The sequence below is a fragment of the Apteryx mantelli genome, chromosome 2, assembly GCF_036417845.1.
Source record: "Apteryx mantelli isolate bAptMan1 chromosome 2, bAptMan1.hap1, whole genome shotgun sequence".
Lineage (NCBI taxonomy): Eukaryota > Metazoa > Chordata > Aves > Apterygiformes > Apterygidae > Apteryx > Apteryx mantelli.
The window spans coordinates 43591208-43663296 of record NC_089979.1 but is presented as its reverse complement, the minus strand read 5'-3'; the positions used below and the strand labels follow the sequence as shown (position 1 = coordinate 43663296).

The 72089-nt window shown below is 36.7% G+C and overlaps 1 protein-coding gene across 1 annotated transcript; it reads right to left on the bottom strand.

Moving 5' to 3' along the window:
* Window positions 1-25945: 25945 nt before the first annotated feature.
* CRISPLD1 (cysteine rich secretory protein LCCL domain containing 1) lies at window positions 25946-67897 on the bottom strand. The gene is given in 16 exon segments (XM_067290566.1): window positions 25946-27498; window positions 27501-27517; window positions 29469-29599; window positions 35128-35203; window positions 37381-37453; window positions 37536-37579; window positions 41134-41264; window positions 41912-41978; window positions 42112-42172; window positions 42265-42444; window positions 43594-43694; window positions 44268-44383; window positions 45946-46078; window positions 46209-46327; window positions 66574-66896; window positions 67830-67897. Coding segments are annotated over 15 exon segments (1617 nt in total). The 5' UTR covers window positions 66832-66896; window positions 67830-67897; the 3' UTR covers window positions 25946-27388.
* Window positions 67898-72089: the final 4192 nt, after the last annotated feature.

Sequence of the window (72089 nt, the reverse complement as noted above, 5' to 3'; positions counted from 1 at the left end):
GTGTACAGTTGGCAGCACACAATAAGATTATTATTCATAATAGAACCTGAATAATTATTAAATTGTGTTATAAATTAGAGGAGATCCTGAATGGAAAAACACAGACAATGGGAGAGACCGAAGCCACCATATCAGCTCAGTTTAGAAGGGGATTTGCCAGACGACTGCAAAAGACAAACAGCAGCTTGAAATGGCACAACAGTTTCTTCTCCCTGCACTCATGGAAGTGAAAAGCAGAGGCGGTTTGCAGTTGTTTTAAGTTGGCTAATCTCTTGATCAGCTGAGAGTAAAGACCTTCTGAAAATAGTAAAAGTTCTATTTTTTTAAAATATAACTAGTGTAGCCCAGACCAATTTTCCTTCTATCAGTGAAGAGTTTATTGAATAGATAGGTCAAAGGACAGTTTTTAAATGCTCCATTGTATGAGAATGTTGCTTGATTCACTTCCTTTTCCATTTTACTGGCTTTTGTTTCTGCTGTTGTTTATGAAAAGGCTTGCGTTATGCTGTGAAAAATGAACAGGAAAGAACTAACAAAGTCTTATTTTGTTTCTCAGACTCAGGAAATAGTTCTGTATGTTCTAATCTTGAAATGTAGTCAATTCCCATACAGGATGCTTCTTAGGATGTAGCCTAGTAATTAACAGGACCTCCATTAGTAGGAGAATGAATGCATAAGGTCGAGATGCTCATGCCTTAGCATTCTTGAGCAGTTCCAGGTATAAATACAAGTTTTTGACAGTGTCATGCCAGCTTTGGGAAGTTTCTGTCCCTGTCCTGTCTTCCTCTCAAGTCTGGGCCCTGTTCTTTCCACTAGAATGAAATAAGACTCTTCTTTATGCCAGAAAAGACTATTTGCGGGACTGTGGTGTAAACAGAAACTCTGTCATGAGCTAGATTTTTAAAAGACAGTATTCTGGGGAAATGGAGCTGGATGGAAGACTAAAGAAAACATAACATGTAAGTAGTCTCTGAAGTATAGTGGAGAATAAACTGTAAATACCATAATCAAGATAGCATGATTTTTGCAATGCCTTTATGCTTAAAACACAGCAAGAAGCCTTATCAGTCACATACTGAGTAGAATGCAGAGAATTCTAAGCACTTTTTCATGAAAAACAGAAGATATTTCCATGAGGTAAAACCAGCAGGAACATACTTGTGTAGAATAAACTGAAAATTGCTAACGCATTCTTCTGAAGAGGGGAAAAATTTGGCAGATAGCCCATCCAGGGAAATTTCTGCCTGAACTCTTCTGTAGGATCAAGTAAGGAACTGAGTGGAATTTGTGTCTCTCTCAGTCATGTACCTTTGCCACTCCTTACATAGGAGATTAAATAAGCAAAAATGTATGAAAGCAATCAGCTACATTGTTTTAACATTATGCCAGCGACAACTTCTAAGTCATTAACAAAGTGAAAGAATGCAATTTATGCTTGAAAATATAAACAACTTTTAAAAGAATAAATTAAAACTTTTCCTAAAAAGAAAATGTTAACAAAATATTCCAACATTATTGGCTATAAAATGAAGAATTAAGCAACAATAATTTCTTATTATACATCTTCACAGAGATTAAATATGGAAAAAAGATGGGTTGGGAGGAAACATTTCACTATCCTGCCACTTTTCTGGTCCTTGAAACTGCTAGTTGGGCAATACAGCACTCAGTCAAGTGTGAGTAACACGAGGGATCAAGAGTCATAACAGCAAGTAAAACCAGTCAAGCCTTCTCAAATAGGTAATAGACTTGGTGGTTCTCACTCAAGAAGGGTGGTTCTAGTTCTAACTGCACTACTTGTCTTCTGTGTCATATTTTAATAGGGACATACTGGTAATAATATTTTCATAGAATATGTTGAGATCTCCTGAGCTCAAAGTAGTGACATAAAAAGATAAGTAGTATTATTGATATTCTCAGTATTATTGATATTATTGATATATATTGATAACATTTTCAACAGGTTTGAAATTACACATAAAGTAATATGTGAATTACATATGAAGTAATATGTCCTTTCAAATAACAATGTTAATCAAGATGCACACAGAATTTCATCTGTAATTAATATCAGAATTTGTAAAACTGTAGGTTATGGTAACCTTTTCTGCAAGGTTACTCTTAATCCAGGGTCCTCTTTCCTCTTCTTTACTGTATTTTTGCACCCCAAACATAAACATACAACTGAATCAACTCCTAAAGCTAAGTCACATTTAATTTTACAAGATAGTTTTGTAGGTTTTGAAGTTATTGATTCTGTGTGGTATGTTTCATATACATGTATAGTATGAACTGCACATGGGCATTGTGTTCTGGTAACTTAGAAGGAGAGGAAAGGAAAGAATAAGGGGGGGGGGGAAAGAAAATCATTATTTAACAGGAAACTGTTAAAATTATGGGTTGGGTATACCAGGACACATGTAAAAGTGTCTGAGATTGATCTCTGGTATGGTTTCAGATGCATATCCAAATTTCATTGTGTCTTAAGCCAATCCGAATAGGAAATTATGTTCTTTAACAATCACTTTCTGCTCTCTCTCTCCCTCTCCTTTAATTTGATCTTTTAAATAATAAAGAAATTAAGTGTACTTTAATTTGTACAAGGCATTTCAAAATAACCAGTGTTAGGCTCATCTCCACACACACAAAGGAGCCCAGAGGCACAACAGCAGACAAGGGAGCCCCAATAGCCTGGTCAGTGAGATGCAGCCCCTGCCCAACTCCTCGCAGGGCCGTCCCAGGAGGGCCTCAGCCCCGTGGCCAGGGTGGCACCCGCCCAAGCAGGCAATGGAGAGACTCCCCAGAGCACTGAATGCACTGGCCAAGGGGACTGCTGCCAGGGCTAGGGGACTTTTCCGGGGATGCCGGGAAGAGCATTTGGGGACTGCAAAAGCTTCCTTATGGGATGTTTAGGGGAGGCAGGAAAAGGGAGGGATCAAGGTGGTTTGGGGAGAAATAACCAGAAAATAGAGGGAGAAGGGGATAAAAGGGCCAGTTGCGCATAAACAAGTGGCTGGTCAGTGTGCTTGTCTGGCCATGCCCTGCCATGGCGGTCTGTCCTGTCCTCTCATTAAACTCCATTTCTAACTGTTCTCCTGGGTGAGGGACTCTCCACTCTGTGTGCACGTGTGCATATGGAGGTCTCAGCACCAGCAACTAGAGTTGGACCAGGGGTCATAGCAGACTGTGTGTCTGCACTGCCAGCAACTGGAGAGACCACAGCATGTGCATACGGTGTGGGTATGTGTGTTGGTGTGTAATCAGTAGCAAATATCAAGCTTGATTAGCCCGCAAGAAGGATAAGAGGCTTGGAAGCCAGGTATCAAAGAGGCCATGTCTGGGTCAGGTACTGGAGAAACCACAGGGTCTGCCAGTTGGCTACTAGAGGGATCAGGAGGTCCAAGCCAGATAACTGGAGAGACTGTGAGGTCTGGGGATCAACTAAGAGACCCTTTTGTATGTGTATCTGTGCATGCAGCAGCTGGAGACTAGAGGATCTGAGGCTGGCTGCTGGGTAGACTATCTGATGCCAGTTATGGGAGGGATCCACAGGATGCATGTGTGTACGTGTGTGTGCACATGCGTGTGTGAAGGAGTCTGAGTACCAGCAACTGGTGCGGGCTGCAGGTCTTAGGGATTTGAATGCCCTGGTGTCAGCAACTAGGGAGACCTGGGATCTAGGGACAAGCTACTAGGTTTCTAGGTTTCTTCTCCAAAATTAAGTTAATAACAGATACATCATGAACAACAAATGAACCTACTACTTGAACATCAAAGCCAGGAAGGCCAGCCAGCAGATTTAGCCACTCAGTCTATGAAGTCTGTAGATTGTCATTCTGCAGTTCTCTCTTGAGGAGTTTTTCTCCTGAACTTGCCAATAGCAGTCAGGGTCACCAGAAATAACTATCTTCTCATTCTAAAGGAGGCATTAATTTGGATAACCTTCTGAGGGTGCAAAATCTGTGCCTGTTTTCCAAGACTTTTCTTCTTTGGAAGTCATCTGTTTTATTATCAGTTATATTATATTAAACTTACTTCAACATGTTAAAAAATAACTGCTTAGCAAGATAAAATCCCGGTCTCTCATAGCTGCTAGAACAGGTAAATCTTTTGGGCCTACTTGAATATTTCTCCACCATTTTACTGCTCTGGCTGGTTTAATATAGATGTCCTGAGCATTGGTCTGTCACAGATTTGCTCAGTGCACGAGGAAAGAGAGGATTTGCTTGGCATAGTGATTGCCTTTTCCTGGCAGACAAGGTTTGAGTTTGGAAACAAACACATGGGAAAAGGTACAGGGGAAAATGTCTGTATTCTGTCAGAGGCGTACTGATAATTTTAGAGGAGGAGACTTCAAACAGTAGATAAACATGTTAAGACTTTTTTGCTTATATTTGCAGTTCAGATATACTATTGCAACTCATCTGTATATATCTGAGTTAGCTTCACCTTCCTTGTTGAGATACTGAGAGAAAAGAAGCCTCAGACCCTGGGTATTTTGACTGTAACACCCTTCCAGTAAAGGCACAAATTATATGCAGTGTATATGCACACAAACCAGACTTTCAAAGGGAACATCTCATATTGTACTTGCAAAATTTCATATTGATTTGCCTGTGCAACTGGTTACATGGATGTAAAGCATTCTTCAAAGCATCATGATTGTCTCTAAATTTTTTACAAACACACTGATGTTCAGAGAAACTAGAGAGATAAAATGGCATGGCCCAGTGTACCATCCTTTTTGGACAATGGAAATTGCATACTGTAGGAATGATAATGCTGAATCCAATGAACACCAATCTCAAGCCAGCTGAATATTGATGCATAACTTGCCATGTGTCTAACTGATTGCAAAAGTCCAACAGATATGAGAAGCATTTCTATTATTGGCATTATCTGAGCATGTTTCCAAACACAATATGAAATGTACAGCTTGATATAAGGTGGCTTTTTTTTTCATTTTATGGCCAAGAAAATCAAGAACTATTTTCTATAAAGAACTATCAAGAAATACTTTCTTAGAGAATACAAAAAGAAAACAACGACTTTGTTTTAAGAAGTGAACTTATCAGTCTTTACTAGTAAAACAAAATAAGATGTAAAGGCATTCTCCCCAGGAACATGCATTATAAAAATGTCAGAAACAAGCAGATGAAACAATGGCAGAAGCTGAAGGATTCCTTCCTCTATCTCCCATCCACAAATAAGAGAAAATGTTTTGATATAAAAACTGTTTTTTAGCTTTTTTATATTTATATAATACCATAGAAACAGGTGTGGAAGAAAAAAGCTAGGAAAAAAGTAAGGTTTTATGCTGAGACATAGGCAGAGTAATATAAGAAAGACACTCAGGTGGCACTTAAATAAATAGGTTTTAAAAAATATATTTCTTATTACTTCCCTTTGCTATCCTAGAATCTGTTCACTCACAGTCAAATAAATACATAAAACAGTGTGGAATATTGCCTTTGTAAAATTGTCAGTGCTGGATATGGAATCATAATATTTAGTATATCTTTTAACCTTAGCCAGAGCATGTGAAGGGACAAAGTAGCTTCATAAGACTGTTCTGTATAAGAGTTCATTTATTTCTCTTATGGAATGAACAGATGTCTTAGAACATATTTCATGATTATAAAAGAAGACAAGAGGCAAAGGCAAAGTTTCATGGTTTGATTATCCTCTTCAATCTATAATGTTCTTTAACTGCAAGGGGGTGAATTCTGCTAATGCTGCTCACCTTTGTTCAAATGACAGTAAAAAGACTGTAGATCATTGTATTGCTTTTTAAGTCCAGCATTGCAAGCAATAAAGTCCTTTGCTGGGTGTCCAAACAAGGGTGAATTTCACCTGGAGGCACCTTTACCTGCCTCAGAATCTGGCCTTTTGCATTAGCTTAAAATATTAAGTTTCACAGAAGAACTAAATCCCATCTAGAGTCTTCACCCAGCAAAATCACACCAGCACTGCTGTACCTTGTTCAGACTTTTTTTATTCCAGACCTGACATCCAAGTGCATATTTGAAAAACATCTTTGAGTTTACATCTACACAATTTAAAATCATAGATGCCACAGAGCTTAATTTAGAAACTGTTTCTTTTATTAAATTTAGTTACTTTTCCCCTGCAGCTTTACATCAATATTGACTTCAAAGTGCTAGTAGCTTTCATTAAATTGAATTACTTTCTCCTGTAATTGGAAAAGTAATGAGGCATCTACTAAATGAAGCTGTTGACAAAACAAGAGCAGAAACTATTAAAATTACATGGCAAAGTGTAAGTCATAAACGACAGCGTTCAGTGTTTGAGGGTGGTTTCTGAACAAAACTACACAAAAAAACACAAAAAAAATCAATTCGCCTCTGTCATCTTGAGTGTGCATCTAGGAAATGTGAATTCTAGCTGTTTAATTCTTTTATTTTTGTTCTGTTTCAAACAGGATCTAAAGAGATGTCACCCACACTGTATCTGAGCATCTTCCAGTTGTGCCTTAAATGATACAATTAACATCTGCTACAATTAACATCTGTTTTGTGTCATCTGTTCTCTCACATTCTCCCCAAAGAGAGGAAAGGGGGAGAGGGGGTTCAGTAGCTTTTTTTAATGTGCTTTGGGAGTACATTTACAGAGGGTTTTTGTCTTGGGTTCATAAGTAAGCATATGCATATAAGGTTCTATAAACCTGTTTCAAAATTCTGCAACCAATACAGAAAGCAGAGGATAAGTATGATGTACCTTCTGTATTCTTCATTGCTGTGGTGATACACAGCAGTATTCACAATTAGCTGGAGTTTTCCAAATGCCAAAGGCTTTATACTTGAAGCTGATTTTGCTGAATTTCTGTAATCCTTTGCAGAGATGTAGGAATATATTAACTGCAGCCTGGTCCTTTTTTGTCACGTTACTAAAAGAACAGCCCACTCAAATGAAAATGATACGGATATTCGTTCCTTTGATCATCACCTTCTCTTCTGTCTAATCCTTGCAAGTGGTCATTTGATGGTAGTATAGCAAGGCAATATGGTGGTGAATGAATACAACTGTGTGTTGCATGTCAGCAGCACATGATCCATTAATCTATTGGCCTGAATTTACTGAAAATTCTTCAAAGGAGAAAACAGATGCACATATAAGGTGATGAATGATAGAAGAGAGATTTCCCATTGGCACTCTTTAGTATGTCTATTCTTCCAAATGGTGCAGGACAAACAGCAGGTTTGATTTACTGTGATCTGATGCAGGACCACATGTGTATGCCACATTTGTACCAACAACGGATTTCCTGTCATTGACCAGTTCTAGATTCACACCGTGCGGTAAGGAAACTGCTGAAAGACTTCAGCAAAACCTTTCAAGCAGGGCATTTTTGAGAGCACATAGGTGCATGGTTTCAACTGTGGTTCCATCAGAAGAGGCATTTTAACAGCACTAGTAGGGCACTTGAGTCACTACAGAGAGACTCCAAGTACAAGCATAAGGCAATTCACACCAAAAATACCCCCTTCTGTGTGCTCTATCACTAAGGTAGAGGTACTCCTTGTGCACATTCCTTTTATAAAAACTCAAACTATTATAGCACATTGTCTGAATACTTCTTTCTGGAGATCAAGCATTTTTTTATAACCAACTGTATAATTAAGTGCAACAAAGAGGTCTGGAAGAATAAGAATAAATATTTGTCCTCTGCCCATGGACAGAAGATATCTATTGTTGCGCTCAAGTTCTAATGTCTTTTGGGGAGTAATTTTGTTTTTGTGAAATTTTAATATAATGCCTACTAGTTGGGTGGCCAGAAGCTGGTAGGCACTTTTTCAATACAAAATAATAATAAGTTACAAAAATCACAGAAAAATAAATATTTAGTTAGATTTCATTTAGTCTTTATTCATGTTCTCATTAAAATTAAAATTCACGAAGAACCTCCAGTGTGCTATACCTGTGAATGCTAATTTAGCCATTCAGTTGCCTAAGTATGGATTCAAATTCCTCATTTTGGACATTCCCTTTACAAATGTAAGATTCTGCATCTGTCCTTAAGAGTTTTAAATTGGTGTCTAAAAGTTTTTATCAAAAGCAGAGATCAGCTTCGCAGCTGGTGTATTTCCACTGACTAACACTAACTCACCATTAAAATCTCTCAGGGCAATCAACCCCACTCACACCCCACCCAACCCCAAGTATTCACATCAGTGTTTAAAGGACCAATTTAGTAATGTGATTACCAGCCTAAACCTTTAAAAAATATTTGAACTGAATGCAGTAACTGTTGCGCTATTAATTAAATCCCAAAGATCTTGCCCGTTAAAGGAGATGCCTGTTCATGACTTCTAAATAAACTTGTATCACAAATAGATCCCATTAACAGATACTGTATGCTCAGCATTTCCCTCTAAAAGTTCTCTGAAATAGGCACTAAACAGAATAATCAGTAAGAATACCTCTTATCTGCTAGACTTCAAGGAGATTTACTCATGAAAAATGGTTCTTAATTATGTATTTCATGGGTGATAGCCTATCCTACTATAACAAAATGAATGTATGTGACAATATTATTGACGTTTCTTTCAAGAAAATCGTGTTAAATGCTTACTGTACAGCCCCACATCTTTAGATGTCTATGGATTTGACAGGAATTTCAATGATTTTTCAGTAGCTGGCTTGTTAGGAAGTACAGAGCAATATAGATGAACACAACTGTATGTCTGCTTAATAGACATTTTCCAACCTCAGATCTATATAGGTACATTATAGATAAAGTACCAAAGAGGGGAAAAGAACAACTATTAGTTTAGTGTCTAATTTGTCTCCTGTTTACATCAGTAGCATTGGAAAGCTCCTTTTATGGAAGTTGTATTAGGATTAGAGGGGTTTGTTTTGTTTTGTTTTAAAGGCCAGAACATAAAGGATAAAATCATTTCTGGAGTAACTTTCCTAAGCACCCTGAGGGAGGAATCAATGAGCATTTAAAAAAAAAAAAAGCTTCTCCTAGCTGAACATGACAATGACAGTAATTTGCTCTGCTGAAGAGCAACATTATGTAATACTTAACATATTTTAACATACAAATAAATAATTGTATCTTTCATGGCATAATACATTCTGCAAAACATGACTACAGAATTTTTATCATGATATGCATCCTACTTATTTTTATTGTACTAAGTTATATGACTCTGGGGTGAAGACAGTTCTAGATTTCTAGATAGAATGAAGAAAAGACATAGGGAGGGGAGAATGAGGAAGGAAAGAAGTGGAGTTTTATATGTAGAATAATTTTCTTAATTTTACATAAAGTATATTTATATTTTAATAGTATATTCAGTTCAGTTTCCGAACAAAAAAGACACCTTAAGTGACTTCATCATTGTAAAATAATGTTCTGCAGAAGTTATAGCAGACACTGTCCCTCTAATTAAGTTACAGGTAATTTTGATGAAAAGCATATTTCACTGAAATTTCTCATTTTTATTGAGTATCCTTTATTAAAAACTATTTTGTAGTGGAAAAAGTTCATTGAACTTTAAACTAATGAATTTTGAAACTGCTGCAGGTACCCATCAGCCTGCTGGCCTTTTCTTGGTTCCCTGTCAGATCATAGCCTTCAGTGCATCACGCAAGGCTATGATGTGATCTTTTTACACATAGGCTTGAGACCATTGCACCTGTGCGCTGATCTGACTGGATGAAGACTCTCTGTAACCACATTGCCACCATCTCCAACCTCATAAGGTCTGACAAGCAGTCAGGCACGTTAGCTCGTGCTCATCCTGTTCCCGTGGCGGTGCCCAACACCTGGGGCTGGGGCTGCCCCAGCTCCCCTGGGGTGCTGCTCCCTCGGGGCAGGGGGTCGGGTCCTGGCAGCCAGGCCAGGCCCTGCCCCACCTGCAGCCCCCCGGCACTGGCACCAGGAGCCTCCGACCGCGTGGCACCTGGCGGTCTAAAAGACCATGCAGATAAACTCCAGCTGGTTTGATGAAATGGACTGGTAAATACCCGTGACAACCTTTTTATCCACTACCAGTTTAGGATGCATTTTCTAACTAACCTGGGGAGTTATAATAACACAAGAGAAACTATGCCTTTAAATGATATTGGCTTTAATTCCTGATGGGCGCACTTAGTCCTTCCAAACATTTTTTCCAGTGTTGCTTTTAAAGTTTTTTGGAAGTGATTTGAGGATGGGAGATACTGAGATATTTGTAGTTTAAATGCATCAATTTAAACCTACTGTTATAACTGGTAAAGCTTTGCTTACACAACACCTAAGTGGACGTACATGTTGTATTTAGAGTAGAATGGATGAAAAATGACAAAGACTTCTGAAGAGAAGGGGATGTGGATAGATATAAGAATGTAAGGAGATTGATAATAAGCAACAGATCAAAGTATGTACACTTTGAATTCATATTTAATATTCCACCTATAGTTTGGTCCCTAATATTCTTCTACTTCTCATGCTTTTACTAATTAATTAGTAACTGCAACCTATTTTTAAAACATAAAATCTCTCATAAGTTGTAAGAGTCATCATAATTACAACAAACTATAACTCTATTTTTAACTTCTGTTTATTAAGTTATTTTCTTCAAACAACTTTTCAATTTCAATAACATTTTTTTCATTAGCAACCAGCAGTTTATTCTACAACTTCAATTTCTTTTTGCTCCGTATAAAATTTAAGTTTCTATAGTGTTTATTATAAATGTAACCATATCTTTTGTTTCCCTAAACCTTTTCAGAGATTTATTTTGCTGTATTGCCAGATTATTTTTCTACATTGGAATATACTTATTTGCTTTTATCACTCACATTAATTATGCTATTTTTACTGTGTGTACAAACTTGCTAGATTTGATTCTATTTTCACTCAGCCTGCCAACAACAAAATCAAAATTAAATTGGTTTGCTTATATGTCTAAATAAAAAGGAAGCACTGCCTATGGGGATAGAAATAGTTGTGTTCAAACTATCCCTTCAGGAGCCTCCAAATATTGAGGGTGTTAAAGGATAAGATGTGGACAAAAGGCTCTGTGGGTGATGATTTTTTAGAAAAAGCAAATGTGTTGGAATAGGAATATCATCAGTAGTAGAAAGGAAGTAAATTCTTATTAAAAATTGATCATAAATTCTTATTTCTTTTATGAGAGAAGAAAAAGTTTTGTCTTTAAGAGACGAACAATCATTTAAGTATATACTTGTATGCAAATCTTGCAAATGTCCATCTACTTCTCTATTAAACACAAATTGGTCTGCATCTTGAAAGGTATCATAAGAGCTATGAAAAAGCTACATACCTGTTTGTCCCTTTATATGCCTGCTTCATTTTAAATCCTGTATTGTGAGCTTTCTGTGGGTTGTCTTTTTGCTCAAAATGTGCAGAGTACAATATGGCCCTGCTCCCTCTAGGGTTCCATAATGGTTCTCTCTTGAATGTGAGATCAAGCATTTTTCCCTATATTTATTTTTATCTCCAATATGAAAAAGACAAGGCAACCCAATAAATGATAACAGGCATACATGGATTAATGAATACTATTCTATAAGCATTTGTTACAAAGGATGAACCTGCAAGAGAATTTTTAGGACCTAATTTATCCTGTTCACTCTGGTAAGAATCAATACTCCCTGGAAAAACATCAGTGTAAAAAAAGCAAAATTAGGCACTCAGTGGGCAGACTGATCTCTGATGTTTGCTGGATATTTATTTTTTCTGCATGTCCAAAAGGACAGATCCTTTTTGCAGTTCCTTCCTGTTATAGCTTTTTTTTCTTGAATGAACTCTGAATTTTTCAAATTCACACAGCTCCAGGAAACAAAATCTTAAGGAAAATTCCAGATACAAAGCATGAAATTTGTAAGAGCTGACAAGATGGAAACTAACAATTTCCAGTATTGTTTGTAAGAATAGGTTCAACATCATGAGCCAAACTAAACTTCCAATTTAAAATAGTATTACAACTATGTAAGTTATTATGATTCACCAAACCTCTGAACTGTCTCAGCCTCCCCCAAAATGAAATGAGGCCCGACGCCACTCTGTATTCACTAACTGATATATATCAGTAGGATACATCTGCACTGTACCCAGCAGCCTGCTTGTCTGCAACCATATTGTCTTTTTTGACAGTCTAAACTCAGTCTAAGCCCAGGCGCTCTATAAATCCTATCCATCTTCCAGGGCATGCTGTGGAAGTCAGCAATGTCACAGAAGGCAGAAATACAATAACTCCCTTCCTTTTCTCAGACTATTTTGTCTGGTTGATATCAGTCCTATGATAACAGCACAAAAATAGGTGGAATGCATGGGGGAGGACAGCCAGCCAGAGCATGCAGAGGTCCCCCGGAGCAAATTCCACCCTACAGATTCCAGAGGAGTTCTTCCCCAGGAAATACTAGCCGGAGGTGTTATAAAAGGCTTTTTCTGAAGCTAAACAGTATGGAGAACTGGCAGATTTGATCACAAGCCTTCTCTGGTCCAGCCATATGAGATACAGTAGAAGTGTAGCATCATATTTTCTGCCTTAAGTTGCTAGCGTGTTGGAGGAGATTTCAAATTCACCAAGTCTACCATCTGGCTCAAAATACTGCCACTCCTTGAAGAAAACTACTATAATTCATTCCTCTACTGCTTAAAAAAAAAAAAAAAAAAAAAAAAGAGGAAAGAAAGTCAGTAGAAAGAGAGAGAGATTTTTGTAGTGTCTCTACTGACTTCTATTTTTCTCTTCAGGAATCAGTAAAAAGCTACCTATTAAACCATTTCTCAAATCTAATAAGAAAAAAGTCAGTCATAAGAAGAAAACATGATATCCTGTTTTATATGTCCACTGAGAGACTTCAGCAGTAGGAAGTCAAGTCACAGGAATTTGTAACTATATAGTTTACTAAATTTTGGAAGAAAGAATCCTGGGAGTCATTCAAAAATATGTGCTGGAAAGCATCTAAGCAAAAACAAAACAAAAAAACAAGCAAACAAAAAAACAAAACAAAGAAGCACAACAAAGGAAACAAACAAACAAGAAAAGCAGTTTAATTAAAAGTCAGTTAAGGCAGTGGATGAATATGACATAATTTCCTGAAGAGGTCACTACCTCTTCAGCCAGGAAAGTTCAGTGGGTTAATGTTTATGTATATTTTACGCATTAAAGAAGATCCTACATCTCATTATGGCAGCATCAATAAAGTAAGAACAATAAATTAAACGAAATAAAATATTAAGCAATGGTGGGAAAAGATTTTAATAGAAATGGACAATCTGTAAACATACAGGATTATTTTTCAAGTTACAAATGTATGAGCCAAATTTTTGGCCATACCCCGAATATAGAGAAAGTGAGTTATAAATTGGGCATAAGTATCATAAATCTTATTTTGACTTTGTCTTCATCTTTGAGAGTCTTGTCTTTAGTTTGGCTTATCTCAGTTGAATGGCAACCTTGTACAAAGTAGCTACAAGATACTTAATACAGTTAGGGAAAAAGTAATATCTTGTAATTTCTTTTTTAATGTTTGGAAGATATAAAAATTCATAGGTGAATTAGACAAGACCAGATTTTAAAATATTATTCAAACCTTAAAATATGTAGCAATTTTATTATTTAAAATATTTTTGGCATTGTATTCAATCTATTCCTACGTTTATAAAAGTGTCACAGTATTGTTCAGACTAGATTTGGGGGTCGTTCATCAAAACCCAAGCAGCCCCTCAGAGTCTTTCGGTAACTGTAATGTCTTTCTCTCTTGACAATATTGTCCTGCAGACACCATTTTCCACTGTACGTTTGCATTAAACATGATTGTCAATAGTGCTTATATGATTTATAGTATTCAGTATACAAAGTTATGTACTGAGATTTGAAAACGACCTCACCAGGTGATAGAGTATTTTTTTCACAGTGAGCAATTTTTTTACTTTCAATGACGTTAATGCCAGGCTAATTGTTAGCATATTTATTTACTGTCTGAATAGAAAACGGTTCTGTCTATCCATTCTCAAGGAACAATAGTATTTCTGAAAGTCAGGTGAGGCAAGTCAGTAATCCTTCAGTGAAGTGTTAAAGTACCTCAAGTATTAGGTTGCAGGAATTACAGGAAATCTCTGGGACAGAAGGGAAGGGAAGGCATAGGAAAAAAAAAAATCCCAGCTTAAGGCTGCACTCAGGAAATGCAATGCCCAGAGGTAAAGTTTTGCATAAAACCAAAACCCACCTGTGAGAGCCACACAAATTGGCTGACAGCCTTTCAGCTTCTTGAAATTCATCGACAGGCTATTGAATATACCAAAAGTACAGGGAGCTATAAATTCTTCTTTTTTTTTTTTTTTTTAATTTCTGCATATCTGTCCCTAAACCTGTCAACTACTTTGTTCATCTTTGGATTGCAGCATGCATATTTCCTTTGACCTTCGCTTGTGCCTGGTGCTAAGAGCAATTCAGGGTGATTGGCATAACCATAAACATGCTGTTCCTAGTGGAGAAGGGTCCTACAAAACAAGCCTATCGTCTGTTTTGCAGTGCTACCCTTGCACTGTTCCTCATGAAGCTGAGGAACTCCCTTCTTCTAAGTCACGCAAGCCAGCTTAGGTGTTAGTAATGCAGTATGAGATAACTCCTTATGACAAATGCTAGCCTGAGTTTCACTTGCACCCTGCTTTTTTCTGTCTGCCCCAGGTTTGTAACTTAAACAAAAACAAAGGTTCACCTCTGAGGATCAGGAGCAACCTCCTGTGAAGGGTATTCACATATATACAAGGGTATTCAGTACTATTTGCTATTCCCCTTTTCTGTTATCTCAGTTGCAGAATAAAAGTACAGTGACTGGTTTGTAATTACCAGAAAGACTGAAATTTGTTCCTAAAGTATGTGATGAATTCTTGAGAGTAACAACCACAGTTATATAAAATCATGATCAGTTTATGGTCAGTTCACAGAAATAGGAAATGGTACACACGGCACACAGTTCTAATATAGAAATAATGGTACAAGTATATAAAGGATTTTCTTTTTTGTTCTCTTTTTCTCTTCTCCTCCATCTTTGCCCACCCCCAAATGTTTCCTGCCTATTTATGTACTGGCTTGCTATAACTTGCTATAACCAATACGACTTGTATAATCAGGAAAAGCTTCTGGAAGGGAACACAAAAAAATACAACTATCACATTGTTAGTTTAATTACTGCAGAATAAATATGTTCATGATTTGGTGCAGCTACTTTTTCCCAGAAGGCTGTAGTATATTCACTGGGTTTCCAGAAGACCTCTGATCTCATCTAATGCATGAACAAGGGACAGATTTTCCACAGGACTAGGAGTATTAGGTGTTGTTCTATTTTGATATTATGTCCTTATCTGTAGTTTATGTAGTCTGTATTCTATGAATCTATAGTCTAGAAATTAGATTTTCAGAAAATCTGTCCTTAAATGTACAGGTAGAGATATATCAACAACCACATATGAGGACCTATTAAATAGAAAGCATTATTTTTGTTTGGTTAAGGATCCCTTTGGCTCCTTTGTATCTTTGGACTTGTGTCCTGATTAACAGGAAACAAAAAGTATATATATTTTGCCCTCTGAATGTTTCTGAAGCACTGCTATAGATGAGGGGTTTAGATTTTAAAGTTTCATGCATAATCATAGAATGTAATCTATATTCCACCTAATAATAGCAGAGAGTAAATCCACACAACTAATTTAAAGAAGTCCTTGTTCAGTCCCCATAAATATTCAGAGGAAAGCAGAGGAAAAATCAGAGCACTCCCATGGGATCTGGGATGCTTTTGCGGCCAGGCAAAATATTGTCCACAACTGACTCAACATCATTCCCTTATGTCTATAAAAACAAATACCCATTAGTTTGTGTGAGACTGCTTTAAACAGCTGGCCTTTTACATTATCCATTATTTTTACTGTGCTTAGGTTAAACTCTGGCTCTGTGCGCAGCCCACATAAGCAGGCTGTGTGCTGGGGGCTCTGCAGAGGTTGCTGAAAGAGCTTCTCTCTCACAGGCAAAGAAAATTAATGATAGTAAAATTGCTTCATAGTGTATCCTACAGTTTTTGTTCCCTACATGCAGCAAATCCAGTTCCCTCCTGCTTTCTCTCCTGAAATCCTTGACAAGATAGGCACCATGGTATAACCATATATTTACAAAACAATTGTTTCATTAGTAGTGAATTTTAAAAAATACTTATACCATCAATTTAAAGAGGATCCTCTTTGCTTCCTGTGTTACCATTTTGTGTTGTTGACCAGGAAACGAGCCTGGGAACAGGAAGTCATGCAAGCTCTGTTTTATATGTTTATGGAGGTGAGAGCCTATCAGTCCTATTTAGAGGTCCTTTTAAGAGGTTTTGCCAATATTTATTTTCTGTTTGCTTTTGAAGAATATAGACTATACTATCAGCTTGTGTAAAGTAGCAAATTTCCCTTGAAGTCAAGAGAGCTGATCTGATTGACACCAGCTGAAAATCTGGCTTGAGCTTTTAAAAAATCACTATGATTAAATGTTGATATCATTTTTCTTGATTAGTATGCTGGACAAAGTGGAAAATGATACAAAACCTTGAGGGATGGAACAGTTTCACATATTGGCTGGGACAATGAGCCATTGCAGGGAGAAGCTTCTTCCAGATGGTGGTAAATTTAGCAGTTTTTTTTTTTTTTTTTTTTTTTTTTTTTTTTTTTTTGCCAAAGCCATGGCCCTTAAAACAGACAATCAAGAAACCCTGATCATTATGTGGCCCTGGCAAAAAGAAATCAAGGGAGCATCTGCAAGCAGCTGCATGAAGCACAGAGATTGACCGAAAGTCAAGGAGACTAAATCCATCTCCAACGGATTCAGGAGGGCGAAGATTAAGACCAGCTTACATAAGGGAAGGAAGAAAATGCCAGGCTCAGGTAAAATCTTGGGCAGGGAGGTCTCTTGCAGTAAATCCATTCTGTCTGCACTGCTTCTTTTGGTGAAATAAATTCTATCTTGTTTGAAAGAAGATGTTCCTGTGTCATGGTGTACTAACCCTGTTCACAGAAGTAGGAGGTGCCAACTGGCTTGCCAAGTAAAACAGCCGATAACCAGGGGAATATACCCTACTGCATCACAGCATAATGCCCAAAGAGATGTGGAGGGAGAGAACAGCTGTGTAGGGGAGGGAATGGAGGAAGATCTGAGAAGACTAAGCCTGCTCGCAGGACTATAAACAGTCCTATTCAGGCTGTTCAAAGTGAAATGAGAGACGGTCTTTCTTTATACGATAGGGAAGCAAATGGTCTGCCTCCAAGAGAGGTATTTTGAATAATCTGTATGCCTCTTTGTTAGTCTTTTTTTTCTCTCTGAAATAATCTCCCATTGTTTTGAATGTTCTATAATTCATGCCACTTCCTCAAACATTTCTAACCATGAATGCCTTGCTTCCTTTGTTCCACACAGAGCTGTTCCAGGCAAATCAGACAAAGAACGTTTTCTTACATCAGTTCATTCATCATATTCAGATCTCTCTGTTTTGTTGAGAAAGCTAATGTAGAAAAGATTTGCTTTTCTCAGAGTATTATCTCATCTCGTGGTATTCCAGAGTTTCCCTCTTTAACATTGAATCTTGTGTGTCAGGCCTTTAGCTGATGTAAATTGGCATGAATATATTGACAGAATAATTTAGATCTGAAGAGGGCTGTCAGTAATTACTGAATTACACCCATCTGAAGTAGCAAAACTAGTCATCACTTTCAGCAGACTGTCCCATATTGGAAAGGACATGTCCTCAGGTAGGTTTCGGGGGCTTCTGGCAGTGAAATTGGGGACAACCCTGTTTAGAGCTAGATAAAAGGTCAAAGCCTTCTAGAGTCATATGATGAAACTGAAATCATTTTTTTTCTTTATGGAAAATAATATGAAAATATGACTGTAGCATAACATCAAGAATGGTTTTTGTCAGTATCCATAGACTGCCTCCACCTAAGGAACGAGAAACAGCAACTAATCCCAGCATGATATTCCTGGGCCTGCAGCTGCTGTTTGAGCAGACTACTTGCAGACTAGTAGGAGACACTAGAAGCCAAGCATAAGTAAGACACTTTCTGTCTATACACCATCCTAAACTTGAATGTCCCAGTGAAATGGATTAGCTACCTTTTTACAAAAGTCTCTCCTTGTTAATGCACTTAGCACCAAGATAGGACATTATTTTGAATATGCAGTGATGATTGTTCTCCCCTCACTAGACACCTTCATATCACTGACATAGCTAAAATATTAGGATGATGTAATACTTAATTTGGTGAATAACTGGTTTCTTTCAAAAGTATTATTATAAGTAGAAAAAGCAGAGCTATTCTTGCCCCAGTTATTTTGAGGAATATCACAGATAGGGGACTTTTCTGGTGATTTACACCAGATTAATTGAAAGGATAACCTGGCCTTTTGTTTATCAAATTTTCAGTATTTTATATAACAATGAACATTGTGGCTACTGCATAATATGGATTGTTAAATTGCATAAGGCACAGAGAACGTCAGTTGTCAGTATTGTTACTGTGCTGAAGACGCCTTTGTTATCACACTTTTTCACACCTGCTTAAGGTACGGCAAGACTCTCTCCCTCCCTCTCCTCTCTGTGATTTCACATGAACGTTTCCAGTGACAGAGCCCGGCAAGGAGTCTGCCATCCTTCTAGCCCTGCTGTGCAGTGCAGTATCACCACAGACATCCTCTCAAGATTTTTTTCTTTCTTTGTAACTCCCACCTTTGACTAGGAGGGAAAAGAGGCAGTTATGCTCTTGCTGAGACTCAAAGCAGCTGGGTTAGGCGGGAGGAGAGACACCTCCTCTGTTTCACAGTCACATCTGTCACTAGACATGAGTTATGAGAGTGAAAGTTGGGTAGCAGCTTCAACTGTGCAGATAGTTTCAGCAACTCCAGGGTCAAATCCGAAAGTTGTACTGCAACACAAGTTCTTCAGCTAACATACTATCTAGCCAGTAGGTTGAAAGAAATTGTTTCCTTTACATTGGCTTTCTGGGGACACAAACTGGATTTCTCATTAGCAGACTTCTTTGCTCGGAAAGGCCAACCCACATTTTATAACATCTTTTGTAACTCTTGTTGCCAATGCAAAATCTCTGGATTTTCACTCCTAACACATTGGTGTCTGGGAATCTGTATGTCTGGAGAATATAATGGAATTTTACTGATCAATGAACTGGTAGAAATACATAGCAAACTACAGACTAGAGGGAACAGGCAAAGAGAAGAGTGTTTTGAGTTGAGCAGACTACAGAAATTTAAATGCTTTTTTAATAATGATAATTCATTCAAAATAAAGTGATAAGTAGGCACCTTTATATCTTCAAACTTAAATAATGAATTATCTAGTTCTAGAAGTTAAGAGAAACCTGATGGTTGTTCAGCTTAGAAGACCTCATAAGACATACTTGTTTACTAATCTAAGCAATTTTGGAAGCCTTCTGTGACAAAATTACAAAACAACTCACCCTTCATTCTGTCTTCTGCTTATTGGACACTTTGTCCTGTGTGCTGAAGAATTTGGACATTTGATCCATCACCTCCAGACTTAGCTACACTTCAGAAACTCTCAATCCCTAGGGCTCAAACCAGCTCTAAAAGGTGTCAGTTCCACAGCAGCTTTGATTTCTTTAGAGGGTGCTAAGAGGTGCAGCTCTGTATTACGGGTAGATCCAAGGCATAATGATATATTTCTGAAATACAACGGGGCATGAGTGTCCTGAATCATCAAATAATATGTGTTATTTCACCCTACGGTGGTCACTAATAAACCTTAGTGCTATATTTGCAAAAAGTAATCGCAATCCAACTTCCTGTGCCAGTCTACAAAAGGGGTAATTGTAAGTCAGATAGATACTCATTTAAGTGACTTGCTTGCACAGAGAATAAATCTTACTGGAAAACTGTTTATAGGGAGTTTGGGTGCCTGTGAATGAACTTTATAATTTTCATAAGATTAACATTTGTGCAACGGTATACCTCAGTGAACTTTTACCCACCTTCTAGGCAAACTATAGACAAATTCTTCTCTAAGCCCCATTGTCCTTAGTATTTCCCTAATTTGCAATTGCTAAGGTAAAAAAGGAGCTTTCAAGTGTTATTTGAAGGTTATCAGATTTGGGAGAGTAACCAGCCAGTTTTAAATTACCACGATCAATCTTCATTAAGATTTATTCTTTGTAGTGTAGCAGCACTACCAGTTCTAGCCATGGATCATGTATTAGATATAAACACATAAGTTTGTTTGTCTTCTAATACATCACAGTGCCCTGCTTTTCAGTAGGTAAGAGGCATTTCTCATATTCTCGGGGACCTCAGGTATTCCAGCCTTTAGTTGCACACTAGTTGCACCTTTCTTGTTAAAGGCCAAATTCTGTGACAGACTATGGACATTAAGTCATTCAGTATATTACTAGAGATGTTAAGTATTTTGTCTATCCTTTTGGCTAGTGGTAAATGGGAAGGTGGGTTGAAAACAGCTTTCTTGGGAGTCACAGGTGGCATTTGGATGGACTGGTTCTGAGTTGTTGTTTCTGTGCTGTACTGATATAAGATAAATAACAGCTGAATTTCTGAGAGACTATGGTGGAGATGGTGGTTTTCCTTCCTTGATAATGATAGTATATTTTAGCTGTTTTGACTGGACTTTACTTCTCTAGGTATCATAGCACAAAACAAATTGAATTGAAGCATTGGCAGAAGAGAAGTCCTAAATCAAAGAGAAATATTTTTTATTCTGTATTAGAAGGCAACAGCACATCTCATTCTAGGTGCAAGTTTGTCATTCCTAGCACAAATCTTTACATATTCTTTGTAAATAATTGCCATGTAACTTATGGAAAACTGTCTTAAAATGATGTGACCTTTGAAGTTGCTGGAGGAGAAGCTTCAAAATATAAATTGACTTAACATTAGCATCAAGCAAAAAATAACTGAATGACAATCAGGAAATCACTGAATATGTTTGATATAACATGCCTAAGCCCTGACCTAGTGGCAAAAGGGCAAGTTTTTATCAGTAAGCCACCAAACCCTTCTATTTAGTGATTTCTTTATTTAAAAAATGCAAACTGATCTAATTTACCTCACAATTTTTACTAGGGAAGTGAGAAGGTATCAGAGCATTTCACAAACCCATTCGTTGGATCAGTTATAGCTGTGCCAGAGTAGGACTATCACCTCTACTGCAGCAAGCACTAAATCAGCTCATACAATGTAGTTCTTTGTGTGCAGAACTGGGCTAAATCCAAAATCTGAGACTAAGTCCTTTTGCATAAAGCAATTGCTCTGTTTCTGTGCCTAGCATAGCCTGCAGCCCAAAAAGTCTTGGAGTCGTTCTGACACAATAAAAGAAATGCTTATTCAGAAGACACGATCTTTCACTAGAAAAAAACCAACCAACAACAACAAGAAACAGATGGATTTTAACAGATACATAAGGAATGAAGATTGAACTGACTACAGGGAGATTTATTTGGTAAATGTTTCCAATTTATCTTTGGGATGTACAGTAGCAGCAATTCATGACAGGTCAGAGCCAACTTGCTATTTACATTGGGTATAAACAAGCCTAAGTGAATAATTAAGTAACTGAAGTACTTGTTTTTCAAACTGTAGGTTAAGTTTGGAAGGCTTAGTACCTCATAGCACTTTTTGTTTCTTGAGAATGTTTGCAAATTACTGTACCAAAAATAATTAATATTACTATAAATTCTGAAGAGTCTCTCAATCTTTGGAAGTAATTCTGAAAAGATACATGAGCAGATCTAACGCAACTTGGGTATTTTTAAAATTTTTCTTGCATTTATTCTCAGATGATGTTCCTAATATGGATGCTTTTTTCATAAACAACATTCATTCAAAGATAACTGAAACTCACCAAATAGTCTGCTAAATGCTATCTAAAAGCCAATCCAGAAGTAATGATCGGCTTTGGCAGCCACTGTAAATAAAGATTTCAAAGGAGATCCATGCTGGTATTGCTAGTATTAATTATAGCAATTTCTGTTCAGCTGAAATAAATGGGAATTTTTTAAACAACTGAATTTATTACTAAACAGTCAGCCTGTGCTGATATTTTTATTTAATTTTAATGCTTATCCTTATTCCTGTTGTTTGGCCAGTGTACCACAGTTCTTAATCAACAACTTCACTGTTAGCCTTCAGACATTCGCCCCATTGTTAGTAAAGACAAAAACAATATTGGATGCAGCACTGGGGCAGATACTGAATTGAATAGCTAGGGTAGCTATTGTAGGAATCAACATGAATAGGAAGACATGGGAGTACATGACTGAACATTTTGTTTGCATGTTCTTTACTTTCTTCTCTTGGTCTCTCCTATTTTTGTGTGCCTTATGATATTGGGTTGGTCTGACTGGGGCCTTTTGGGTACTGCTAGAAAAAGTACTTTGCAAAGTGCTTTGATGGGTTTGGTGGTGTAGACATCTGTCTCCTAGCAACCAGACTAAGATGAACAAGACATTTAATACAGATCATTGAACAGCTGATGGCAAATTTCAGGTGTCACATTATCATCTTGTGTTAATTTAGAGCAGGAATCACATTTTAGTGTTTTTGTACAGCCCCCAGTACATGACAAGGGCTTCCCATATAATAATAATCAACAATCAACAATAATGACCATATTTAAAATACTATTTTAATAATTTATTCCTGGCAGCAAAGTCAGGCTAAAGCTAAGGCTGACAGCATGACTTCTTTTCTCGTACGCACAATGTATGTCTTTACATAACCATATGCAATTTTCTGAATAATAAAGTATGCTATCATCTGTATTTCTAAAGCCCTTTAAGATGCATGTTGCGCACTAAATGAAACAAAACTCTTCAGGCTTTTCATTCCCTGTACAGTTCCCTAGAGTTCCACAGATGCTATAAAAAGCCTTAAGACATAAAATACAGGTGTATGACAGTACAGTATTTCATACAGTACTTATATAAATTTCCAAATAGAATATTCCACTACACAAATAATCTTCATAACTTCCAAATATTTACATTTCTAAATCTGACCCTTTGTATGACTACAGAAATTGCAGGAAGTAAACCTTCCCTTGTGTATTTGCAGGAAGCTGGGTTATCTGAGTCTTAAACCAAATTTAAAATATACTTCAAAAGCAATTGTCACACTGAAGATACTGTTTATGTAACTTGGTTACATCTCTGCCATATGAAGTAAAGTGTCATATATTTTTATGTGCAGATGTATCAATACAGGCAAAAAACCCTGTTTTTCATGCTTTTAAATCATCTGATATTCCATACACAGCTAAAGTCTGACATTTACATAAAACTTGAAACTGAGCATATCTTACAGACTTACTTACACAAACTTACACACAAATTATCCTAACCTGTGTTTTGGGTTTATTCTGAAAAATACTTTATGTGTAATTTCTAGATCAGACTGTCCCCTATCAGACACAGGGAAGTCTGTAAATGTTCTAAAATTCCCCATGATCCATAAAGTTTAGGAAATTTTTCTTACTTTCCTTAATTTATGTCCAGCTAGTACTATGAGCTGTCTGCTAGCATGAGTATGGGTCCCAAGTTCATTAAAGGTAAAGAATCTTCATGTAGATATCAAAATAGGGAAAGAGGACTGTTTAAGATTTATCTGACTGCCTTGTTTTCATGCTATCTCATTTAGTTACAAAACTAGCTCCTCCAGAAGGGAGTGATGCAGATGATAGCAGAGAAATGCCTCAATTAATGCTTACAGAGAAGTTCATTAGGGGAGCAAACTATACTTGACAAATACTTGACCCCTTTCTAAATGTTTCCTATGCCCTCCTTTTGAAAAGATTCCTCATGGAGCACATGTAATGGGGAAATACCGCAGGGTTTTCATGGGAAAAGCTTCAGATGTATTCTTCCCTGCTTCACACATGCTTTAAGGGCCCACTGCATCTAATGGGTTTACATTCCTTGATATTTTGGCTATTTTTAAAGTATAACTGGCAGGTATCAAAGTACTAAAGCAGTCTGGTTTTTTTGGATGGTGGAGGGGAGGCAGAGGATTGCTATTGATAAGTTGTGATATTTCTTGCTGGCCATTTACAGGTCCTTCCTGGAAGGCAAACCAAATATTATGAATAGTATGAAGATTTATGTTCTTATTGATTACCCATTGCTTTTTTAATTCCAAGCTGAGGCCATGATTTTGTAACTGTTTGGTTAACCAAACAATTTTTCAGCATTTAAAAGCTGACCTTCTTCTATATGTTTCCATTATGCTATAGCATGTGCTCTAATACTGTGAATTACCACCCAGTATATAGTTGCTTCTGATGCATAAAAAAAAAAAATGTGTAGCTCTCACTCTATAAGTGCTTAGAAGTGTCTACTGATTAACTCTTATTACACACAGTTCACATAGAAGAGAATTTCTCAATAAGCAGAAGTTAGCTGAAGTATTCAGGTTATAAAAGGGTAGAATCATTGCATGTGGAAAAGCAGTAGGACTCCAAACTTTTGCAGCAGCAGATGTGAGGAAAGAGTTACTCACTTCCCTTTTTTATTGCTTTTATACTGATTAATATAGCTGCTCAAAGCAACTATTTACATGTGCAGGACGTAAGTCCCACCTCTGTTCCCACCAAGCATTAACTACGATGGCATGGCACCACTGAACTGCCCTTGCCCTCTCGCACAGAAACTCCTAGCAAATGGGGTGGATTTCACAGCTGAGAGAGAGTACAGAAAGAAAAAACATGCAGAAGAATAAAAAAGACACCAAGAACAAAAGAGACAGAAAAACAATGAAGGAAATAGGCCGAAATTTGGTGTGGGAGTCACGTTTCCACGTGTGATGTTTTGGTTGTGACTGCAGGTGCAACTGTGTCGTTCTCTCAGAGCTCACCCTAGCCCATCCCCAACGCGGCTTTGTCACAAGAAAGGCAGATGTCCTCTTTGCCCTGTCGGAAGAGCAGGGAGCTGCCTCGCAGCCGAGGCTCTGGAGCACCTGGCAGGCTTCCCAAGGGCTCCCGCGGCTGCGGAGGAGAGCGCGGGAGCTGCTCAGCTGCCACGCCAGGCTGCACGAAAGCAGCCAGCTTGCCAAGAGAAGGGCGCTGCATCTGTTTCATATTGTTTTGTTTTGAATGCCTCCCTCAATGGTCCTGTGTCTCCTTAACTTCAGAAGTGGCCTTATTCCATTTTATGTTCTGATAACCCCATCTACAGACACTGAAAGCCCTTTTAGAGTTTTTCTTTTGTTACCTTTATGGAATGATGGTGCAAGTCCATCCCAAACCTTCGAGTGACTCGGGGGCCAGCCACAGTCAAAATCTACTGACACTAATGATGTAAATTCTGAGAAATGGTTAACGACAGTATTGCAGAATCTATATAAACCTTCTTTCAATGGCTCCCTCCCCACTCCTGCAAAAAGAGTTACCCATCAAATACGTCTTATCTCCCTCATCAATTACATAGATTCCACAACTGGAACTTAAAAGTTTACCCATAGTTTTACGAGGCTAGAAAGAATCAGTAATATAAAAAAAAATAATACCTGCCTGTCCCCAACAAATGTAACTAGGAATATTTCTCACTAGAAACATTTACCAACACCCCCAACGAGCTGGACTGAATAAAATGGTGGCTTTTTTACAGTCGCTTTCTGACACAGAGTTCTGGATTAAAATGAGAAAACAATCAGTTTCCAAATATCCTGGTCAAAACTTGAAAAACCAGCTAAAAGATTTATTCATAAAACTCCCAATGTAATTAATGGAAGCTGTGTGCCTAAATTGCCTTTTCAGCTTTTAAAATCTCAGCCTAGCCTACTGCTAGGTCCTACAAGACATTTGTAACGTTTAGGTCAGCAAAAACAGCAAACATTGTGTGGCTGCTCTTTTAGTTCTTGAGGTAAGACATACAATCCAAAAATAACAGCTGTCAAATATGCTCTATGTAAATTAATTTTATTCAAAAGAGATTAAAAAAACTAACAAAGCTTGCCTAACTACATGAGGTAGTACATGTAGCAAAACAGAAGGCAGGATATAGTACTCTGAAATATGAAGAATATCAATAAGTTTACATGTTGGAAAGATATAAATTCAACAACAGAAACAAAAATACCAAAAAAAAAAGTTTAACAGCTTTTCAGTCTTAAAGCACAATACACTTTTCATAGAAAGAAACATCGTATCATCATTACATGTTCTTCATATACCATAATATGGTAAAATTAACGCACAAGGCTGTTCACCATAAATGAATTTAAAAAAATGGTGAAGCAACAAATGACTTAATCATCACTGGGCTCCGTACCATTATACTTCCCGGCCTGCAGGAGTATTTGCCAGGTTATGAGGAGCAAGGTTAGCCTTTGTTACCATTTTCTTTAAGGTTTTCTTTAACATTTACCCTCATATCTATGTATAGCATACAGACACCTTGTACAGTTCAAGGCCTCCAACTTGCAAACTTTTATGTATGTGTACAATTCTATGCTTTTGCTGAAGCCCATTTAAGTAAATAGAGTGAGTCACATGGTAAAAGTAAAGCAGAGATTGCAGAGCTGATGGTTTATTCCTTAATTTCAGTTTGCTCCACTTCTCAATATGAAAGAATTACCTTTTAGGCTCAGATTTTCAAAGACTGTGTAAATTTCTCTCTCTCTCCCAGGTACGTGAATATGTGAAGATCTGGGCCTTAATGTATTGGTTTTTTGAACTAAAAAGCTTAGCAGCATCCAATAAAAATTTTATTTATTAATATATTTAAGAAATAAAAAAAGAATGGCCATTCTCTCAGAAATATTTCTATAAAGAACACATGCTAATATGACCCAGGACTTCTCTATATTTTCCAGTTTATTCAAAAATAGGTATTTGTACTTGTTATGATTAGTATGAAATTGAAAACGGTCTAACTCTTCATTTATGTTTGCATGGCTAATGCTACCGTAAATCATCAAAAAGCATATATATATATATTTTTTTTTTTACTTTAAGGCATGATTTATTATATTGAATTATTGGGATGGCTTCTTTTATGTACATTGGAAATAAAAACTCAGGCCTCCCCATGGTATAGTTTTAAGATTATTGTTAGTGGCATATATAAAGCACCATACAATAATATGTTCAGATGAAGAAAATAAAGAACATTTACGAGCTTTGAATTAATCATACAGGAGTAACTGCTAAAAAAATATAGCAATATTTAACACAGGATTCAAAATACTGTTATATATCATTATAGATTTTCAAATTATTTTTTCTCCCATGTTTACTTTTACAGATTTTTTCATTAAGATATATATGTAATTTAAACTTTTTGGTGGAAAGCAGTATGCATCTTCTGTACAATAATGTTACACTTTTATACAAATTTTAGGAATTATAAGAAATGACCTTTATTATTCTCTTCTATGCGCTCTGGTTTTGCTTGCCTGTTAAACATTTTACTCACTAGACTCAAACAACAGCAAATACTCTGAATGCCTTGCTTCCTGGAGGATTCTGTAAACTGAAACACAAAAACATTCCTGGTGTTATTTTTAAGACTGCAACACTGCAGTGACAACTTTTCTGAATTGTTCAATACAATTCTAGACTCTTGTGACTCTTCCCGTGAGACTACTCATAACTTTACCTAAGAAACTTTAAAAAGCTGTAACAAACAAAAGCTACCAAAAATAAAAATTAACTTTTCTTCCAAGCAGCTTATCAGGAAAATAATCATAACATATAAAATTTCAAGTAACTCTACATTTTTGTCTGTGATGAGGGATTCTAGTTTAAACAATAAAGCTCTATTGGAGCAAAAAGTACTAAAAAAAGGTTTTAGGAAAAAAGGAAAACAAAAAACATACAATACATATGTCTTACGTTCACCATTTTAATAACTATATCCAAATCTAACCTGCAGACCTAACAGATTGCTTGTGCATAGTTGTCTATATGCTGAAGGGCAGACTTCTAAAAGAGAAACAATATTTTACAAAAACAAAGGGAATGCATTTAAAATACTGATAACTTTCTAAACTGATAAATATCTAACTTCAAAACAAAGCAAAAAGGAAAAGCATCTGCAATGAAGCATCATGAGAAGAATGTTGTCATGTCTTATAAGCTGACCTAGCATGTCACATTTAATGGTCTCATGGTTTTCCCCTTTTCCCCTTCAGAAATCCTAGATGACGCATATCTGAGAAGGAAAGGGAAATGCAGGTGAGAGTAAGAAAGGATGCAATGAAATAGAGTAAGTCTGCAACTGTACTACAATCCATCGCTTTCAGCTTCACAGAACACTTGCATGGGACTGCTCTCCAAACCACTGATCTTCTAAACCTCACCAAGACTGTAAAGTGCAAATACTGATTCAATCTGCAACGCTTTTTCTGGCTACTTCTCTGCTCAGTGAGGAGATTTAGATGGAGAACAAAAGTAGCAGTAAGGAAGAATTCTTTCTGAGGGAACTGGATGGTCATGTGGAAAAGGTCAAAAATATGTAAATGAAGTAATGTCAAGCAAATAAGATCTGTATTTAACAAGTTTCCAGATTTTTTTCTAAGCTTTGTGAGGAAAAGGGGGAAGACCCCCACACACTTTTATTAAAAATATGAAAAAAACTCTATCCTTTCCGACTAACAAGTTCTCTAAAGAAACTTCTGGAGCTTTTGTCCCCACACAAATTTTTTGGAAAGCCTACAACTTAAGAGGTTGCAATTATTATTAGCTTTAGTCACACATGAGTTTTTTCAAGGTCATTTCTCTTTCTTCCAGTAGAAGCTCGAGCACTCATTCAGGTCTTAATTTAATCTGCAACATGCAGCCATGTGTTATCATCATAGTACGTACTAATAAACTGAGTATAATTTCAATGAACTTCCACAGCACCTCCATGTGTTTCAGAAAAAAAAACAGTGCTAAAATCAAACTACTGAAAAAAACAACAGAAGTGAAAAAATGTGCTTAAATGTTTTGCGAACATCATGTATGAACCAGGCTCACAGGTTCAATACTATGTAAATTGGTAATGAACATTTCATCACAAACTGATGTACTGGAGCCAGCTACAAGTACCTGTCTATTGTGGATCCTCCAACTCATGCAAAATAAATCACTAATGCTAGTTTAAAAAAAAAAAACAAAGAAAGCAAGCAAAGGCAATTTTCTTATCAAATATTTTGTTAGTTGCAACAGAATCAGCAAAATAAACATAGGGCTTATTTTATTTCATAAGCAGCTTTTTAGAGTAATGATTTATGAGCTTAGAGGAGGCAGGCTGCTCTGGTACCACCCTTCTCTCAAGTCACTGCAGCTGTTACACAAGCTCTGTAAATCACCCATGCTGGCCTATTTGTTTGGTTTCTAGCACTGCTCAGGTACAAACAGACATCATGCAAGACCTTGTAAAGATGGCAATCTTACTGACATGAAGGGTAAACAGTAATCTTTTAAAATGGGCTCTGTACCTTTCTGAAAATATCCCATTTTGAAAGGAAGCAATGTACACCTTTCGTTTGTCTACTGGCATAACGTCAACATAACCACCTTGGTTGCGGACCACACCAGCATGTACTGCTGCCCGGCAGATACTGGACATCTAAGAAAGAATGAGGAGAGATTTAGTTTATATTCATCCTTTTTTTCAAAACTGGCTAGAAGAAAACCAACAGAGAGGTTTAACCCAGATTCTAGAAACTTTACAAAATTAATCATACAATAAATATATTATTTTTTGCAGTATTTAAATCAATTCCATAGGAATTAGGCCAGTGTATACAAAATTCAGCCACTGCCTCTTCAAAGATATTTTGCAGCATGGACCAAAAGTCATTTATTTCAGGCTATTTTAGTTTAAGTATCAAGAGAAAGTTCAAATTTTTGAGTCTTTCAAAACAAAAGATTCTATCAGCATTAACTTCTTCAATGGCAGAGAGGCAGTGAAAGCCAAACCTGAGTCCCATGAACCATAGTCCCATAGATCAGGAAATATAGTTTATCCTACACCCAGAGTCAAACAGTAGAGCAGCAAAGGCACACTGCAATCATGCTTTTCTAGTAAGATGTCCTGCCCCGAAGTGAGCTGTCTCACCCTACAGGGATACTTTCTTGCAGAACAGACTGCAATAATTCCATCTCCATGAAAAAAAAACCTCAAACAGCAGTGAAATGATCCATATTTGAAGTGAACATCACAATTTCCTAGGTAGGCACAGACAAATATTAAAAGGTAACTAGATTAAAGGTATAAATGTGAGCATCAAACAGAAGATGGGGGTCTAAAATCATTCCTTAGCTGTGACAGTTGTTTAATGGCAGACTAATAGCTTTAGCTCCTTAACTCATAGTGAGGAAATAGAGTCAGAGGATGTGAAGATTCCCCAACTCCTTCAAAAGAAGAACTTTTAGAATATCAGGGCTAATTCCATAAACTTTACATAGGCCAAATTCTCTGTGGGGTTAACAGGAGCTTCCTCTGAATGAAACCTACATTCTCCAGCCATTCATTTCTCATGAAACTATGTAGCATAAATAATATGAATAGAAGAATAGCTCAGTGACGATCTCAGTAATGTTGATTTAAATAGCTGATTTAAACTTGTGACTCTCTACCGCTCTTTTAGCATGCTAAAACTTGCCAGAAGAATGAAACTTCTTAGATACCGCAGAATGTAGGTCCCAGTCTGTTTCAGTACACAGCCCTGCAAATTGTAGCTCTAGATACAGTGAATCTCCACTTATAACCAAGTTGTTTTGTGGAAAAAAGAAAAAAAAAAGTCCTCACTGCAATAGGTCTCTCCTCAACCAACCTTAAAAGTTCGCCAGTACAAATATCAATAGCTGGTCACACAGACTGCTATTTAAACAGGAGCTGCATTTCTTCCAGTTATAATTGGAATAATTTATATCTGTGACTGTAGCTATTTTGTAATCTCAATGCTATATAAAATCAGGAATTTAAAATAGCAATTATTTTCCTACTCTTATTGCAACCACAGAAGTTGTCAGTTTCACTGTTACTGTTAAACATAGTCTGTATTTTAATATTACAGTATTTCTAAGAGTAAAGATTTGAAAATGTTTATGCAAAGACTCTTTAGCAAAGGCCCTTTTGAGTTTTTCCCTTCACACTGCTGGCTGCAGTTTTTGAACATGCCAGAAGGGATGCAGTTTATCCTCCTCAGTACTTTTCTTCTCCTCCTCCCAAGGCTGCAAGACTTTTGCTATATTCTTAACACCTGTAGCCTCCTTATTTTTAGGATTATAGTTACTTTTAGGTATTCATATAATGGGAGTACCTAAAGACCAGACTGTGTGCAATTTTAAATATACAAGGAAAAAAGACGGCCTCTGTAACACATGATGTACAGCCTAAAGAAACAAAAGATAAGATGTGTAGATTAATATATTTACAAGCAATTAACTACGGTGAAGAATCAGAAGACCACTATTAATTACTATTATTATAATATAGTAGCAACTCAGTTTACCACTGACATTGGAGATAAGAAAAAAAAAGATAGAGTCACAATTCAGGAGAAGGATCATAGTTTGTCACCTCTGAAATTGTAACCCATAGGCTACATTTTCTACACATCATTATATAGGTAGATACCTTCATAACTACAACTGAGGGTAGCTAAGATACTGGTTGTTCCAATGTTATTAGGAAGTTTTTGGTCAAGTAAAAAAGAAAGCAGAAGGCTGGAGGTTTTGACAGAAGAGGCTGACTACTTGTTAGAAACTACTTCCAATAAAAGACAGAATATTTGGTAGGGTTGGTACCACAGTCAGCCATTAGACCTCAAAAGTTTGGTGGTGAAGCTATTGTGCAACATCTTAAAGCTAAATGCAAGAGGCTTATATGGAATGAAACGGTAGAAGTCACAGAGGAATGGGGCTGATAAGGTCAACTCAGAGACTGTTTTCAGATGAAAAATTAACTGGTATTCTGATGCTGCTCTGTGGATAAGCATGGAGTACAAACATGCATACTTTATGAATATGTGAACCATTAAATATGAGTATAAAATAGTAAATATTAATTAACTTACATGCATACAGATGAATAAATGTATGTAGTTTTACTGATATGAACAGGTATATGAATATAATTTTCTGGAGAAAGTATTAGCTCTTCTGAGTTTTCATAAACTTCTCTTAGCTTGGAGTTCTTTGTCTAAATGGAACCAGAATACAATAACATTTCCTATTCTTAAGGATCTTAAAGCAGCCTGGGCACACTTCCTTGAATTAAAGTGTTAAGGTGAAACTGCCATTAATTTAGGCAGAACTAGAATTTCATACCTATGTCTATCTTAAATTTCAGTATGGTATTGGTAAGTTAATTTTACATTAATAGTCTTATAATAGTGTCTGGAAGTCTTTGTCAGAGATTTGTGTTTGTTTCTTTAATTTTCATGAACCCACTCTGAAGGATATATAAAGCTTTATTTTTTAAGTTAACATAAACATTTCATACAGCATTATATGACCCTGCTTTATTGCTGTGCTGTGAACCCTCTGAAATTTGTTAGCATTTAACAGGTAATAGCATCTGAATACGAAGCTGCTTAATTATTTTCCTTCTTCAGCTACTCAGCAAAATACCAAATATTTACTGCAGCATAGCATTATCTACAAAGGCATTTTAACCACAAGCCTCTCTCCCCCAACATGACTGGACTATAGAACTACTTAATAGTTTTGTTTCTATCGTAATGTTTATATTTTACTACAGCAGAGAATTATGAATTAGGGAAATGCTTCCACATATGGTTATTAAAACAAAAATTAGTATGGCCAAAATCCTCAGATAGTACGAACTCCATCAACTTCTATAGACAGAAGACGTAAGCTGACCTGTACTAGCCAAAAGGAAAGGTTTGATTTTTTACAGAATTGCTCAATCAGTCCCTATAACTTAGATTCACTATTAATAAGAGATTGTCTTTGGTAAAATGCCGCCTACTGTGAAAACAACAGGATAAATATAAAACTTAAACTCTCTACAAATTCTTATAAGATAACCGGAATGTGATTACGAAGTTGTACCATATGCACATCTAAGGTGTGCCCATTAAAATAAACCTTTTTTTTACCAAACAACTCTACACGTGAAAAAATTTTTAACTTATTAACTTAGTTATTCAAAAATGCTCCTTTTGTTATGTAAATACATTTATTTTGGTACCTCAACAATCCAGGGACTAACAGCAACAACAAAGGACAACCTCCATATAGGCAGGTGCTGCAAGATCATCTCCAAGAGAGTTCTGACAATCACATCAAATCTGATTCAACTCAGTTCTTGACACTTTTTTTTACTTTATTTCAATAATGAGGTGACGTTGAAGCGTGTTAAAAATACAGATATTATTAAAATACTCATTGGTATGACACAATACTGAATTTCCAGAAATAAGACTCAAAAAGTTTTAGACAAATTGGATTAACCAAAGTTGAAAAGTGGTGCCAAGTCCCCAGCACAGGAAAGCAGGAAATCTTTTTTTTTCCTGGTCTCCCAACAGGACAAAGCATTGCCATGTGGAAACTATTAGCAACTGGGCCAGTAGGGACACAAAGCACAGAGATGGCAATGTCTTTGGACCATAAGAAGAATGAGTAATTTGTACTTCTGTCTTCTGAGAGGGACAGTTACTACAGTTCTTATTTATATCATAATAACATTACTGAGGAAAGGACCTCCTTGTACTATACACACAGAACAGAGCTATAATTTTGTTTTAAAGAACTTACAATCTACCTCAAGACAAGAGAAACAAAAGGGGCTCAACAAAAAAGAGATTCTATAGAGGGAGGGAGGATGGGTGTTACATTAAAACTCCGCACACACATACGTTTATAGACGCTGGCTATATGAACTACAGCTCTGATTTTTCTGCCTCAGACAAAGAGACAATAGCTAACAGACTGCAAGAATGGAGGATCAGATAATGGGGTTTTTGATTCAATTGAGTTAGGGATACTTGTGGCAAAGTCAAAGGAAAAAAAAAGGAACGGGATAAAAAAATAAAAATTCTGTGACGAACCAAAGGACATTATTTTTCAGTAACACAGAGAAGACAAGTAGCAGTAAAATATTAAATGACTTTAAGAATAAATGACTGATCAGGCAAACAGCTAGGAAAGGAAATGTTTAACTAAATCTCATGAATACTGCAAAAATGGTTTGGCTAACATATCTTTTTGCATCAGTTTTTAAAAATATGTTAATTTTTATTTATGAATATTTGTGCAAGCAAATTCTTGTTCATAAGAACATGAATGAATGTGGCCTAAACTCTGTGGAAGTAGTCATATGCATATACATATATACATCTACATACAAATATATGAATATTTAGCCAAAAGAATTTGCATGAACATCACAAAAAACCCTATCATCTGCTTCATGGAATCATCTAATCAGGACATCAAAAGAAGAGTGTCATCTCCATAGAGAGATGACAAAAGAGAGGCATAAACAAAGATCATTTAGCTCTTTCTGCCCACTTCAGAACTAAACATGATGCAGAAAAGACAGTATTGCAGAAAAAAAAGTTGACTAAACAACAGAATGACATAAAAAAGTTGTATCAATTTGTTAAAATAATAAGACAATGTCAGATAATTTAAACAAATATATCAAAATTCTTCTACAAATATATAACTATCTACATAGATAAGAAATATACATAATAAGACTATGGATATTTATCTTCAGAATAATTTTTTGGTTAGTTTAATCCTGAAATAAGTTATGGTTGCAACAGGGGAAGGAAAAGCAAGGGTTTAAATTAGTATACATTGCCAATACTGAACAACTCAATGGGAATTTTAATCAAAAATTGAAAATATGGGTCCAGAGACTACTGAAGTCTACCCTGAGTTTCCAAATAAGTTTCCATATCTTCAGCAGCTGAGTATTACTAACTTAAATGGGAGCCTCTGAAAATGAAGAATTTCTAAAAAGACTGTTAGTACATCTCTGTTGATTTTTGGTTTAAAAAATTAGCATATGGAGGAAGACTAGAGATTTATGTTACATCTTCTTATCTTTATTTTATGGCTTTTCATAGGATTTTATATTTCATTATATGATGTAATGTAAATCACAATACTTACATCAGAGTAAATTCGTGTTCCAATTACACGAGCATAGTGTGGATTTGCCTGCATACAGTTGCGAGGACAATAAACCCTGAAATATTGAAAATAAAGCACACATAGTTATGAAAAATGATATTATAGTATTACTATATCATATTCAACACCAGCATTACTGAGTATAAATCAAATTGATGATGCATACAGATGGTCCATACTGATCAGCTTTTGAGTCTTTGATACCATGGGCCAAAAAACATTGCTGATATAACTTGAGGTTCATAAAAAAAGTGCATGAGAACACGTTTCAGTGGGTCTGGTTGTCTTTTTTCCTTGGAATACCAGGTTGTCGCCTTGTTCTATGTATATGAGGGCCAGTTGAAAAGTCAGTGGGAAGAGAAACTGGTCACACTGTTGTATTATTAGCTGTTTCTACCACATCCTATCCAACCTGTACAGATGAATACCTTCCTTAGGAAAGAACATATCTGGTTGAGGCCTAATCCTATTATGATGCTGATGACCAAGCCAATGCTGATGCAAGATGCTGATGCAAGCCAATTTAGTAATAACGAGGGTGAGTAGTTGATATTTGTGGCTAAAATGAAAACTTCAGGAATGAGATTCCTAGATGATTCTAGCAGATCAAAGAGCTACTGAGAGAAAGACCATCTTTATTCAGGTCCTTTTTGTTAATCATCTTTGAGAAAAACTCTCTCTGTGATTCATGCCTGCCTCAGGTCAAAATGCACCAGAACACCATCTGAGAACTAACACTAGTATAGGTGGCAAGCACCTTGTTTGGTAATTAGGGTATGCTACAACAAGGAAATGCCACTAAAGTGCCAAATCTACTCTGAGAGTGTGTTGTTTCATTTAAAAAATGGTCATGTCTTAATGGCTTTGGAACAATCCTACATGGACTGCCCTGGGCAAGCATTCTTCCCTAGGACACTATCCACTTTCTGATTTCTGGTTTGATATTTGGCACATCATAGCCCTCAGGCATGCTATGGCATTATCAGATGGAGCAATCGAAACAGGCTGATGCAGCTGAGGGAAATTTTCGTCCAAAGGAAGTATGATGTCAGACAGGCTTTTGAAGAGCTGCTGATTTATGATTAGGATGTGAGAGGGAAAAATGAGGTTGTACAATCAATGCCGTGGCTGATTACTGCTCATAACACCTGAGACTACTCTTTCAGAATTATGTTAAGATCATGCACAGAGTCTTGAATGGGTCACTGCTGCTGTTTTGAAGTTCTTTAAACTGATGCATCAGAATTAATCAGTCTTTTTTAATGTTTTTTTAAAATTTTCTTAAAAACAGACCCTATTTTTCTCTTAATGAAGCTAGTTTTAGTTTTTAATAATGAAAGAGAAAATTCAAGAAAGCAGAAGCATGGGATTTCATCCACCCATTCCTGCATTCCACTCCTCGGCTTATTTCTACACATCTTCCATCCAGAAAACCAGGAGTCATAGCCAAACACCAAACAAGTCCATGGACCCAAGTGCTACATGAAGGGATGTTTTACTAGCAGTTCTGGCTTTGTGCTTGCTTCCTGTATTGGCTGTAGGATTGCTATGAAAGTACTCCTGTGGATATCTCCAGCTTAGCTTGCGGTAAATCATGCTACAGTGTATTTACCTTTGACTCATCTATGGCTTTAAGAACTGTTACTAATTTCCTTCCTCAAAATATTGAGGCACAGGCTTCTTTCGATGAGTGAAAATGTAGGCTTCAAAGAAATGGCACACACATTTAACTGAAAGCTATTAACTGACCTGTAGACCATACCCTACTTTAACAATCTACTTCTTTTTTTTTTCTTTTTTTTTTTCTTTTTTTAACAAAACCAAAACACCCAAACAATCTGGTAACTTCTATGACAAATATCTGTATCAATTCTTTTTATTACATCTGTTTTACAGATAGATAAACTGAAGTCAAGGGTATTGTGCCCAAGGTACACAGGTTTAGTAGTCCACAGTGAAACAGAAAAAACGCATCTTCCTTTGCAGTCTTTAGTCTAACCAATGACTATTTCACTATGATATGCCAAAGATCTTTTTAGGCAGATCATCTTTACCTACCTGGACTTCTGCTTAGACCAAAGGCTTAAATATCAGTAAAACATTTCTGGCCTCATTTTCAAAGATCTGCACAGCTACTGCTGTCATCTTTGTAAATGACAGCTATAGTTAATTAATAACTCTGAAGAAAATACGGCAGCACTTCAAATTAATATAATATTTAAAGAATTTTACCTTGGACAGTGTGAGGCTGGTTTTTGAAATGGGCACAATTGTTCCACTGTTGTTTCACAGGTGACAGCTTGAACTGAAGAAAGTAAAACAGAAACCAATAAATGCGTGCTATTGGGGAAAAAAAATCAAAGTAATACTAAGAAATAAATGCTAACCTGTTACTTTAGAGACTGTGAAGGAATTAGCAGACTGGTATTTTCTGAGAAGAAATAACAGAAACAGTCAGTAAGTAACACCTCTCATGGATTTCCTTTTAGCTAGGAGAATTTTTATTATTGAATCTAGAAATAAATTCAAGACATTACCCCCAAACAATGTTTACTCACTGCAAAACTCCCCTGTTTGTGAATCTATTGCAAGTGATACATTTACTTTATATTCCCATTGAATCTGTGTTTGAAAATGAGGAATGCATGTTGAGCTCTTTGAGTAATTTAGTTTGCTAAGAGAATAAATCTCCTAGCAACAAATTATGCATCAATTTGTCTCTCAAACTGTAGCAACCAAAACCTGTGATTGAGAACTGACTGAAAATATCCATCTACGAGAAAAGAGACCACTCACTTCCTCCCTAAGGGTTCATCCCTTCAGACAGCTTCATGCATAAAAAAATTTCTCCTAACAAACTTTTTTGGAAAACTTTGATTCAATTTTACTTTTGGATCCTGTTCTATCTTAAATTACCACCTTTAAATAACATTTAAAATATTTATATTATAAATGATATAAATGATAATTCATTATAAACCCAGTACAACACATGACAGTCTGGTTCTTTAGTAGTTATATGATACCCAGATGTATCAGTTCCTTGTTGTTATGTAAGGTCAGCTATACATGTTCAGTTATTCTATAACAATTGATGAACACTTCCATTTTATTTCTTCTTTTATCTCAGCGGATACACCCATAATTCTAATATTTTCATCTGTGTTAAAAAAGAAGGCGATGATGTTTTTTGATGTCCATAAAGATATTTATTAAATAAGCCTAAAGGAAATGATTCCCTATTCACCTTTCAAGCAAATTACTCCTGTGTACTCCATAGCACTGCAACCTGTATTTGGAAACTGTTTGCATTGATTTATTTAGTTGTATGGCCCATCAATTTCACATTTGCTTGTTATTATATTCCAATTTGTTCTCACTAGCTTAGCTCATACCTATGTTGCCCTAAGTCCATACCATGAAAAAACTGTACTGTTAATATTTTAAAACAGTAATGTGAGAATAGTTCACCTATTCTAAAGTTGATTAGCTGGTTGAGAAAATGTTAAGAGGAATGACAAAACATAGTATTCTAACTCATATGCTGACATCATCTCAAGCACTTAATGTGTTTAAAATGGTATCTTTCACTACGATAATGGAACATTTGAAAAATAACTGTATTAGCAATCCTGCATATAAGTCTGAAGATTAGGAAATTTGCCATGTCTTGCACTGAAATTCACCCTTCTGTCTTTCTACTTACTCATTACTTTCCTCTACCCTAGAAAATCTAGAAGAACAAATAAGATTTGCAATATAAACTAGAGGCGAGATTCACTTCACCTAGCCATTAAATAGCCATCTTGTTTATGTTAGGAATTTCGGCTCCCTCTAGAGACACTGGTGAGAGCCAGTACCTTCAGGGTACCACCTACCTTATGAGGGGCCTTTTCAAGGTCTCTTCTGTTGACTACAGAGCGCCTTGTAAATTAGCACCTGCATTCTGTAGTAAACAGGTACTTTAAATAAGTCTGAATAATGAAGTAATACAGAATTCACAGTACAGCCTTGTAGGACAGACAGTTATTAGAGCTATGAAATTTCTGGGGATCATCTTTGTTTACCATAAAGACTACAATTTATACACTTACAAAAGTGATGCCTGATCACAATTTTTAAGGTTACTATAAAGGGTGGAATCACAAATACTGTAGAAAATTAATGAAGAATTGTGCCATGTGTGCACACACATAGAAGCAGCAATTTGCTGAAATATACTCCTAGATAGGAAGGTACAGACTTGGTCCTTCAACAGTCCATCTAAAACATTATTTTGCAACATCTGAATACCAAAACCAAAAATAAAACGGCCACAGCAGTTCAGCAATGATATAACAGGACTCTTATTCATGTGCCTAACAGACAAAACTGAGTGTAAGTCACACTGAGTTCTGATTCTCAGAGAATAGGTGCTAAACATGCGCTCTAGACTCAACAGTCTTACAGTTTTGTCACAACGCACCAAAAGATGAGATTTCAAGTGATGGGAAATTAATTCATTCCACCTGGAATATTTTCTAAAGTTTAATTACCACTACATTTGTAAGGAAGTTGGCTGATAGTACCTCAGTATCTATACAGTCAAGATGCATTTCTTAGTCAATGCCAGCAGTGCTATTCAGGTAGCCCAAATTCTAAGTCACCAAACTTTGGCCAGCCTATCTCTTTACCTTGGATTAGGTAAACCCATTGAAAAGGGAAACTAGATAGATGCCATAGCATTGTTATAAGATGAACAGCAAGCTACCTGTGAATGCAGGATTGGCTTCAGATTTCCAAGAGTTTTGCCTTTTTTCAGGCTCACAGGCATGGAAACTGTACTTCCAGTGCACAAAGGTACTTTCTTAAAACAGGAAGACCTTTAAAGTACATGCCTGCACTTCCTCAACAGTCTGGCTTTGGTTTGTGTAGTGCAGAATGAGAGCTCTAACAATTACCCATCTCTGTCTGTACACTTGGGTTCTCACCTCAACCAAATACATTGCTCAGGAAAACTATGTTTTCTTTCAGTTTGATATTAAACATATACTAACTACACAAGACAGACAGAAATAAGTACAGCAGTGGACAATTCTCCAGTATACATTAGTATATAGTGAAGTGTAGTATGCAGATAATAATAATATATTAGATTTGTGCACACTAATACTGATGTTGTCCTATCAATGGATAATTATGAATGGCAATAGCGGAACAGATATTCTCCACTTTTATTCAATGCTTTTCTTGTTTTTCTTTTAGCCTGTCAACAAGTATTTGCATCTGTTTTCACATGCAATAGTTATGACCAGACTTCGGGCAAGCACCTGAACACTGTGATACACCTCCAAATGAAGCTTCCAGAGTCTTTGATATTATTCCATCACTGGCAAATGCAGAATTGTGCAAAATACTTGAGCAAGATATCATATGCAAATTGTGTCTTCTAAGGAAATTATCAAACACTTATATGAAGAGATGTATTTTATGCTTCGTTCACATTGCTTGTATGGACAATATGTGAGCACTTCTAAAAACAAATTTGTAAGATTATTGCCTTGTCATTTTATTGTCATGTGTTACTGTGTACATGGGCCAACCCTGAAAATATTACCAGTCCAAAATAATTAAAACAATCTGATTTACTGTCAGTATGTACTATTTTTTATACATCTATGTATTTATATTTAATTGAATTAACCAAATACTCCAGATATTGAGATTATTTAACTACAAATACTAATTTACTGCCCAAGGGACTTAGTGAATTATCACCTCCTTTTGCTTGATTATTGTGTCACTTTTCTGTATGCCATTAAACAGTGGCTAAACCTTCAAGATGGATACAATACCTGTATTTCAACATGCCTTTTCATAGTATTTTCATATTCTTTGTGATAAAAGAAGTAAGGGCAAAGCATTATTATTGCAATATATTTTTTGAGAAATAAAAAAGAAATAGGTGTAAAATTTTTCATACATTGAAATTTTATGGAAACTTACCCAATTGACTGAATGCCATTTCTATAAGATTTGATAAAGTAATTTTTCCTTCCTTGCCTAGTGACATCAACCCAACCACCTTCATTGTCTAGGATGCCATAATGGATGGCAGCTTTACAAATACTGGATTGCTGAAAAACAGAGTGGAAAAAACAATTCCATAGCAGACAAAATACTATTTTCCATTGTAATTTAACATGAAAATTCATTTTTTTATTACAGTCAAAAGCTTCTGTCATTAAACCTAGTAGATAGCCCCTTAAGTTTGATGTGGTCAGGATAGGTACTATCTCAAATGAAGAAAACATCATTTTGCCTTATTCAGAGACAAAACAGACTCATTCACTGTAACTGTTATTTCCTATACTTTCTTTCAGTTCTACATAGTGATACAACATAATATAGGTATAGAACCGTACATTTTCAGCTAGGCATTAAGTTCATACAGGTAGAGCTGTCTTATTAAAGGAGTTTATAGGATTATACCCACAGATTGCTGTATTTTTCCTTAAGTTTAAACTCTGTACATCTGGACACACAAATTCTATTTCTGTGCAACTATTAGAGGTATGAAGTACATCCAGACAGTATACGCAGAACAAGAGAGGCAAACTTAGATAGTGTGATGCAACCGTAAACATTTGGTGTAGGATTTTATTTTTGGTGAACGCTGGTTTCTTCAAAATTCATTGTTAATACTATTTTAGCTAGTATTCCAATGAAAAAGACATCTCATTAAACATTCTATTGGTAAAAAAATCCAGTTAAAAATGCTTACCATTTCATAATGTACACTTCCAACAACTTTGGCTTTGCTATCCAAACAGCCAGCAGGACATTCATACCTGGAAAAATAAAATACAACCTGGTCTTACAAAAATACAGCTCTGGATTACAAAAATGGAAAATATTTCAGCTCACATACAAATATAGCCTTTTAAAATAATCTCAAGATGACAAGTGTAAAATTTACCATACCTATTGCAAGTCGTTCCTTTGCACTGATCTCTTAGCCTTACTTCACATGAAACAATTTGAGCTAAAATAAACAAAAAGCATTTTCACTGTAATGAATTTGATACTACATAATTCAAATTTGTTGACTACTTGCAAATCAGGTAAATTCCTTACACATTTGCTGTGTGCTTATTACTTCATTTTTCTCACTGTCATCATTGCCTGTGGAGCCTGAAGGTGAATGAGTCCTCGGTCGGCTTTGTGCTGTTGCATCCTGGGCTTTGGATCGCTGCCGTTCAATCTCATTGGTTTCCTCTTCTGGTTCATGGGGAGAATAAAGCCTTTCTGAACCCTCTGTTTCAGAAAATGGGCAAAAGAATAATTTCTCAGGCAAAAAACCCTAGTTTTTGTGGAATGTAAATCCCTTGCCATTTTTTGGTATCACGGCTTTGTTCTCATAAAATGGTCATTGAATATGCGTAAGAAAGCAAGGAACTGCTTCATGAGAAGAAGCACTCAAGCTTCATAACACCTCTCATGTATCTTTCTAATGCTGACCAAAGGTAGAATTTTTCTAGCGCAGACAGCACCACCAAGGTATGAAAATGCTCTAAACACTCCTGTTGTAGCATCTTCTTTATGCCATCAGAAAAATCCATAGATCAAAGGCGATATTTCTATTAGTAGTAGAAAGAGCTTTATCAAGTTCCTAGTTAACTTGTAATTAAAGGAGCCAGTTTCCTAAAAATGTACATCTGAAAAAGAGACCCTTTAATTCATACATAATGTAACTGATTTGGAAATATTCATCATTAAATCTACAGTTCTCTGAGAACCTTAACGAAGCTACAAGGGCACAGAGGTGGGGCTATTATGGTCCGTAGGAATAGATGAAGAAATATTAAAATAATAATCCTGTTTTTCAAAAATATTAACAGAAATGGATAAGGTACTTGTGTGAAAAATTAAACAATAAGAAATAGCAGCTTCATAATATGGTACATTTCAATGCTATGAAGTAAGAAAGAATAAAACCATGAAAATTTTAGGGAATTAGTAATTATCCTAGTTGATATTTTGTTTAATTAATAATGTCTTCTTGTCTTGTTCTTGACTTTTGATTATAGTAATGCATGTGGCTATGTCACTGAGCTAGCATGTTTCCCTATAAACAAATCACTGCATAGACTTCAACTATAATTTACAGAAAGATAATATAAGGATATAAATAGCATACTGCCAAAGTCTATGTCTTTGTGTACTAAAAGCTCTCAATTACCACTGAAGTCAGTAGGAGTTCAGTTCACTCCACTCCTTTTGGGGAGGCTCAGCCTCACATATGATAGTACATAAATTCATGCCATAGTAAAGCAGGCCCCTACCAGTTCTTTGGGCACATAGATAATACATTCTATTCCACTATCTTCAAGCATAATGAAGGAAGAATGCAAAAGGTTACATTTCTCTGACCACCTATAGCTGTACTGTTGAAATAGTACATACCCCTGTAACAAAGGTTTTCTCTGCAACCTCCTCCAAAACTAGGGGGACACGCAGAACAGGGGCGACCAGGTTTATAAGGAGCATGACCCCACCAGTTACCCCTAAAAAAAAAAATTAATTAGCAAACAATGAATCATGAATATTAAACAGTATTTAATATGTGAAAAATATGAATATGTGAACACTTAGGCCATGATGTTGTTTTGATAGACCAAATGCACAACCTTGTTGAAAAGTCCTTGAAGAAGAAATTGAAGTACTGCTGCTGTGAGATCTTTTTAGATCAGTATTACACCATAAGACTAAATTCCTCAACTACATGACAACAGGGCTTCACTCTCCTAAATGGAATATCCTATAGAATTTGATCTTTAACTATAGGCTTCAAGTTACACATTCCTTAAAGTTACAATGGGGAGGTTCATTTATTATCCAGACAAACATCACACTACAATGAAGATCGCTGATGTTGAATGCTAATACACAGTCAGGCCAGAAAAATGAAGCTCTAGAAAATCACAAGAGTATTTGTGCAGCCAAAGCTGCCTTGAACAATACTTTACTTTGTAACAGAACAAAAAATAGAAAACTCAGACTGATTTCCTTTTGGATTATTTCCTGGATTATAAAGTACTTTGCCCCCTCAAGATATTTTTGTGTGTCAGCCTACTTACTTAGGAGAATAATTGCATACAAGATAGACTGCTTTTGGCCAAATCTGTCCCCAGATGTTCATGTTATGACACAAATTAATTGCACAACCTATTCTGCTACTTGTAGCCCAAACAACCTATGGAAAAGGAAAGAGAAAGACATGTGAAAACCAACGCTGATTAATACAAAACCAAAACTGTCTAAAAACTTCAATTTATAAAACTCAAATCGCAAAAGAGATGCTATATTCCCCTCTGTTATAAACATAACTGGGGTAGAAGTAACATTATTACAACTGACAATAGGCCATTAAGTTACATCCTTATTAGAAAGAACAACTTTATGTTGATACAAAAGATATGACTCTCATTTATCATAACTGATCTAAGTATGTATTTGAACATGCAGCAAACAGCAAATATTTACAAAATATCAGCTGAAGAGCAAATTTTTGGAATTAAAATGGATGCAAAATCTTGATTTACAAGAAGTTAGGTTCCTCTGTCCTGGAGTTCTCAGTGCAGTCTAAGAACCCAGAGAGTTTTAGGTTGGTTAGACTGACAGAATACATAGGTGTTAGCAGTGAAAGAAAGCAACATAAACATTCACAAGGAAACTTCATACACCAAGAAGAATCCAGTCTATGACAGGTAACAGGGTTTTAAATTAATATGCTTTCATATCATTGCAGTCTAAGATGGCTGTGTTCCTTTGGTCATCTGTTGAAATAATTCTCATTGCAAAAATCTCAAAATAATCTGAAAGACAAAGGCTGGGATGTTCAAAGTAAACAAATTTGACAGATGCTAAATCTACATTAATTCAAGAGAAGTGAACTGCTTAGTTCATTCAGGACTTTAAAGAGATAGGTACTATGAAGTATCACTAACACAAAGTAGTATACATACTGCATGTGAATACATATATATTGCATATGGTGAAAAGGTGCAATTATATAGGTATTTTTACCAAAATGGTAAATAAGAACATGGAGTTAACTGTGTCTTAAAATTAGGTACAATGGTAAATATACTAGTAAACAAAAACAGAAAATAAAAAAGTAATAATTTTGAAGTTTTCAGTAACATACAAAAAATGCATGGATTTTAGTATAATCTGAGAATTATGTGCTTCCCAGTCACTGAAAACATGATTGGTTCTCCTCTGAAAAAATCTGGACTACAAACATTAGAGTTCAGGAGTATCAAATAAAGATGTTCCTACACAATTTCAAAATCTTCCTGAAGTTAAAGTAATATGTTATAACTGTTGTTTGTTCTCATGAATTCACCTAAGAAAACTTTGTTTTTATGCACTGCAATTTCTTCAGCATACTCCAAAATGGAAGGCCACCAGCTTGCCAGCCAGCACTGAGAGCAGATTGCGCAAAGGGCACGGAGCAATATCATTTAGTACTGGGTTTTGTGGGCTTTTTCCTTAAACCCTGTTAAGGAAGTGATATTTATGAGGAAGAAATCTAAAGATTTCTATGACAACCCTACTCATCGTCACCCATGTCCAATGCTTGTAATTATGAATTGTAATAAACCACAAGTCTCTTTTATGTTTTTGCACTAAGGAACATACTGTAAGATTAATGCTGTGATATTAATAAGTTCTATGTGTCATTCAGTGACCTAACTGGAGATCTTGACTACTCTTTTCCATAGCTGAGAAAAACCAAACCCACCTACATACCTGTGTGTAATGTGTACAAACAGGACCAGAACATTTGTAAGGACAATATGGGTTGCATTCATGAGGATGTGGATAGGTGAAATCTCTCACTTCATCATACCATGCTTGGACATGAAACGTTGGAGGCCTATACCTAGGAAAAGCAGTAACAGTCTGTTAGATCACTAAAAAGCTATACCTTCTTTCATTTTTCCTTTAAGTAACAAGCAAATTTTGTGAAATTTCAAAAAGCATATATATTATAAAACAGTATCTTAAGCTACCTTCCCCAGTGCGCCCCCAAATTTTGTCCAATTGATGGAAGGAGGCTTGCAGGCCCATGCTCCCACAGACAGGTTTCAGCCCAGGATTCTGCAGATCTCTCCAGCTCTGTATCCCATGTCTGAAGTTTAAAAGAAAAGAAAGAGCACATCTTCTTAGAAATATTTGACGGGTATTTCATGTATTAAAAAAAAAACAAAAAACCCCACCAACAACACATAAGACTGTCCATTTTTTAAGTTTCTGTAACTGGGGAAGAAGACAAAAGAAAAAAAAAGGACTTTACAATGGTATGCCCCATTTGTTTTACATAAGAAATAGAAATGTTTTCCCCAAGAAAGAAAGTTTTAATCCCCTCACAGTATTCCCCCTGGAAAACACATGCAGACATGCTGAAGTGAATAAAAGACAAATCTGAAACTGAAAGGCTTAGTTCAACTTTCCAAGCTAAATCAAGAGCATTTTCCGTCTTGTGAGATTTCTTTTTAGTAACAGGACCTTTTCTTAGCCAAAAGGGTATTATCCAACACACTTTCAATATAAGGCTTTATTTCCTCTACACCAATAGTTTATTTGAAATGAAAGTGGTTTTCTCCCTCTTTTCTATAATCAGCTTTTGTTGAAATAACATACAGTGCAAACAAAACACGAGAGGACTACAGTAAGGTTGTCTGTCATTGGTTTTATGGCTATGATGGTAAAAAGGGAGGCATTGACCACATCAGTAAGAGCAAGAGATTTCCGTCTATAAAGGCACACTTAGAACAAGCTGAATACACAAACTATGAATTATTATTTATTGCAATATCCCTTAAGGGATATGGAAGAATAGGCAGGACAAAGGCAAATGCAGGTTTCTCTCATCTTTCAAAAGCATACTTTTGCAGCACTCCTCCTGTAAAATTATTATATGATGTTGTATAAGCATTTTTTTTATTATTTTAAGCTAGGGTTTATTCAAAGTGGTCCTTTCTTAGGCCAAGCATCCATGCTGCTGATTGACTTTTTAAATCTCCTAACTGATAGTTACAGAAATATTTTCCAGATATATGACTGGCTAATACCAATACTCCGGTTAGGAAACTGAAATATTTCCAGGAGATAAACCCATTTCTTGATAGAAGCACAATTATTTCATCATATGTTCAGACTAAAAGCTTCTTAGAGTGAGACTGTGTTATCTAAATAAATCAGTATTTCCAAACCCAAATTCCCATGCAGACACTGGAGATTATGTCTACAAATTTCTGACACAGACTGAATGAAAAAATCACTAGTACAACCAAAGAATATAGAAGTATACCAAAAATTTTTCATGTGCTATAATTTATTTTCTTCTAAGCTTTTGACATGCCATTTTCACCTTTTTAATCAGATTACTCATTAACAGCCCCATATGCCCTTGGTTATGCAAAATCATGATCATATAAAGACTTCAGTATCACTCAGTTTAATTCTAGAATATCTATTTCCAGTTTTGCTCTTCCATTTTGTCCATTATTATCAGTATTATCAGGTAGTAAGATATTTAAAGTGTAAATTTTGACTTCAAAACTGCAATGTTTATTATGACAATTATTCTAACAATATAATAATGACAAAATAAAACTTTTAATCAACCTACGTATGGATCCAAAACCCATTGACGTTAGGAAACAGTAGGAATTTTCTTTTCACCCTACTGGGCCAATAATTCAATGTCATAAGCAAGAGGATTCCTTAATTTCCATAAGACAATATTCTAATCTTAAATCAGGAAGTTTTATATGGCACTTTTTGCCTCCTCCACAGTCATTCCTGACAACAGACCCAGAAATAGGATGTTACATAAGCCATGGTGGCAACTCTGCTCTCCCTGAGAATATGCATATGTGCATGAGATTGTCTCAGACAGGAAACATGCAGAATTAATTAAGGATAAGATGTCATAGCTTAAAACTCATTATGAGGTAATAACCCTATTTTTTACTATGTTATAGAGATTAAATATGTCCCATTGGTGGAATTAATCCCTAGAGCCTATTTTTATATGAATTCCTGGTGCCTCTAATCAAAAACATCCTAGGAAAATGAACATATTGCTTAATATGGAAATAACTGTAGAACTAAGAAAACTCTGGAATCAGATTGAAATTTTGAAGTTGTCAAATAATATTTTTCAAGTTAGAATATTTATTAGTGAAGGACAAAGAGAATAAGAAACCTAAACTTGAAGCCAAAAATAAGTCTCCATGAACAGAAGTTTTACAATAACACCAGTGACCTCTAATTCATTTTAAAAATGGGCAACTTCTCAGAGTCATTTCACTTTGATGCTCAGTTTTTCTTTCTCTCAAGGTTTTCATTTACTATTGCTTACAGAGAAGTAAGCCTCATCATAATGCACTTTCCTTGGAGCAATTTCATTTATGATTCTGCTCTGGAGTCATCTAAGAGAGTGATATCATCAGCTTTCCTTCATCACTGCCCTTCCATGTCAGTCATAATGACAAGTCTAATGTCAGAAACTCCAGAGTCTTTGGTTCAGGTCAAATATCAAAGAGGGAAAGGTGGAAATGAAGTAATGGGAAAGTCAGAACTGAGCTCATCACAATTTAGGGCAGGTAGGAGAGACTCAGGAAAATAAGATCCTTCCTATACAAAGAATTTTATGTTAATAGTACCTCCTTTCCTTAAACAGCCTGAACTTTGTATCATAAAGTCAATAATTAGAGGATTAAAGACAAGTTTTGTTTCAACTGAAAGGTTTCATATTTCATATATATAATGAAAAATTTAAATTAAAAAAGATATTCTAACTAGCCCTAACTACAGGCTAGGCAATTTTCATTTATTACTATATCAAAGAAATTTTTCAAAAGAACAAATCTTTTAACTGTACTACTAAGAAACTCATTATTTAGCCTAATGAGATGCACTGCTTTAATTAGCATGGTAAATTTTTACATATAAATATTGAGTTTTTCATTATTTATTCAGTTATAAACAGTTTTTTTCTAAACAGTTCTGACAATTTTATAACACTGCAGAAAGAACATGATCCTTAAAACTTCATAATTCATATTTTAATGCCTTTATAAAATGTCTGAGATACTATTTCATGGGAACTGTCTCAGAAATCAAAAATTAATTACAAATATAAATATGTATATATTTTATCAAAAATATGCTATGAAATTTCATAGCACAAATTTCATACACTCAATTTTTATTTAGGTTGAATCACTAAAATTTTGATGAAAAGCAATTAATAAAACATTTTATGAAAAAAAATTCATCAGAAATCCAACAGTAAAGATTTGCTGCTGCATAAGGATTGAATTCAGCAGAAAATGATGCTACATCTTGTTTTTCTCTCCTATACATGTACCACTCAAAAAAGGTACTTCAGAACAGTCAGCTGTTCAGGAAATTCTGTGTGTGCCATAGAAGAAAGGGCTCATTCATTTGTTTCTCAAACCTTTAACATCCAAATCCCTTATTTCTAAAGCCAGATATAAAAACTACCAGTCATGGATATATTGCATATATAGCTAGCAGAGTTTATAGTCAGAAAAGGCTGCCTATTATCCCACCAGCCAATATTTGGTTAGACTCATTGTTTCTTTAGATAAGAAGGAGGTCATGAAGAAATATCCACCTACAACAGTATGACAAAACAGTGGTTCTTCTTCATCCAGACTATGTTTGAGTTTAAACATGCTCAAATATGCAATAATGACTGCTGTTGTTACTGGATCCAGTAAAAGCCATTTCAAGTATCTTAGTGTCAAACCACAGTACACAGTATGTAGGTACACCAAGAAGATTAACAGGATATATTTTAATTTCTTCTTCATTTTAATTATTTAAGTATTCAGCTTTGGGTGGTATGGAATAAGCCTCAAAACTATTACACATTCAGATGTAAAAAAAATTTGCCAGTGTAAGTTCCATACTGGACACAAACTCTTAAATTGCAGTATTCATTGTTCAACTTTCTCATCTTCTCATCAAAGCTACAGCTTCCTGAAGTGTCTATAACAGAAGCTAGAAGAGAAATAAAACCTCTTTTAAGTTACATCAGAATATAGGAAGTATTCTGGAAGAAAAGAAAAAAGGTCCCAGTTTCAAAGAACTTCCTAGAGATCCAAGTTACTTCCTTGATTGCTAAAGACTTTCCAAAAAAAAGTGTGTGTGTGTGTGGGGGGGGGGGGGGATAAAATGCCAATAACCTTCTACAGACAGTAAAAAAAAGGTAGAAGGAATTAGAAGCCACAGTCTCCAGCTCAGGTCTCCAACTTCTATCAAGAGAGAAGCAATCCAACACAAGCCTAAATCACACTGTAGACAAGCAAATATTTTTCTGAATCTCCAGGATCATTCTCACATTTTTTTTAATAAAAAAGAAGAAATTGAGGTCCTGACTTCTGATGCAGTTCTCAGGAAAGCTTTATCTTAAATTTATATCTGACTACTCCAGTGACACAAAAATTTTACACAAGTTTTAATGACATTATGCATAGGTACTGTATTTCTCAAAACAAATGAAAAACTTATAAAACAAATCTGACAGACTGCAACCCCCTCTCACTACTATCATAGAAGAAATTAGCTTAAAGACATTTTTTAAAAGGCCACTTCTGTAGCCACATGTATTTGAAACTTAAACAGTTCAAAAGGCTTTCCACTATTTTGCCAATGCACCTAATCATTCCTTTAGAGACTAGATCAAAAACAGGAATGAGCTGCTTTGAGTGATTCTATCTTGAGTTTTGTCCTTTTTTTCCAGCCTTTAAAACAGGATATCCAAATTTCCTTCCCCAGTTAATTACTATGATTAAAGTCATATGAAGAGAAACTGAGAATGTTAATTCTAAGAAATTAAAACACCAATAGTTTTAAAGTGTTTGTATTCCAATCTAGCTAGATTAGCTTTAAATGGAATGCATTTTGTAATATTTCTTCTGTGCTAGCACACATACTGGGCTGAAACAAACACAAACAAACTATATCAATATAGAAAACCTACCTCCTCACTGCAATAGCAATTCTTGTGTTCTTAATAGCATTTCCATGTTTTATTTACATGATGTCAAGCTTTTAGCTTCAAACAATGAAAGCATCTCCTTATGCAAAGAAAGATATACACATATGTTTTCATGTTTCATTTCATTAAATTTAAAAGGCTTTTGTTCTCCCAGTGCTTCCTTCATCCTTAAAGCATGGTGAAGAAAAAAAGGTAAAGGAGGGAAAGCAAATATATATGGAAAGGTTTCCAAAAACACAAAAGAAGTCTATTCAGAGCAAGTTACACAATGAAAAACTTCAAACAAACAGTATATACCTAATAAGCGTATCTTTTCATAACAAGAAGCTTGGCATTTAAAAAAATGCCGGAAGAAGAATGGAGGAATACAAAGAGTCATAGCAACATAGGTATTTCCATCCTACTAGAAGTGGGCATTTCTCATGTTTCAACCATAATATCATTAGTAATATTAAATCTGACACTGAAATATATAATGCACCAACATAGTTCTGATGTTTTAAAGTTCATTCAAAAAATTCTTCCATAACATTCTTCATTATCAGCTGGTATTTTACAGATTTATACTAAGGCCTCTTCTAAAACAACTTAATGCTTTGAAATAATTGGTACAGAAAAAGATTAAAAGAAACCTCCACATAGCTATAGACAGGGATTCTTATACTTGAAGAGGGGCGAATAAGACTTTCAAACACAATTATATTAAAAAAAACAGAAAATTGGGGGATTTTTCCCCCCCAAAAGATGACTGTGGTCTGTTTGAATATATGTGTACACTGTACCTGATTTCTCAACCACTAGCTCCCTCACTCATGCCCTAACCTAATGAGTTTTTAATGAATTTGGACTATAAAATTTCTTTGGTAAAGACGATATACTGATGGGAGCACAAGAAGATGGAAGTGCAACTAGGCAGCTGATTCGCAGGTCTGACAAGCATATTGACAGCAAAATTCTTTGATGCTACATGCAAGGTAATTCAACCTGTTGTATCATGAAAAAATATTTCTCACATTGTGGGAAATCTATATGAGGTCTATCTTTTGGACAACAGATCATCACCAGGGTTGGCTTTCTATATTGAGATAGACAGACAAACAGATAGATACTGCACATATCAGCTGCTCAGCAACACAAACCTACTTGAAGCTATTCCTTTCATTTCACAGAACTCTGTTATGGTAGCAACAAATACAGAGTTGCTAACATGTCTTAAATTGAAAAATGTCCTTCTACTTACTAAATGCTTTTTGCATTTTTTACTTTCATGAGAAGCTGATTTAGTAATGCTAGTTAAGAGACCAAAGAGATGCTACGTAGCAATGGGAAGATATAACAGAGATGGGGAGAAACTAAACAGTTTTTACCCCTCTCGTGCATCAGTACTCATGATGTCGTACAGTGTGGTTGTAGCTACCAAACTTTGTATCTCTCTCTACCTCCTTCCCATGCAGATCATGCATTTGCACCCAACCTGAGATATGCATGTTTTACTCATCTGTTTCAGACACAAGAAAAAAAGACAGTTGCACCTCAACATATATTCAAGTCTAAGACAATGGTTTATACTGTATCATTTCATGCTCCACAATCTCTTCAATGCCATAGTTCCTGCCACAATACAGCTATCTAGGTCATAATGCCCATCTGGGTCACATTTTCCCAGGCCTACACAGAGGAAAATTTTCAAGATGGCCTTTGTGTTTTATTATTATTATTATTCTTTCTAACCTTCTGCATAAACAAATAATTGTGCACCGAAACTCCAGGAAACAATGAGTTTCAGTTTTCACACATAACTACTTGTATCTAACAACAAATTAACTTCTTTAAAACTGCAGTCCTGCAGACTGTGATTTTATCAGCTCTTATAAGTCATGTACAGGTTTTACAAGTTCATGGACCTGGCCTCAAATGGAATACATTTCCTTTAACAAAAGACATAGAATATCTAGGATATTAATCTTCTGCATCCCAGGCTGTATGTGATATTTTGTCTCTCTGAAAATTTTCTTCCATTTGAGGATGGAATATATCATTAACGAAATGCTATTCTAGTTCAGTTATATTCAGATATAATGATATCACCACAATGTTACATATACTCTGTGAGCATATAGGGATTAGACATTCCTCCCGATTCACAGAGCTAATTTAGACATCTGATACCTTAGATGGTGCTAGCAGCCAAAGGGCTTTGGGTACTGCTACTCTGACAGCTGGAGCACAGCGTGTTCCTGCGCTCAGCACACACATTCCTGAATACTGCAGGTGCATGTAACATAGGACATCTAGCTTCTCATGAAGGCAAAGGAAGATGTTCTTCCCTTCCCCCATATGGGCATGAAATTGTTGCCTACTGGCCTAGCTCCAAGGGGTTGACAGATTTAAGAATCCAGACTCTCCTCTACAGAAATAGATCATGTGACAGAAAAGGTCTAGATTAACTTTGTACGTACTATTGCTCTGAATTCCCATGGCTTCACCATACACAGAAACCTCTAGCTGAAGGTAAATGATGCTGTAGATTTGATTTCAACAGCTATTCAGAACAGTCTTCTACTGACAAGATAGCATGATCTATAGCTCAGATGCTTCTGCTGTCCAAACCAGTACACCACACAGAATGGCTATCCAAACTTACAATTGAGCTAACATGTATGACAGGGACATTGCCTAAACCTCCAGTCCTAGCAAGCATCTGCTTTTCAATGAGAGGAGAAAATATTCAACTCTACATACTTCAGCCTTACAGGTTCATTTGGACTGCATATTTTATCCAGTGTTTCCCTCTTTCAGCTTTGGAAAACATCTTGCATATCATCTTGAATCCCATGATTATTTATGCCATTCTGCTGCATTTCTTAGCATTCACACACATCTACTGTCCAAAACATTTCCTTCCATGAAGCCAGCAGTAAGGAAATTATGCTGATCTTTTAGACCAGGGTTGCAATACCATCCCATACACCAAGACTGAACTTAGACTGGATTACGGTTTGTCTATGACAACCATTTTTATTTAGATCAGGCACATGCTTTGCAGCAAAACTCCTGATCGTTCCTACTTACTGTGCTTTGGTTAACATCACAGAGCATTCTTAGAATACAAACTGGATTCCCTTCAGATGAAACTATGCCAGGAGCTGTGCTCCAGCAGTGCACCTAATACTAATAGATGTGTAGTCCATGGGACCAGATTAAAACTAGTTCAAAATAAAACCATCAAAATGCAGGGAGCATGAATGTCAGGTCCTTAGCATTAATTCTTTTGCTCTACAGATCTCCTTCTATTCACCACAACACTGGTCAACACAGGCACTGTCTTTGTTAATATTCTGTTAAAACCTAGATAGCATACCATCAAAACGCATTCACACAGAAATGGCACTATCAGGGCTTTGCAAAACTTTCACATAGGCTAGGCTAGCTGAGGCTAAAACCAAGGCGGCAGATTAAACTGAAGGATAATAGCAGTTACTGACTCCAGCTGCCTACTTTTCTTCTTTCCCAGAGGTTACAAGTTTTGCACCAGGGATGTTGCATGAAATATAGATCTTCTCCTGAATGTCCATAGTTTACAGCATATCACATTAAATAAGCCACAACTAACACCAGTTTAACTTTACAGACTGATCTACAAATTGTGGTATTTAACGTCTGTCAACATAGTGTTCAAGTAGGGTGTAGGCTAAAACCAATGTACTGCTGATGAAGGAGCTGATGTTTCAGTGAGGATACTGCAGCTCAAATTACAGCTCATGAACAGCTAAATTATGGGGGATTAACCTCCCCTGAATTTAGATATCCTCAAAGTAGATATCTACATCTGAGCTAATTATCTAAATTGCCTTTGTAGTTAACATAGGCAAATAAGCATCTACAGAGGGAGATTCATCTGACTTATTTCATCTATCCACCTTTAACTGAGATAAACTGTCTCTTGGATAAACTTTCTCTCCAGTGGCTATAAAGGAGATTGGCTCAAACACAGACATCTACGCTGTAGGACTCCAAAAGCCTGACGATATGAATCCCACCATCTATGTTGCGTGAGTGTTAAATTAAAGAGTTAATTCTCAGCTAAGGCAGGCCAGCATAACTGAGTCTCCCAATTACATCAGCTGGTGTTTTAACAGAACTAGCAAGCCCAGCAGCTCAAAAAGCATTTTCCAGTGAAACGCAAGAAATATAGTGATAACATTTGAACTGGTGAGATTTTCATACACATAAAAAAGTGGAAAAAATCATATGGAATGGGACTATATGGAAAGAAAAAAAAAGAGCTAAAATTTAAGCTCAGTAAAGATGGAAAAGTAAGTACAGCGGGCAACACTGAAAATAAACATTTACCAAGGCATAGTATAAATACCTCATTGCTGTATACATTCTAAATATAGGGAGAGAGTGGTAAAGTAAATACCTTAGTACAGTATGGGTATTTATTTGCTTTTTAATAGAATACACTGTATTCTTTAAGACCAGTGACGCTGAGAAGGAAAAAAGGAAAGATGAAACATTGGATGCCATGATCAAATAAGCCATAAATACAGTTAAGAAAGAGAAATCAGCTACATGGTGCCAGCAGAGAATCACAAAGAGGTATAGCTGGAAAAGACCTCAAGAGACTGATCTTAACTATAGTCTAGCTTCCTGCACTGAGCCAGAATAAAATCTATATTATCCACATTTTTAATTAATAAATTAGAATAGTTTCACAATCTCTTAGAGTTTCATCACTGTAAGAGTAAAGAGGATTTCCTTGGTATGTAACCTAGATCTCCTTCCCTGCAATGCTAGCTGATGTTTTCTTTCCAAGAAGAAAAAACAAATCACTCTCTGTAACAATTTTTTTATTTCCCAGATTAACCAAATTCAGCTGCCTCTCTCCTTCAGTCTTATTCATAAATCACATACCCTGATCTTATAATCAATTCTACTAATCTCCTTCATTCTCACTATTGCAGCTAGACCATTCCTAAAACATGACCATAACTGCGCATCACATTTCAGCCAAGGTCTCACCAGTTTCACACAGAGAAGTCATGCATACCTGATGGTTTACCTGTTTTGAAAGACCATTGCTTCGTATTATTTTGTAATTCAGCATAACCCCTGCATCTTTTTTTCTGTAGGGCTACATACACACTTTATTTCTTGCGTTCTACTTGTTTGATTTCCTCCTTCTTCTGTACCTTGCAATTAAACTTGCATTTCATCATGTTGATTCAAGGCCATTACTTCAATTTTTCAAGTTCTTCTAATTTCGACTCTGTTCTCTAAAACAATCACAACCTAAACCCAGCTAAATGTATTCTGCAGTTTTGAAGTGTATGCTGGACTTATCCAAGACATAAACAAAATACTGAACCAAAAAGGGAAGGACTCCAACAGCGCACCACCACTTTCAATGCTCTGCCATTTTGGCACTGAGTACACCCTTACACACTGTGCTAGTTAACTTCTGGGTCAAAAAAAGATTTGTTTGACATGATATGTTCTTGACAGACGTTGGCAGTTTTCAGCTTGGCTTTCTAAGAAAATTAGGTTTTTGTAAGGCATTTTCATCCACACCTAGGCTTCAGAGGGAAGTCCATGGGAATTATCAATTATTAGCACATCTGCAAAGAAAGTCACCTACAGACAACTGAGATGCTTAGCCTCAGTCATCTACGTTTGGAAATACTGGACTCAATGCTCCCCTAAGGTCACCTAGATAGTATAAAGCAGAGTGAGCACAAAAATTCAAGAGTCCTGAAACGCTGAAGCACTGGACAAAAATTTCACTAAAAATATGAAAAAAAAAACATGCTAATAAGTACTAATATATCCTTTAAACACAAAGAAAGAGGATATGTAAAATTATTAAACTTTTCACTACCATGAAAGTTAGGTATCCATTTGCTGATGGAGGAATACAGTTTGTCTAGAAATAAATGGCAAGGACCTCATACGCTACCATGTGGTAGGCCGGAGTTTATAGAGCTTTAACCTGGGCAGAAATCCCTGAATAGACCTTGAGGTTTCAGCGACTCTTTTGGAAAAGATTAAAAAGCAGGAAAAACTGTGGCTTTTGCCTGGAAACAGGAAAGCAGTATGAGGCCAAAAATATTGTTCCCAAACACTGAATAAATTGAACCAATTTTTGAAGCATCTCTCTATTACATTTTCATGTGTTTGAGGTTTTTGTGTTCAAAAAGTGAAAAACAGGAATAGGAACAAGCAGACATGACTAATCACATTTAATTTTGTGTGTACTCTAAGCACATTAAAAAAACCTTGCTGGAATATTCAGGTTTCCAAGGTGTTCTGAAACAGTACATTTACTTTGCCACTTTTTAAAAACAGTGCATAAAGACTTTCTATTAAAACATGACTTAAAATCATCTATTCATTTGTATATTCTGACAGGAATGCAGAAGAAGCAACAGTGGTGTAAAAACTGATCTTGATTTCTGCATTTTGTCCATTGTCAAAGTATGAATTACGTATATTCATTACAAAGAGTATTCATAAATATTTATAGCTAACTATAAATTGACCATAGCACAGGTCCTTACCTCAAACCCTAATGGTGATTACTACTATAAACTAGCTGAAACTACTTGCTTTCATACAGTAGCTTTAGAGATGCTACAGAATTTCCTGGACTTTGAACAGGAATTAGCTGTAACATCTCAAATATGCAGCAAAATGAATGTTTGCTTTTAAAAGGTGACCACTGTGATATCACTTTAGAACAATAGAAATGAATTGAAATTACTGCAAGAGATCACAGATTGATTATATGTGAATTGACATAGCTGTTAGAAATACATTTAAATACAGTCTTAAAGAAAACAGTTGGAAAATGTATTAATGCAAGAGTTCCTAGCCATTCAGAGAGCCAACAGGGAGCTCAGGACAAATATATTATGCTATGTATCAGGCATCTTTCTTTTTTGAAACACAGCCAGAACACTGATTTAATGAGTGAAGTAACCTCATTTTAAGTAACCGACATCTTCCTTCATAATAAAGTAAAAAATCATGCCTTTTCATAAGGACAGAAGATAGTCTCCTTAATGAATCATGTTTTTCTGACTATGAAAGTCACTACACTCCATGCCAAAGCTAAGGTTGAGGGGTAATATTTATAAGTAAGGGGTCTAATTCATATCTAGTATTTCAATTAAATTATATAAGAAATAAATATCAATTTTTATTTCTAAATTAAAAATCTTATATTAAAGAAGATTCCTATTCAGATGTCATGAAGATGGCAGGCTACTTGGAGTTCCTTTTATAAATCTCAGTGATTCTTTCTGTGTTCAGCCTTGATTTTGCACTTATTATAGTTCTGTTACTCCTGATTACCACTCAATAATCTCTCTGATATGGGAGATGAAGTTCTCTGACAGCAAAACAAGAGAGGAACAGTGTCTGTCCTATGTAGTTACTTATTTTTATTTTGGGAAAGCTCCCACAAACTTTGAGACAGTAAGCCTTTCTGTTGCTTTCCACTTTCAGTTTCTTTACTTGGAGTTGCTTAGTTGTTTTTGGCATTGCATCAATAAAAGTCATAATGTGGACTTATCCACTTGCTTTCTTGGCCACTTTTGCATTGCACAATCCTTTGCTAAAAGTGCCAGAGAGAATAAGAGGATAAGTTAACGTCACTGTGCTCTTTGATGCAGCGTCAGTAGCCTTTGAGCACAGGCAAAGAAGCTGAAGCACTTACGCCATCCTTTGAAGAGGAGCAGGGAAGTGGAAAACCAGAGGGAAAGCAGACAGGTTCACTCTGAAAGAGCCGCTATGTTTTTGGCACCCTAAGCGCTCTCCAGCCACTTGAAGGATTCCACAAACCAAAGTTCTCCGCTCAAAAGGAATGGGAATTGTTTTTAACCAAGCGTCCCTGCAGAGTCTTGGCAAGACTGACAAAACAAACTGAACAGAGACGTGCAAGAGTTTTGTCACAAAGTTCTATGAATTTAAACAGGGCACTGCTGTTCAGCATAGAAAAATTCATCAAAATGTTTAAGTCCACTACTAGGCCTTTACCATCCCTCATGCAGTTTTAATTCTCCTCTACACACTGGAGCACAGAGACTGACTCCAGTGCATATTTCAGTTCTGTAGCCCAGTATGCTCTAGACAGAAATCTCAGCTGGAATCTGACAAGTTTGCGCAGAGAGACTGCTAGATCTAGACTTACGCAGATCGTATGGTATAAGAGCAGCACACAATAGCTGAAAATTTATTTCAATCCCTATTCAGTCACTATGACCACATGAATAATGCTTTACTCTCATCCATGCAAAAGCTGTATGTGCCAGTGGGTTCATATGATCTAAAGTCCACTGATCTGTATTCAAATACAGGATGAATTTCCCTGAGGAAGAATTCAGAAAATTCTAAGTGGGAAATTGAACCAACATGCAAGATTATTCAGACCCCCAAAATATTTATGGTCATTCTTAACTTTCTTCTTCTGAAGTCTTCATGAAGTTATTGAGAGTGACAAACCTTCATGCCACCAAAATGTGAGGCTCCATGCAAGTCAGGAGTCAGTCACAGTTTTGAAATGAATGATATGGTATCAGATCTTCCAACACATCACTTATCACTATCAAAGTTTTCAGAAAGATAAGACCTTCAGAGGTAATATACCAACACAAAGTAAGAAGAAAGATAAGTTTGTTTTTTTTAATACCTATGAATAAAATATAGATCCAGTACTGCTGTGAGATGCACAAATATAACAGTAGATAGGAACCATGCAGTTATACCAAATAAATGACTCTAGCCTGAACTGAAAAAAAAAAAAAAAAAGAGAGAGAGAGAGAGAAGAAAAAAAGAGTACCTTTATAAGATTTTATTTCTCTCATAAGGTTTGCAAAATAAGTCTTTTTAGAAGCAAGGTATAGGCTTTGTGATGATATCCCTAGCGAGTACAGGCAGGATCTGGCCATAAGAAAACTAAAAATAAATAAATAAAGACTTACTTGCCCTAGAGAACACTGATGTTCTCCAATTATCGTAATTACAAAACATAGTATGTGGCCAGGTGCCAAGAAACACCAGATTGAAATAGGTTGCTATTTATCAAGTTAGGAACTTAAACACTTTTCAGTACAGCCAAGGCACATGCATGGAATGAGGATCTCACGTGAGCTATTTGACTTATTCATGTGCTTAGGAAAATATATCTACTTCTACGAATTCAAGGAAAAAATACTAAGAGAAGGCTTAAAATAGAATTCATGATAAATTCATTAATCAAAATTGCAGATTTTATTCCAGGTGGATACTTTGTAGTTTGCAGAGTACAGTTGTTTAGAATACAAAGGAAATAACATCTTCCATGTTTCATATATTTAGGAGTATTTTTAAAGTGCCAACCATGACAATCAGGGAAAAAAAAAATCTCAATTTTCATGAACACAGTCAAATTTGTTAAAGTGCAATGTTAGCATTAAAATTATCAAAAAACATAATGATTTTGCAAAGTCAGTCCATGATACACAAATAATACTTACAAAAAATGAAATTAAAAAGATCAAAAGATTAGAAAGTTGTAGGATTATGGTGCCTAACTCAAGTATTTTGAGTTTTATCAACACTTTACAATTTAGTAATAATTCATTAATAATGCAGTAATAAATAACCCTTTCTAATTGAAGGTAGAATAAGACCTTCCATGTCAATCTAGTCTGAACAACAAACCAATGTACTTATTTCCTGACTTATCACGTTACCATTGTTTGAGGTAAGAGTTTTTCTTGTATGACACTTCATGCATTATTTAAGGGTGATATTGATGACAGTAGTGTGTATAAGGCTCTAAGTAGTGTCGGAAACTGTTGATTTGCCAAATGAGTATTTTAACCACAGAAATAATATATTCTCTTACATATTCCAAGACTATTACATATGTTGACAAATGCACGGCATATCAAGGCCTTTCCTTTACGTCTTAAAGGACAGGTCTTTGCCTTTCCATGATCAGCAGTGCCAGGAAAAAAAAAAAAGAAAGAAAAAAAAAGCTATCCTGAGATAAAGGAGAAGGTGATAAAAGGACAGAAAACAACTTAAGAATAAGCAAACATTTTTCAAATTTCCAGAAATATACATCCTTGGTCTTCTGCTGTACATAACAGTACAGCAGCTTCTTCATAACATCCCAATAGAGGGGAATGCAAGTTGGGTGATGATGTTTATTGATAGTATTAAGTTATTTAAGGTAGTTAAAAAAAGAGATATGAAAACAAAGATTCTGAAATACTGAGTGGCAGACAAAATGGTAGATAACATTCCATGTCAATACATGCAAAGTAATGAGTACAGGAGATTACAGCCAACTATACATACACAGTAGGGAGCTGGAAATGACCCATCAGCACAGTGGAAGGATCTTGGAAAAACTGTGAAGAGCTCTTTGAAAATGTCAGCTTTAGTTTATTCAAGGTCAAAAAGCAAAAAAATGTTAAGAGTTATTAGGAAGAGAATAAAGAACAACAAAAAAATCCAACTATGTAAATCCACAGTACACCAAACTGTCAGTGTATGCAGTTGTGTTCCCTTTGAACTAACAAGAATGCAGTAGAACCACAGCAGATGGAGAAGGACAACATAATGGAACACCTTTTTGGAGGGAATAGTTTTCAAGTTAGAAGTGTAGGACTCTTCAGCTGAAAAAGAGGTGGCTACGGAGGATATGCTAAAAGGCTACGAAACTGTGAAAGACAAAAAAGATAAATATGTGAAAATTTTGCATTATTTCTCACAATAAAGAAAAACGAGGTGTCAAATAAAAGAGCAGGTTTAAAGGAAAAAAGAAGTACTTTTTCCACACAGTGCACAGTTATAGAGCATGGCAACTTGATGTTATATATGCAAAGAATATAAACTCATAGAAGATGCATAGCATTTAGATTCATAGAAGTCCCATCTGGGACTATTGGACACAAAAATACAACAGATTTAGGAAGTCCTTGAACTGCTGTTTGTTGAAAGCTGGGAGGCTTCACTGCAGAAGTTTCTCTGTTTACATGCTCTGATCTTATTTCTTACCCTAGGAATCCACTACTGATCACCACCAGGGACAGAATATTTGGGAAGATGAACTTTTGATGCAGTAAATTCAGCCAGCCAACCATGAGAAGGTTCTGTTGATTAGACATCTCTACAGTGATTCTTATTGCAGTTAGTAACTTCAAGTTTCTCAGCTATGCTAGGCTGGTATCTTTTCTTTTTATGTCATAAGGGGGGGGGGGGGAATTTACAGCAGTACAGAAAATTGGCAATTCAACTTTTTTTTTTTTTTTTACTCAATAGAATCAAGATCTTAAATGCTGGAGGACTACTTCAACTAAGGAAAAGCCATTGGCATGCCAAGGAACCACAGAATATCTGTACTAAAGTATCATCACATAGATATTATTTTGTATCACTACATCTCCTTATGACTGAAGCCAAATCAAAATTTTAACATGCCATATGGCATGGAATATCACATTATAGTTTATTCTTTTCAGTATCTATGCAGTTCCATTCTTCTTCTGAACACTAATGTATTCAGAAGGTATGCACACAGAGGTATGTTAGTAAAAAGTGTGCGAGAAGTTTTCCTCCTCTGCACAACTTAAACTGAGAATGTAGCCTTAGCCCTGTGGTTCCCTCAAAGGTAAGGCTGGACCTTACAAGTAAGGCAATATAACCAATAGCTCCTGTCCAAAGTGTGGTTCTTCTTCCTCCACTCCTTTGCTATGTACTCCCACCCTCTTCCTTTTATCAACATTGGTGCTCAGAGTCAGCTATGCTGGGAGCCAGTCCCAGGATGCAAATTGGCAGAAAACTAACCCCCCCAAAAAACAAACAAAACAAACAGATTATTTTTCTGATTCTTTAAGTACTTGAATCAATGTCATAATCAACTCAGAGAAGTGCCAGTGGCAGGAGTGGGACAGAGGCATGCAGCCAGCAGTTGAGTCAGAGAGGTAGTGCCAGCCTTTTTAGCCAGAGCCAGCTGTCAGGTTAGCTTAGCTGTAACATACAAATAGTGCAATGAGAGACATGCAATCCCCAGATGTTCTCTCCCAGTTCCAAGTACACTTGGAGATTTTAAACTTTTTCTTAACCTATAGGACAGACTTCTAGAGAGATAAGTATATCAGTCAGGTGTCTGAACTTTGAACACTTGCATTCAGATTCAGTAAGATTTAATAAATTAACCTTCACAAATAGACCTAGCTCTATTTCCAAGGAATGGTTTTACTAGTACAAAGCACAGCTTATTCTGGCAGGACTGTGGCCATAGCAGGAGCTTTTTGCTAGTATTTCTGTACTATTAAAGCATCCCAAAAGTAGACAAAGTTTTGCTTATTTACTTATCAATTTCACTAGATATCAAGCAAACTTCAGAAGGATTGTAACCCTATTCTGGAGAGCTGCAACTCAGCCTTTGATAAGACCAGCTGTATCCTAGTCAAAGTGTAAGATTTATTTTTTTTAGTAGTATGAGTATATCTGATGAATTTTCTTTTTTTTTTTTGTAATTGAACACCCCCATCTAGCCCTATCCTTTATTTTTCAATAAATAGCCAAGTACAGTTTTAATTTTATCAATACTTGGCTGTTTGATATTTCTAGCATCCATAAAACTCTGATTCAGAGGTCACAGAAACTTCTAAAACAAGATCTAAGAGCTTTTTTTTTTTTTAATCTGGAAGGCCTATTATGAATATGCATCTTGAAAAATAAAGTGTATATTAAGTGTCACAACATGCATTTGTCTACATTCAATTATGAACAATAATTATATAGCTGCAAAATCAGTAAGTAGTTACGAAATTACTGAAAGGAGTTTGCCTGTATAATTAACACATTTCTTGCATATACACACAGTGATAATGACCAGATTTTATTTTTTTCCCAAAGGAACTTGGTGTCATTGATTGCACAAAACAAATCATGTTTCCTTAATGAACAATCCTATCATTTATTGCCCCTTCTTGGTTGTTCAGTCTGTGGCCCCATGCCTCTTTTATGGTTTCATATTCATATCTTGCTCTTATTAAACCTATTAAATAGCCCTGATTCATTTATGACACATCATATGGAAAAGACAGTGGACAGTCACATAATTACAGACTTTATTATAAAATGTGTGCAAGGAATCAAATTATTCTGGCATTTCCTACCTTTGATCAAGCAGTGCAGAGCTCCCATTGTCTCCCCAACCATCCTCTCTCAGTTCCCAATCCCCGCTCCCGCTTGCTTCCCCCACTTGTTACAGTCTCCCTTCCCACTCACTCTATGGCTTAGTCTTTTAAAATAGCCTCTTAGCAAATTCCTATGCTCTTAACCTCCCTCCATAACCTTCTACTCCCAATCTTTCTTTGCCCAGAGAGTCCCAGTTCTTCTTCCCCCAACCATATCTATTCAAACGCTCTTTCCTTCCATACCACTGATTCCTTGGTGTTCCCTTGACCAGACTCTCAGCCTCCCTCTGTCTCCTGCTCATGAATCCCCTGAACATCAGTGTCCGTCTCTTTGGATGGACCCTTTAAGTGTTATGAATCCCAAACTCTTGCCCAAGGCCGTCCCTGGTCCCTTTGGATACTATTGCCAACATTTAGTCCCACTCTCTCCTAAAAGCTGCCTGTCCTCTTCTGCTCCTATTTCCCCACTCCTTCTCCCTAAGGATATCTCCATATCTGCATTAAATTCAGGCAATTTCACTTCCATGTCACTTGTGCTCTAGAGCAGGGGCCACTGGAGAGCAGATGGGAAGAAAAAAAAAAAAGGGAGAAAAAGAAATAAAGTCCTTGCTCCAAGTACAAACCTAACACAGTCTAGGCCGAAGTGTGTGCAGTGCAGAAGGAATCTTTGAAGAATACAGCTGCTAAAAAAATCTAGCTCTAATGAGTACATCCAAATTCCATCTTCCAAGATACATAACACAGGAAAATGTATATTAGGAATGGAAACAGGTGTATAACTAAAATCAAAGTTATCCTTTTGTAGAATCTCAAGGAAGAGTTCTGCAGTATTTTAACTCAAGAAAACAATATATTCTTCCCTATTCTCATTTTACAAAAAGGCTGGGAAGCTTTGGCTCAAGTTTTCCAGAAAAAAGGTCAACCTGAGTAAAATACTGGGAACAAAAGTGTAATATTACAGAAAGGTTTGAAAAAGTCACAACAGAAAATAAAGTTTAAGGATATGGCCATAATTGAAACAGTTAAAGGAGTTTAAGATATTATTGCCCCTTTGTTTGGGGATGAGATGAGGTAACTAATTCTCTGATTGCTCTTAGCCTAATATTATAACATTTGTGTTGGTTAACTTAAGTTAAATTGCTTTTCTTGATTTAAGCAAGCATGTCTCCAGGACACACACATGCTCTGTTCAATCACATGTCCATGCTGAGAGAGAAATCACTCCAAGCTGGGACAGACAGTTACATCTTCAAATGTGTTAGTACAATCCTCTGTTATCACCTTCCAATGGAAGGTGTCAGGAAACCTGTGCAATATTTGGTGTTACCAGCCCTTCTTATAGTAATGATATTTCTCTGATACTTGGAGAAATAAACAAATAATACATAGTACCAGCACAGGAACTAGATTTAAACTTTTCTGCAGAAGCAAGAATGAAGAAAAGATGCCCATTCCTGTTAAACCTTCTTAAAACCTCCAATAACAAAATTTTAGCATACCTGATTTGATCTAACTGGTAAAGAGGGCTATAGGTTAGCCTTGAACTATGGCATAAAATTGAAATTCAGAAACATGCAAGATTTAAGCCTCCAAATAACATACCAAAAACAGAGATTTCTTAAAGCAAAAACACAAATAGAAATTATGTATCACATTATTAGAAACATACAGGACTCCAGTCCAGTAGCACATGCCAACTTAAGTAGAAGACTTTCTTGTTATAGTAGCCTCTTTTTGCTCAGAAATTCCATCCAGCCTAGAAGCTTGGGAGAGAACCTATGTTATTTTGAAACTTCTTAAATGGTAACTTCTTAAGACATAATCAACTATTATGAATAATCCACTTTTGTAAATTGGACCCTTACACTGAGGAAGACTCCTTCCATTCAGGACAGCTATCAGAGATAAACCCATTAATATCAGTAGAATATGACACTTGATCCACAAACAGGCAATTTTTAATCTCACAGTTTACCCTGTGCTGTTAAAAAGAAAAAAGAGAGTGAGAGAGGCAAACAAGTAACAAGTGCTTCAAATGAGAAAACAGGCAAGCTAAAACTGAAAGTATGCTGATAAAGTGACAATAACTACTCTATGAACATTTCTTTCCGGATTTCACTATCGGTTTTTCCTTACCATATATTCCATATTGGAAGCTGGTGGATACACCTGACCCCGTAATTTATTATGAAGATCCAAGATACTTTGCATATCACTGTCTGTGATAGCCCTTTTCCCTCTCTGCTTGGCGATCCACCACTCACCATCTTCATCCATGTACTTTTCCAAAAGTTCCTCTAAGACCGTGGCATTGGGAAGAATCATTGCAGAAACTGCTTGAGCTATGAATAGCAAGGTAGTTACTCTGAGCCATTCCTGTACTACATACTTCATGATGAATGATCTCAAAATGCTCAGGAGCTAGCTCCAAGACAAAGTCTTTCTTCCAGGTCTGTTACCTGTAAAGGCATAAGAGAGAGCAATGTAATTTTGAGGTTGAAGTACTGGCCTGTATGAATCTGCTGCATAACAAAAGTCAAACTGTAGTGGGTAGAGAGTTTGCCAGTGTTGTTTTAGGGAGACAGACTAGGATGCTACATGTACTTTCCACCAATAAATGTATGCTGTGATTTTTGAAAGATAGCTTATCTTCAACCTTATGAACTTAGGATCATTTAAGTGGCTTTATAAAGTACATTGGCACGCCCACTTCAGTGGCTGCCTACAAGAAAGCATGCTTTTCATATGTACTTAGATGGAGCCAGGCATTAATGAAAATTAGACTTTAGATAAGGTCTGCCAGTACTGGAATTTATGAATAAAAAAAAGCATTTCAAGCTAAAAGGCTTGCATTCAATGCTAAATGTAAACTGAAGAACTCAAGAAAGTTAATACAAAATATACACTTTTGGTGCATTTGAAAATACAATTTTGATTAAGAAAGAGCTTTTGTTTTATGATTTCCAAGCCCCTAGTAAAACTAGAAGTATTCAACTCTGTCAAACAAAGGGGGGGGGGGGGGGAAGAGAGGGAGTGATTCTATTTACTGAACAAAGAAAAGCATAGCTAACTCTTTGAAAAAGTAGTACTATCAAAAGCAGAATATTCCAAGACCTACTGCTACAAGGCTGAGTACTTATCGGCAGGAGAGCCCGAGGGCTTCCTCACTCTGGGTCAAACTGCATTAATACCGCCACATCGACCGCGCTGCATCCAGCCGTGAGAGGAAGACAAAAAGACGAAAAAGGGGCAGGAAAGGACGCTGCCGGCCGCGCCGCCGGCACCAGCCTGGAGCGGGGGCCCCGGCCCCGCCGCCTTTCGGCACGCCGGGAAGCCGGCCCCGAGCAAGCGCTCTCCGCCGGGGCTCCGCGGGCGCGAGGGCCCTTCCTTACCCCTCCGCCGGCGGCCGCCGTCCTGCCGCGGGGCCCTCCGTGCTCGCCCGGCGCGGCGCGGCCCGGCCGCGGGCGCGCGGGGCCGGCCAGGGAGGGGGGCCGCTGTGCGCGCTGCCGGCTGCCGTGCCGTGCCGCGCCGCGCCGTGCCGTGCCGTGCCGTGCCGTGCCGTGCCGCGCCGCGCCGCCCCGAGCAGCTCCGTGCGCCTCCGTGCCTGCCTCCCGGCCTCCCTCCCCGCCGGGCATTTATCGCGGGCGGCGGTGACGTGCGCGGACACCACTCCCCGGCACCCCGCCGGGGCGGGCCGCGCTCCGCTCCGCTCCGCGCCGCCCCGCGCCGCCCCGGGCGCCGTCCTCACCTGGGCGAGGGGGGACAGCCCCCACCCCCCCCTCCGGGGGTTCCCGGGGTGCCGCGGGCGCCGCGGCGCCGGGTAGTCCGGCTTCAGACCGCGCAGCATCCCGGGGGCAGCAAACCTCAGCCGGGACTTCTGCATCCAGCCTGGTTTTGGCCTCGATCCTACAAATGCCCGAAATAGGACAAGACGGGGCCCTACGCCCTGCCACCTCCAGCTGTTGATAGCTGGGTAGGGGATGCTAAGTCAGTCGCTCCTGATGCTGCAAAGCAAAATGGAAAAGCCGGTTGCTCACACATGAGCTCTGCAAAAGCTGAGGACACATGAATATGGCAGGAGGTATCAGGACAGGAATTTTATTGTGGATTCAGACCAGCTGCGTGAGACCTCTTCATGAAGTAGAATTCAAAAACTTTTAATCACTCGTGTTTCTGGCAAGACACAGGGTCAGATATGTACTTTTGCACTGTATTTGCATCAACGTCTCATAGTCTAAATCTTTTTATGCAAGCTGATAAGGACAATGTTTCATTTATATAGTATAATTTGGTACAATGAGCTAACAAATAGTACAATCAAGCAGATTCCAGTCTTTACAGGACTGCTGTGCCAGCTTGCAAATGCTTGCTATCTTTTTATTTTCAGAAACTGAGACACTGAGATTAAAATTCATCAGAATTCAGCTGGCTCCAGACATCAGCTCTGTAAATACTTCTGTAAATACTTCCAAATTTCATGGGCCCATGAGAAACAATGCCATGCAAGAAACCCACTGCTTCTTATTGTACTCTTTCTTTCTCAGTTTTAGTTATAATTTTCCTAACCACTATGAACCAACTCTGTGTTGCAGGGTGCTATGGGTATTATGCATCATGATATGCAGAATTGTGATGTTCCACATGGATTCAGCTTTATGACTTTTTCTTTGTGATGCTGAGGCACAGATTTCTGCACTGAAGTATCATCAGCTAAACTTCTTTTCCTAGCAAAACTGACATCTGAAGTTTAAGGCAAAATGCCATTGTGCAGCTTGATGCACATACTGGGTATAAGTTCTTTTGGGGTTTATGCACCAGGATGTCTGTCATTTTTGGTACAGAAGGATGAGCTATACTTATAATCTATTCATCCAAAAGAGTTTGAGGGAAGAGGAAGGAAACCAAAAATTAGAAGAACTTGATAGACTCTACAAGCCAGATCTGGGTTTTTGTGATACTCACATCCCATTTATCTTGCTAGATGTACTTGCAGCTTTGTTAGACCTCTGGAGGTCAAGATGTAGCCTCTATACACACAGAGCACAGCTTCATTATACCACTTGATGAGCAGTATGTGTCATACCAAGCCATTTATTCTTTGGACCGCCCCAAGTGTTATTTCATTAGAAAATAGCAGAAAAGGGGAATTATTTTTATAATAGTTTATGGTTGCATATTATCACAACCAACAAACTAAAAAAAAAATTAAAGGAGTGAGGATATTTATGGGGTTCCCATCAATCACTGTAAAGCACTTTAGCTGCTCTCCTTATGTCAGTACTGGGCACCCGTTGAGCTTGAAATAGAATATATAACAAAAGTCATCTTGCGTCTTTCATTTTGAGTATCATTATACTTTTTAGAAGTCACTTGATCATACTTGGGCTTTGGCAAATTGAAGACCTTATCATATTATCATGCAGGTTTTAGATTTAATATTAAGGCAAAGAGAGACAGACCTCATGCCAACTGATTTTTTTTGTCAGTTAATTTATCAGCAAGTGAATAAACCCCTTACACTCTGTGACTGTGCCCTTTGTATTTCATTTATGGCTCTATGATTTGTGACCACATAAAAGTATCGTGACTTTGACAAATGAGATTTTGACCTATCCACTAATTTTGTGTATCCATAAATGTAATTGCCTGAATCTGTTGTCTTGATCAACTTGTAAGGAAGGAGGAGACCATTTTCTCGTTTTGTGTTATTCTGGATTGGTGTAAACCTCTGGCACAGAGTTTGCAACTGCCATCCTTAATTTAAAATTGTTATACTAAACAGTTAAGCACCATTACATCTACTGAAACAAAAGCTGAATAGCCTCCCTTCCCAAAGGCACATGCAGGGCATATGCAGACAGACAGATTTATTAGCTGTTTTCTGAGTGAATAGCAAAAACAAAAAAGAAACGACCTGAAAGAAATCAATAAGGGAGCACCATGTACCTGCTGGACAAGCAATGCCAATAAGGCACAGAGAAAATTCCAGAAAGGAAGATTTTAACCTAAACATGGTTTAAAGTTTGAAGGAAATAAAATCTTCTGCAGTTTGAGTCTTCCTGGGTTTGAGGAGACAGGATTCCAGCAGTCATTGTAAATAAACAAAGGACTGAATGAAAGATATTTTACTTCATCATCAATATGTTTTCCTAATAGAAATAATACTCAGGGCCCCCAAGTGTGGAGAATTGAGTTAAGAAATGGTGACACCACCAAGTAGGAAAGACAAAGTCTCTAATACATATAAACATATATTTAGCAAATCTGCTAAATTGTAAAAGCTGAGACTTTAATTCAGAACAGGCAGAAGAATCAAAATCCAGGCCATCTTTCGGCTGATTATAAACATGCTTAGTTACTATACCTTCTGTTTTGGTACTTGCCATTGCAGTATCACAGCACTGCATTCACATAAAATAACTATTATAAAAAAGTCTGATTCATGAAGGGACTTGGGTGTCTAACTGCCACTATTTTCCAAATTCAGGCACCGAGATTCACAAGACACTGTTTTTTACCTGGTCCTGTACGGAGCTAAGATTCATAGGAACATTTTTTTCACCTCCAAATCTGCCAAGCACCTAACGTGCCAGGCGGACCCACATCACTGCCTGTGTCACCAACCTGCCACCAGACATATAAGCTCCCATTACTTTCTCAAAGCAGGCATCCCCTCTCGACCTATCCCTACAACACTGTAAACTGTTCCAGATGTCCACAAAAGATGGCCAAGCATGAGACTTTTTAGGAGATGTGTCTGTACAGCAGGAGACCAGTTTTCAAATTTCAATATTTGCCTAATGTGGAGCAGGCTCCTGAACGCTCCTTTGCTAGGACCTAGCAGAATACCTTTCCCACCATGCTGTGGAGAGGACTGATTTGATTTTGATTTTGGTGACTCTTGTTGAATCCACTCCATTTTGCAATTGAATATACATGGGACTAGGGAAAGCAAATATATTCATCTACAGGTTGGTGGTTAAAATGGAGGAACTGTGCTCAAATCCTTGTTTAAGCTTTTGCCCAAACTGCCTCTGCAGTTTCTGGATTTTCTGCCTGGTCAGGTTTTAAAAAGTCTCACAAAGGGCTTCTGGCAGGAGCAATGAAAGAAGTGAATCTTCTAGTGGTAGTATTTGTGCTCTTCTGGGTGTGTTGGGAAACCTTTGTCCAAAACAAAATTATTCCAGTGTTGCAAGAACTTTTGATAGCTGAATTTCTTCAGCTGAAAATGTCTTGGCCATGTCCATTGCTGAGGACTTTGGGAGCTGTTTTTTTCTGAAGGAGTACAGCTATGTTTATGCTTCAGAGACAGAACTCACAAAAATTTAATGGGGGACATAGTTTTCCTATGGCCACTTTACCAGGTTAAAAAGATGTCTAAAGTTTCCACAACATGTCTGTCAGAAATCACACAAGTACCTGGGCACTTTACATGTCCCAGGTAGCATTTCAAAGCATTTTCTTTTATCAGCAAGTCTCACCATGCATTCTTTGGTACAGTTTGCACAACCTGCTGTTCATCCAAAAGTTGATTGTCCTCAGACATTGTAGCATCTTAAGATTAATCGTTATATTCATTGATTTTGGTATTTCACCAGCAGAGCTCATGAAGAGGATCGTGATTTCTCATTGTCTCTCAAAGAAACTTGAAA